The sequence below is a fragment of the Notolepis coatsorum genome, assembly GCF_963971535.1.
Source record: "Notolepis coatsorum genome assembly, chromosome: 19".
Classification (NCBI taxonomy): domain Eukaryota; kingdom Metazoa; phylum Chordata; class Actinopteri; order Aulopiformes; family Paralepididae; genus Notolepis; species Notolepis coatsorum.
Genome location: NC_140183.1, coordinates 70636920 through 70709008, shown reverse-complemented (window position 1 = coordinate 70709008; position 72089 = coordinate 70636920). Strand labels below are relative to the sequence as shown.

Here is a 72089-nt window from a genome sequence, read left to right as displayed (position 1 = left end):
GGTGAGGAGGAGCCCTGACCACCCCCCCGAAACAGATCCATCACATGGACCTGAACAGCACACGGAAGTCCTACCAACAGAGACGTGCACGGTGACGTACTCTATGGCGGGGGAATTTCTGCGGTGCACACGCCCAATATTCCAGGCCGTGGGACCAGGAAACTCCCCCCCCCCCCCCCCCCCCCGGTAACGTGCCGAACCGCAACGTGACAGGAACCTTGAAGGACAGGGGGTGTACCCCTGACCGACAGAAACAAGGGGGAGAGGAAAGGTTACCAGTTCACCCCTCTACGACCCCACACCCATGATACGATGTAATGACAAAAAGAGAATATGACACAGTCATAGTCAGCTCTATGAAGCGTTTGACAGCTTCACACAGCGCATGAGCTAACCTGCTATCTGATTTTTACTAAGGAAAAAACACCGAATAGAGAGGGCTCTCTAAGAGCCCCGGTCCAACATACACATGTGCTTCTGTGGCCAGTCCAACCCAGTTGTAGGTCACATGACACACACAACCCATCATCACCTACAAAAAATGGCAAAAACACTCTACAGAGGAACGCCGTTTTTCATAATGAGAGAATACATAATTCTCGATTAGTATCGGCCACAGGCCTTGCTAAGCACACACGACAGCGACCAAACAATCTTTTCTTTTAGGAAAATAAAGTTTCTCCAGCAGTTTTAGCACAACCTCAGCAATCAAGCTAAGGGTTACATCGCATCCCTACCACACAAAAGACACAATGTAGTGCAACAACATGTCTGATAGGAGGATGAAAAAGTCCCAGGGAACCGGGGGGAAAACACAATCCTCCTGCTTTACCCTTAATACGGCCAGTTAAAACAGGAAAACCTGTTAATATGTGAACACACTGTTCATTGTCATCACAGGCTGAGAAAAGAAAATTCTTTACTCATTTGTCACTAAGCATAGCTTCATAGGTTAGTTAGTTACCCCTTAGTTGTGAGTACACGGTACATAACAACACACATGATGTTTCTCACACAACAACCAGATCATTTTCACATCTGTAACAACAACCCGATTTTCCCGGAGAAGCTATTTACCAGTGACAAGACAGTTCACACAAAACTCGCGTCGTATCCCAAATGTATTGCAGCAACACACGTTTTCTTACTGCACCTGGTATTCCCAGGTGGTCTCCCATCCAAGTACTAACCAGGGCCGAACCTGCTTAGCTTCCGAGATCGGACGAGATCGGGCGTGTTCAGGCTGGTATGGCGGTAATGGAAAACAGCGTTATTTACAAAACATATAGAAGGTAAAGCCAGAAAGACGCGTATAAGGTCTGGCCAAACCTTGTCCTACCCGGAGCGTAGATCAGCGAAGTGCAGTCTCAAGACACCGTAGAAACACAGCCATCCTGCGTTGTTCGATCTGGGCAGCGTCGCCGCTCTACCCGTCGCAACGGTCCCTTTGTTGACGCAATCCTTGCCGTCCTGGCTCAGGGCAGGATCGACGAACATCCCCTGTCAAAGATGACGTCGTAGTCAAGAGTGTAAAACATGTTATAATCAAAGCACGTTCAACAGAGTAGCATTAAGCTAACGGCCGCTCCAACCGTCGGTCGCTACTGCCCCTGCTCGCGAGACGCCGAGCGAACGGCGCACGCGACCAGAGGGGAGCTCACGGCGGCGCGCGAGTAGCCGGAGCTACCTCGCGCTGGCCTTGTCCGATAGCAGCAAGCTAACGTTTCCTAGCGATCACAACAGGCTAGCGCCGCAGCTAACAGCTGACTGGCTAACAGTAGGCCCAACCTCTGTAGGCCACGCAGTGATCCCAGCAGGCTAACGCCGCAGCTAACAGCTGACTGGCTAACCGTAAGCTAAGCAGCTATCACCTGAACTTGTACACAATGATATAACACTCACCCAGACAGGCCGCCGTTCTGAAACCCTCCTCACTTTTTAAGAGAAAAGAGAAACAAGATGTCAACACAGCTTTACAACGGTGATTTTACCAACACCCGACAGAATCAGCACAATACCAAACTGGCCTGTGTAGCTGACTTGAACATAGATCTTCCGCTATCGAACATCTTATGCACATATCTCCTCGTGAAGGAATACTCTCATTTGGATATGAAAGATGGGGCTTAACACGGGACAGAGAGATACCCACTCGTCCAGAAAACACAGGGATCACCAGTGTTAATGGTCGCGGCCCACTAGTTAAAACTACAATGGTCTTCAGACCAAGGTCTTCTGTCGCCTAGGCGGCTGAACAAAGGACCCTAGCCTGGGGCCAGTTTTCATAAACATTGTCAATTAGCCCCCATAGCACTAACAGACAAGTGAAGCCTGCCAGCAACAGTACTCACCCAACCTGAAACCCACCGCTCCTCACAACAGCGGCGCGTCACACAGTTCAGCTGTGGCCTGAAAGGTTTCACCCCAACCAACACAGCAAGGAACTGCAGTTGAGAAGCATGCAGCGGCGTGCTCCCAATACGAAAACCGGTGGAGGGTTTTAGAATGATCACCATCTTCCAGACACTCCAGTGACGAAGACAACATTGCCGTATTTTCTCGAAAATAGTGAGAGAAAATAAAGATATGATGTCAACGTATCTCCTTGTTCTTCCTCTCCTCGTAAACATTGCTTTTCCAGCCAATATTCTTCTCCACGTCAAGTGGGCATATGAGCAACACGTTGCTTGTGATGAAATTTGAGAAGGAGATGAGTGTGTGGCACCATCCCTGCTTATATAGGTAAGCGGATGGGGGTGTGGCCAGATGAATGCGGGCATTAAAGGTACATTTGTGAAATTATTCAGTGTATATATGCTGAAGCGAGATATATGCATGAAACGCTGAGCGTGAGCTAAGTGTGATACAGAACTCATGTTAGGGCCAAGGCTCACGGTGGTTTTCGACCGATATCTTTATTGAAACAATATATGATAACAGGTTGTGTCAGGTATTGCATTACCATCCCCGGGTTAATGAATGTGTTTAATTCTATTCTTACATAGGTTATGTTGAGTTATTATTTAATAATGACTATTTTTCCCATTATGGTTATCTCATGTTAGGGCCAAGGCTCAGGTGGTTTTCGACCGATATCTTTATGGGATTTTTATTATTATTATTAATTGTGTTTATTGGACTAGTGGGGGTTTAATCAGGGGTTTATCTAGAGGGGGGTCGGAGTGGGGAGCATCTTATCGAATCCATGACTCCAGTGGGAAATGATAGGAAGATGACCATCCTTAGTGGATGGGGCATAGGGAGGGTATTGGAGAGTAGGTATAGGAGGACTTATAATAGGACGGGTGGGTTAGGGTTTAGAGTAGAAGGAGGGGGGGTTGTAACTGGGGTGGTATTTTTATGTGTTTTATGTACTGTTGTCTTATATGTGTGTAATTGTTCCTCCTCTGAACTCCTGGGATTGACCGTCTGGGCCCGCCTGGATCAGCGCCTCTGTACTCAGCCTGGCTGCACTGGTATGTTCTCTACGCATTTAGACAAACTCGACCATGGCTAAATTGAATATTTTAATTTGGAACGCAGGAGGTCTTAACGCCCCACACAAGCGTGCCAGTGTCCTTTGGTTATTGAAGAGAAGAAATATTGACATTGCTCTCCTTAGTGAGACGCATTTATTGGTGGGTGATGTGTCAAGGCTAGCAAATCGACAATATCACGTTATCTCCTCATCCTCAGCCGATGATAAGACGAAAGGAGTCGTCATAGTTACAAGACGTAACCTTGATATCAAAGTCCTGGATGTGTGGTTGGACACGGAGGGAAGGATTACTATAGCAAAAGTTGAGTTCTCTCATAGGAAGATGGCAATAATAGCATTGTATGCCCCTAACACATTTGATTCAGCGTTCTATAATACAATCATGAAGAATATGTTGGAACTTACTGGATACGCTCTCATTGTGGGTGGCGATTTTAATGCGTGCTGGGATGCGGAGATGGATAGGTCCAGATCCTCTGAAACAAGCGACCAAAAACGGTCCTCTAAGGCCCTCAGGATGTGGGCCCAGGACACTGGGCTCGCAGACCTATGGCGCTTATCCAATCCCACCCTCAAGGATTACTCTCACCTGTCTGCCAGACACAAAACCTTCTCTCGAATAGACTATGCATTCGCATCCCCTAATTTGTTTGATAGTTTCAACGTCTCATTGGTTCCCCTGGCTCTCTCGGACCACAAGGGGATTTTCCTTGTGGCAACCTTTGGCAGGCTCTCCACGAGAGCTCCCAGGTGGCGTTTTAACTCAACCTTATTAAAGAACGATGATTTCTGCTCTGAGTTCAGGAGTAAACTAGCTGAATTCTTGCAGATCAATGTTGGCACGGTCGATGACCCCAGGGTCCTATGGAACGCATTGAAAGGATTTATCAGGGGTCATGTCACACTTTTCGCCTCCAACTTACGTAAATCCCGGTCAAAAAAACTAGAAGGACTGGAAACATTATATGCTGATCTATACGCATCTTTGCAAACTAACTATAGTGAACGACTAAACACACAACGTAAGATAGTCAAGAAGGAAATAAACTCCATACTTAAACAACAGTCTGAGTTCTTGATACATAGGACAAGGCAAAATTACTACTTTCACGGCTCCAGGCCTAGCCATCTATTGGCAATGAAAATACGCTCGAATGATCATTTCTCGGATATCCCCTCGATCAAGACGCGACAGGGTACAATCACTACTGATTCGAAAAAGATCAACGACACTTTTAAAGAGTTTTACTCACAGTTATATAGCTCAGAGGTTAATCTCAACGACTCTAAATTTGAATCGTTCATTGGCGGGCTTGAGATACCCCACATTTCTGAGGAAGAGGCTAAGGAACTGGGGAAACCGATCACCCTTAATGAACTAAGGGAGACGATTGCTGAAATGCAGAGGGGTAAGGCACCAGGCTGGGATGGTATTCCACCCGAGGTGTATTTAGCTTTCTGGGACCAACTGGGTCCATTGATGCTCGATATGATCAATTACGCTATCGAACAAGGGGAGTTCTCAAGAGATGTCAACATGGCGCTGATTTCTTTACTTCTTAAGAAGGACAAAGATCCCAATGATTGTGGTAGCTATAGGCCCTTGAGTCTTCTCGGGGCCAATTTAAAAGTGTTTGCCAAGGTGCTGGCCCGTCGCCTGCAGAGATTTATGACGGTATTGGTACACTGCGATCAAATCGGTTTTATCCCGGGGCGCCTGGCTGCAGATAATCTTAGGAGGCTGTTGCATGTAGTCGATAACAGTAAAGACAATACAGCTCCGTCCACTGTTGGATGTCATGAAGGCGTTTGACAGACTAGAATGGTCATACCTGTGGAAGGTACTTGAGGTCATGGGTCTTGGAAAGAATTTTATTCATATGATTAAAGTCCTGTATGCCTCACCGTCGGCAATGATACTGACAGGCAAAAACTGTTCCACACTTTTCCCAGTCTCCACATCTTCTAGACAGGGTTGTCCTCTGAGCCCGGGACTATTCGCACTTAACCTCGAACCATTGGCCCAATTTATTAGGCAATCAGAGGACATCGTCCCCATAATGATCAATAATACACCACACAAAATTGCTCTCTATGCGGATGACCTACTGATTTTTATGGATGACCCTTCCCGGTCGGCCACAAAATTATTGGAAATAATCGACGACTTTGGTAAATTGTCAGGCTTTAAGATTAACTGGAACAAATCAGCCTGCCTACCTCTTAATGAGCTGGCCAAGGCGGTGCGACTACCAGCTGATATCCCCATAGTGGAACATTTTAAATACTTAGGTATAGAGATATTCCCCACGCTGAGTCAAACTACTAAGTACAACTTCATGGGTACTTATGATAAAATACGCCAGGATCTAGACAGATGGTCGTCCCTTCCTAACTCCCTACAAGCCCGAGCTTCCATAATCAAAATGAACGTTCTGCCTAGGATACATTTTGTTAGCTCAATGCTCCCCCTGCCCCCTCCAATAGACCACTGGCGCAAGGTACAATCGATTATCTAAATTTATCTGGAATAACAAACGCCCGAGAATCAAAAGAGCTACTACTCAACGTAGGAAACAAGATGGGGGGCCTCGCAATCCCTGATTTTAAGCTTTATTTCTGGTCCTTCTCACTGAGACCTCTGATGTGCTGGCTAGACCCTGTAGATGCTGTATCTTGGCGCTCCTTAGAAGCGGCGGCGGTCTCACCGCTAAGCTTGCAGGATGTGGTGTACTCCACTGTCTCTATTTCGAAATGCCGGCTGAGGTATGGACCGATCATAACTCACGTGATCCAAACGTGGCGTAATGTACAGAGGTCGTGTGGGGTTAAATGCCCATGGCACCTGGACTCTCCAATTTTTAATAACCAGCAATTACTTGTTGGGCACAAGCCGGTTAATATTCCTCAATGGCAAAGGAGGGGGGTGCATACTCTGGAGGATATTTATGATAAGAACGGCCTCCGTGCGTTTCAGGACTTAAGAGAATTTTATGATCTTCCCGGCGAGTCCTTTTTTCTTTATCTTCAACTAAGGTCAGCACTGAGGGCGCATGGCGTGCCGTGGGCTCAAGCTTTGCACCCACACCCCTTCCTCAGGCTCATAGTGGACAGGACGACCTCCAGAGGGTTTGTCTCAGACTTTTATACGCTCTTAATTCAATCCACGTATAAAAATCTATCATTGGATACAATCTGGCGTGTGGATATCCCGGAGTTGGACCCCGAGTTTGACTGGGATGATGTTTGGGCAAATGTGGCATTATCTTCCCGCAACCCCAATCACCAGCAAATTAATTTTAATTATATTCATAGGACCTATCTTACACCTAGGAAGCTATTTGCTATGGGACTGATAACCGACTCTCGGTGCACTTTGTGCTCTCAAAAGGCCACTGGCACTTATATGCATATGTGTGGGATTGCCCACCAGTGGCCCGCTTCTGGAGGTCAATAACGGACAAACTTTCAGATCTGTGTGGCTTAACTATCCCATTCACAGCTGTTACGCTACTCCTGAACGATATAACGACACTACCTGCGTCCGTTCAACTAAAAAGGGTTGTCCTAGCGGGTGTCACAGCAGCGAAGAAGCTAATAGCAATGAGATGGAAGGAGCCTGAGAAGCTTACAGTGATTAACTGGTCCCTAACACTATTGGATGTGATTTATCTGGAGATATCCACGGCGCGGGTGATTGGGGTGGGACAGGCAGGTATTGACCTGTGGTTTGCAGCAGCCGAAAAGGTCAGGACCGCCGTGTGCGGCTGAGCGGGGTTGAGGTGCGTGTTCGGGTGAGTCCGGCGGTCTCTTGGGAGGGGGAGGAGGAAATGTTTTGTCTGTCTTGTCTTTTGTCTTGTCCTCTTGAGTTTAGCTGGGGATTTTATGGGGGGGCAGCTATTTAACTATTTCTTCACTGTTTGGCCACTTTTACACGGTCTCTGTGAGTTTATGGAACACCTCTACAGGTTTTTGATTTTTCATGAAGGTTCATTGCTCTGTTTTCGGGTCGTGTTCTCAAAAAATGGTCCTTGTGGTGGATTGGAGATGTACGTTTTATTAATATAGGGTCACACGGCCCGGAATCGGGGCTGAACACTGGGAAAGACCATTTATTGGATAGTACCCCTTGGAATTAAAATTTAGAAGGTTGAACTCTGTTTTCTTTTCTCTTTGTCTGTATAAATTGTTAGTCTGTATTATTATTGTTTTTGTTATTTTCTTGTGAAGTTCTATGTATTGTGATTGTGGTTAATGTGTTGTCTTGTTTCATGTGAATAATAATAAAAAAAAAATTATCAAAAAAAAATGAAACCATGTAAGCTCTACGCACAAATCTCATTAAGTTAACAGTCACTCGAGACAAGGACACTAGTATTGGTGCAGCTATATAACATGTATTGATAATTCACAAAATTTGTGGCAACATTTTTTTTATTATTTATTTAAAAAAAATTATTTTGTATAACTCACCCCGCCATACAGTCACAGTGACCTGCAACCACCTTTCCCGTGCCATCTAAGGCCACCCAAGGATGATGTGGATCATCATTCACTCTGTAGGATGGTCTGACATCTGCCCGCAACAAGGTGCACCTTGTCAGTTTCCTGTGGAACACTGTTTCTACCCAACCGGAGACAAAGAAGCGGTATGCCTCTAAAGACTTATAGTTCTCCATGGCTTCTGATGAGAATACACCTGAAATAACATAAGACATAATGTAACTCTGGCCTGATCAATATTCTTCAGTTTTTTATCTTATCTTATCTCCTATCGGTACTGTTGTCATTATTAATTGAAAATGGGGGACCCTGATGTAAACAAGATGAAAGTATTTCTCTGGTCTGCATCCCCTTAACAATTGTGTGTATTGAGCTGTACTGTATTGTACCCATTCTGCAATCTGTTAATAAAGTTTGCTAGCTCTAGTTCATGACAGCTAGCATAGCTTGTCCAACAATGATGCCCCTTTTCCACTGCATGGTACCTACTCATATCTCGCCTTAGAACTACCAGAAAGGCTTTCAAAATAGTGGAATGCCATGTTGGCCTCAATATTATCAAAACAAATGAAATGAAAAGGTTATGAAATTAACAAGAGTGTGCTAAAAGCATGTAATAAAAACAGAGCTCCATGCATACATTTGATCAGTTTCTTTCCCCCATACCAAGATGGCGGCGGTCTTGTGACATCATTGATTGATTGATTGAAAACTTTATTAACAGATTGCAGAATGGGTACAATACAGTACAGCTCAATACACACAATTGTTAAGGGGATGCAGACCAGAGAAAGACTTTCGTCTTGTTTACATCAGGGTCCCCCATTTTCAATTCATCAGGACATATATGACATACATGACATACAGATAGTCAGTACTGCTACATCTATACATTTATGACATACCAGATTTGCAAATACAGTACTGTTTGTGATACAAAAGGAGTCAAGAAAAGGGAGTATATACATTTGACGTAGAAACTGTACATTGGAGGAGGTTGGGTGGGGTTGTGTGGGGGGGGGTTGGGTACATTGGGATATTGACAACCATACTGGGTAATTTACATTGGAGGTGGTTGGGGGGGGGGAGAAACACTGTATAAACAAGCAAAACTGTACATTGGGGGGGGGGGGAGAGACACTGTACAAACAAGCAAAATTGTACATTGGACTATTGACAACCATACTAGGTAAATGACTGTACGTTGGAGGGGGTTGGGTTAGGACATTTACAGGGGCCAGTTTTGAATTGCAGTCTCCCGTAGGTGTCCCTTGAGATTGGTTTTGAAAGTGGGTAGTAATCCACATTCCTTTACAGCTTTGGGTAGGGCGTTCCACATTGATGTGGCATAATTGCGAAACGTGTTTAGTCCCTTATTTGAGCCGAATCTGGGTTTAACATGATTTGTGGAGCTCCCTCTGGTGTTGTGATCGTGGTATTCACTGACCTTTGGGAAGTATTTTGACATGTACATGGGTACCTTGGTCGTGTAGTGTATCTTGTAGACCAGGCCCATTGCAAGTTGCTGTACTCTGTCGTCTACTCTAAGCCATCCTAGGTTGTCAAAGTGGGCAGGGGTGAGGTGGGTTCTAGGAGTAAGGTCAAGCAGTAGTCTGACCAGTTTGTTTTGAGATGTTTGTAATTTTGTTTTTAGCGCCTTTGAGGTGCTTTGGTACCATGAGGTGCAAGCATAGTCGTAGTACCCTTGAATGAGTGCTCCTGCCAGAGTCTTCAGGGTATTCCTGTTTACCAGAGAGGAGATCCGGTACAAGAATCGAGTTCTTTGGTTGACTTTTTTTTATTACATTGGATGCCATTTTGTCACAGGAGAGATTAGCCTCTAGGATGGAACCCAGGTAGGTAATTTCATCTTTCCTTGTGACAATATTGTCACCCACTGTAACTGAGAAGCCGTCGGTCTTGCTGAGTTTGTTATTTGAACCGAAGAGAATGGACTCCGTTTTGCCCATGTGTAATGATAGTTTGTTATCAGCGAGCCATATGCAGATTCTGCCTAGTTCCGAGCTGAGGGTTTTTTCAACCTGTAACTTTTTCTTGTCAGAGACCAGCAGGGCTGAGTCGTCCGCAAACAGGAACAAGTTGCAGTCACAAGCTGACGACATGTCATTTGCATAAATTAGGAACAGTAGCGATCCTAGTATGCTTCTTTGTGGAACACCACAGCTCACTGTGAGGGGAGGGGGATAGGGTACCGTTTACCTCCACCATCTGTTCCCTCCCCTCAAGGTAGGATTGCATCCAGCTCACTGATAGACTATCAAAACCAATTGCTTTTAGCTTGTCAGTCAGAATGGAGTGATTGACAGTGTCGAAGGCCTTTTGTAGGTCCAGCATGACCATGCCGCAGTATTTGCCCGCGTCCACCTCTTGTTTGATGTGGTCATTCAAATAGAGAAGGCATGTGTCAGTGGAGTGGGATGTTCTGAAGCCAGATTGGAATTCGTAGATTAGATTTTTTTCCGCTAGGTACTTTTCGACCTGTTCGTAGACTATTTTTTCCACGACTTTCGAGATGGAGGTGAGAATAGAAACAGGGCGGTAGTTGCCTGGGTCTAATTTGCTGCCCTTTTTGTGCAGAGGGGTAACCCTCACAATTTTGAAGTCCTTGGGGACGTGTCCCTGTTTTATGGAGAGGTTTATTATGTGTGTGATGACTGGGGTGATGGCGGCTGCTGAGTCTCTGAGGAATTTGGAGGGGATGTTGTCATGACCAGTGGCCTTGTTAGGTTGGAGGGCGCTCAGTTTTTTGAGTACCTCATCTGTTGTTACCATTTCCAGCTTGAAGTCGTCCTTGCGGACCCCTAGGTTTTTGTAGTAAGCTACTATGTGTTCTACCCCATAAAGCCCTGAGTGGGAGGGTAGTTTGTTTACCAGTGTTGTGGCTATGTTTGTGAAGAAAATGTTTAAGTAATTGGCTACATCCAGCTTGTCTGTGATGAGCGTGTTGTCCGTTTTTATGTTTATGTTTGAGAATCTGGTTTTAAGTTTTTTTACTGCATCCTAGTTGATTATTGAGTAATTTCCAAAGTTCACGTGGTTTGTTTTTGTTTTCCTCAGTTTTGTCATTGATGAAATTCTTTTTTGCAGTTTTGATCATGGAGTTTACGTCGTTTCTTAGTCTGTTTCTTTCTAGTTTGAGTTCAGTCACGTGGACGTGGGCTTGGAGTTCACTGCTCGTGCTTTTGGTAAGCTTTGACTGACTTTTACGAAACTCAGAGCATTTTTTGTCTCTGGTTTTCATAGTGGCCAGTATTTCGGAGTGCATCCACGGCTCAGCGCGATTTTTTACCCTGGTGGTTCTTAGGGGGGCCATGTCGTTTAGTATTGTTGAAAATTTGGTTTTGAAACCAAGCCATGTTTCTTCAACCAGTGTACCATTGAGTTCATCTGACCAGTCCAGACTCTCCAGTTCAAGGTTAAAGGCCTCGCTAGAGTAGGTTTTGAGGTCTCTAGATGTGACTGTTTTGTGGCAGCCAGAGTGTCGTCTTTCTCTGGTCTGCATCCCCTTAACAATTGTGTGTATTGAGCTGTACTGTATTTATTGTACCCATTCTGCAATCTGTTAATACAATTTTCAATCAAACGATCAATCAATGGCGTCTGAATCTCACCTCAGACAGAGAGTGCTGTGCAAAATTAGTCAAAGCAATCGTAAAAAAAAAATTAAAAAATGTCAAATTATTTAAAACACTTAGATTAATATATACTCCAAGAATAATGGCATCCATGCACTCATGGTGATTTTCGACGTGACCCTGGGAACGCCACTTAGCAGACATAAAACAAAACTTAAGACCACCATCACGTTCCTCATCAAAGCGTCAGGAAGTGATCGGCATAAAGATCAAGGAGTGGTATGCGTCATTCTACACTGCCCCCTGGTGTTTACCTAAAATACTGCACCTTTCCACATCAACCCATAAGCCATTATAATTTACATTTTAGTCATTTAGCTGACGCTTTTATCCAGTGCGACTTACAAGTTATGTACTTACAATCTTATTATTTTCTTCCAGTAGGGTTGAATCGTTGCGGTGGGCTCTGAAAGGTAAGACCACTGTTAGCCAAATCAGGTGTAACTAAACCTGTCCTTTCAAGTAACTGAAATAGACAAATGTTGTTTTTATTTTTTCAATGAAACACAGCTGTATACTATAGCATAGCTCTACATAAATGCAAAAAAAAATTTAATATACAATCAAGACTCTTCATACTTGTTCATACTTCACTGTTCATAATTTTTGCACATTACTGCTCAATTGCACAGCCCTGTTAAATATCCCTTCCCACTGTATTGTTATTTGTATTCTAATTAGTGTATAGATACTGGACCACATCGCGCACAATTGTACAGTCTTGGCCTATATTAAATTTTATAATTATATTATATTTGATTGTACTTCTATTTTAATTTAGTTTATATTCCATGTTATTTTATTCTACCTTTTTATTTTTATTCTACCGTAAAGACCTGTCCGTTAATGTTGCACCAAACGAGCAAATCAAATTCCTTGTATATGTAAACTACTAATAAAGACCTTTCTGATCCTGACTCCAGCCTTGAGGAAGCCCTTTGAGAAGAACCCTTATGTGTATACTGTATACTTACTTCATCGGAGCATATATTTAGCATATATATATATATATATTTCTTTTTTAGATTATATATATTAGATTAGATATATGTTGTAACTATATTTATTTTAAGGCAAATATGAGAGGGCATACATACCCTCACCTTGCACCTGGACCTATTTACACTGCCTACTTGCTACTTGACCATATGCGCATGTATAGCCGGTGTGATCTTACTGCGTTGTGTTTAGTCGATTCGACCCCTGTTAAGGGATCGCCCTGAGTGGGAGTTGAACCCCGATCTCCCGCGTCGCGGGCGGCATCACAGACCACTATACCAAGAAGTGAATTCACTTCTTGCTTCCGGGTCTGGATGCCTCTGGGGAGTGAGTTTACTTGCAGTACCGCTTACCATCCACAGCCACTGAACTACTTGTACCATCGTGACTGTGGATATACTGCGGTACCTCCGTTACACTCACCCCCCTAAACTCACTCCACCCAGGGCATCCGGGTCTAGCGGCACCACATGTGACCGGTGTACTCTTGACGGCGCTGTGTATTAATGATGACAGACATGGATGACTGTTGATGATCTTTATTTCCTCCTGTTAGGTTACAATTCAACACATTGCACCAGCATTAGGAACAGCCACCTGCACTGCACGTGAGCTACAATTGGGAAAAGACGTGATTCCATTAACTACCATGTCACCAGCGCACGTGGGTGCAAACCTCCTTACATGCTAGGCTACTAATGTGCATTTATACAGTTCCCTAACCCAGTCAAAACTCCCACGAATCTACACAGGTACATATTATCAACAGGAGTTACATTACAAACTCGTTTTACAGTTTAGGAATGTAACATACAACTTCTAACAACTTTGAGACCGAAGTCTATCATTGAACATAAGAGCTAGGACCTTACCCTCTCTGAGTTCCGGAGAGACTGACGTATCAACCAAGAAGCAGGCAGGATGTCTGCTCCGGAAAGGAAGTGTGTCGATTTCAAAATAAAAGCCTTAACTCCCAAAAGTGCAATAAAACAAAACGAAAGGAATGAAATCAACTCAAATCAATAAAATAAAACGTTTAGGAGTATTAGTGGAATGTATTAAAGTGTATTTTGTGATGGGGTGTAATTATCTATACAAGGCAACAAGGCACTTGTTACATTCACCCCCCAGAATTACACCTACATCGAAGGGAAAAAAAACTGTGCCTACCTCGCGTCACACTAGTCACAAGCTTACTATGAGAACCACACACTGCGGAACAATCCAACGATACCTGTCACCTAATAAAAGGCCAGGAGGGCACCAGGAGTGGCCAACTCCAACCATACCTCCAGGGATAACGACGGTGCCTTATACACCATCCAGCTACACTTGACCATACCATGATGAGGGCACATACACATAAATAAAGATGTCACTCCTTATCACCACAAAGGACACTGTATCGGGCTGTAAGTGCTATACACAACACTGTAGCTAACCTCTACACATGCTTGATAGAGGCTTGTGGCTCGAAGCCCATCATACTCTCAAGCTGGACCATTGTCTCTACCAGAACATCCACAGACTTGTTGTTATTATCTTCAGCTGACCAGAAGTCGATGCACACCAGCTCCAGTGGTGCAGAGGTTGTTATGCTCTCCAGAGGGGCTCTGGCCGCCGGCTCTGGAGTCTTGCTGAGTATGCATCTGGGACAGTTCCTCACATGGCCCCGCACATCCTTCTCCATGTCATACCAGTAGAAACGCTGACGTACGAGAGACAGCGTTCTAGGTTGACCTTGGTGACCAGCCAAGTCATGCACTCCAGACAGCGCCTCCGACTTCAAGGACTCAGGCAGAACATACTGGAACCTCTTGTGCCTGGTCATGTGGTCCTTCGTAACCCTGTACAAGATGCCGTTCTGCATAGCGAGCCTCTCCCACTGCTTCAGCATCCTCAAGGCGGGCTGATCTTCATAGCAGCGCTCGCGTCTGGAGGGTCTGCGGCCCCTTTCGACGTAAAAGATGACTCTGGAGATGGTGATGTCTTTTCGCTGGCGGGCCTGCATATCGGCCAACAACAAGGAGGAGACTGTGTCGTGGTCGGCAGTGACAACAGTGGACAGGTGACCCGCCATAGATACTGCCCTGTGTCTTGGCGCAGAGTCCCAGTCTTCCTGGGAGGAAAGCACCGTGGAGGTCTCATCCGCCGACATGGACACATCAGCAACCGCACATCCAGAAGGGGTCACTAGAGCTTGGGGCTGGCATGTTAGACGGAAGATATCCTGCACCCCCCTGTTCTCCACATCACACACTTGCTCCAGAAGAGTGGAGTAAGGCTCGGTCAAGAGACGCCGGCTGAGCGGCCTCACGAAGGGATCTCTGCTCAGCGCATCGGCCACTGTATTCAGCCTCCCAGGCACATGCTTGATGTCGAAGCAGTAAGGGGCCAGCTTGGACACCCAGCGCTGCTCGTATGCGTCAAGTTTAGGCTTGGTCATGATGTATGTGAGTGGATTATTATCAGTCCACACAGTGAACTTGTGACCCTTGAGCCAGTGACTGAATTTGTCACACACTGACCATTTGAGGGCCAGGAACTCCAGTCTGTGGGCAGGATAGTTCGCTTGACTGCGGCTGAGCGACTTGCTTGCAAAGGCGATTGGTCTGGCCTTCTCCTCCCCGACAGGGACTTGAGAGAGCACTGCCCCAATACCGTCCAGCGACGCGTCAGTGGAGAGGATGAACGGCCTCTCAAAGTCCGGGTGAGCCAGCACTACACAGTCGACGAGCGCCCTCTTGAGCTCCTCAAACGCAGTCTCACAGGCGGGAGTCCAGTCCTCAGGAGTCAGCTTCCGGAACGTACCGGCTCTCGTACGACCAGCACTGGTCTTCCCTTTTCTCTTCTGGCCAGCTGTCAAGGCGAAGAGGGGCTTGGCTATACTGGAGCAGCCATGTATGAAATTTTGGTAATACAACACCATGCCGAGGAAGGATCTCACTCTCTTCTGAGCGGGAGTGCGGCCATCCGACTCCATCAGATCCTCTCTCTGGAAGCCAGAGATGACGGAGACCTTCTCTTGGTCGACAGAGACTCCACTGGCATCGACCACATGACCCAGGAACCTGACCGACCTCTGTAAGAAGTTGCATTTCTTCTGTGAGAGCTTGAGGTTGTTCACTCTGAGTCTGCAGAAGACCACCTCCAATCGCTTCAGCGCCTCCTCCTCAGACGGCGCAAACACCAGCAGGTCGTCCAAGTAGCACAAGAGGCTGGAGTAGTTAAGGTCTCCAAAGATGCCGAGCATCATACGCATGAAAGATGCCGGACTGTTGCACAGGCCTTGCGGGAGTCTGTTGTACTCGTACAAGCCCAGTGGTGTTGTGAAGGCAGTGTACCGCCGGTCAGACACATGGAGAGGGACGTTGTAGAACCCTGAGGTCAGATCCATGGTGCTAAAGAAAGCGTTCCCACCAAGGGCAGCAAGGCAGTCGGATTGATGGGGCAACGGATGAGCATCTTTGACGGTCTTTGCGTTGAGCCAGCGGAAATCCGTACAGATCCTGAGGTCTCCATTTTTCTTCCACACCATGACCAGAGGTGAGGCATACTCGCTCATCAACTTGGAGATTATCCCCTTCACCTCCATCTCAGTCAACACCTCTCTCAGTTTGTGATGGTCAGCTGGGGGGACACGCCTAAAGGGCAGGCGGAATGGACGGTCGTCTGAGAGGTGGATACGGTGCACAAAGTCTTTGACCTCTCCACAGTCCAGCTTGTCCTTGGAGAAGACATCTTGATACGTCACCAGTAGGTCAGCTAGCCTCTTCTTCCCATCAGGAGACACCTCACATGACTTGATGTTCACGTCCTCCAGTCCACAGTCGGCCAACATCTGCTCAGCATCTAACGAGGAGCCAGGAGAGGCGGAGGAGCTGGAGACACCAGACTGCTGCTGACACAGGCCCTGAGTGATGGACAGATCTTCAACAGCAAGACAAGGTGAGACATCAGCCAGTTTGGCATTACGACGGAGCGTGATGGGGCTCTGTGTCGGGTTCAAGACCTTCATGGGGACCCAGCGGTCGCCCCACATGGGAGTCACCACTCTCCCCACTATGATGTTGCAAGGGGCCGACCTTGCTGAGGTGGGCTCCACAATGACTGTACTCCCAGGAGACACATGTGCACTGGCTGGTAGCTTCCCCCACACTAGATACACCTGCTGAGGGAGGAGGGTAACCGCCTGGCATAGCTTCACTGTGCCTATCACCCCGGGCGGGTCTGGGCCCGACCAGCGGGAGGTGCAGCTTAAGAGCTCAAGGAATTTCTCACACTCAGGGTCTCTGTTTCTGCAGGACACAAGCTCCCAGTACTTTTCAGTAGACTTCAGCCTTTGGAGAACGGACTTGATTACATTAGTGCCAATTATAAACTCGTCTCTCTGACCTGGCACAACCAGTGTAGGAACCACAAATTTTGACCCACAAACTTCAATCTCCAAATCATACACACACTTTGGTCGAGTTGTCAAGCCACCACAACCAACCAGCACCACATTCACAGGTGCCGGCTGGACACGAGGGAGAACACCAGCGGTTTGTAACTTTTGTTCACCCTCCTCACTGAGCGTGCATGACATACTACCAGAATCCAACATCCCCCTCAATGTGTACTTGTCACTGACTAATACCGGAGCATAAAACAGTTCACTAGCTCCGTTCACTCTCTGTGACCCAACAAAGATGGCTGTTTCGTCTTCTGGAAGTAACCTGCAGCTGTTTACATAGATGGCTTCTAAGTCTGGTTCTCTCTCGAGGGTTTCATTCACTTTGCCCATACTATCCCTCTCACTGCATGGGCTGGCTAGTTTAAAGGGACAGCATTGACAGGATGGGTCTGAGCGGGCCTGTTGGAGGGAGATGCTGATCCAGCTGATGGCTGGGAGATGCCAGGGCATGAGTCCTCATAGTGACCAGGGCGGAAACAGCGGTGGCACAGCCGATAGAGCATACAGTGTTGATGCCTGCTGTCTTGACACACTTCGCATGGGTCGTGCTGGTTGTGCGGGTAACTCTGCTGATTCGTTCTGGCCTGGTTGTGCGAGTAACTCTGCTGACTCGGTCTGGCCTGGTTGCGCGAGTAACTCTGCTGACTCGGTCTGACCTGGTTGCGTGAGTTGTACGTCTGCCCATTACTTGGCTGGATGTGGGAGCGAGACGGCTGACCAGGCTGAGCTTGCACTGCTGGGGCCAGCGAGGCCGAACACAGTGAGAGCACACGGTCTAACAAGTCAACCACCTGATGAAGGCCAGGGTCTACAGACGAGGGACTCGCCGGGGCAGGAGTCATTAAGATGGGTGTAGGAGGGCTGAGGGCCTGCGCTGCGGCTAAGACCTTGTGGGGCTCACCAAGCCGTTCATGAGAAGAGCCAAAGGAGGGAGGCTGCTGTGACTGCACAACAACCGAAGACTGCTGGGCCCCACCATACAGGACAGGAGGGGATGGGCCACCAGCCATGGGGCTCTGACTGCATGCCGAGATGTTAACCTGCTGTGCCCGTGAACTGGATCTCCTTTGGTCTCTCTGGTAACCATCTAGACGCTCCTGGACCTCAGCTGCAGTCCACTGCTCCACAGGCTTCAGCTGGAAGGACATAGCTAGACTGGAGTATGTCAGCTCGCTGAAGTTACGCTTTAAAATGTCAAACACAGCTGCGGGGGTCATATTGGCAGACAACTCAGGCCGGCTACGCAGTGACACCTTCACTATGTCTCTAGCTTTACCAGTCAACCTGCCCATCACTAGATCACACAATTCTCTGTCGGTTTTACAACTCGTTCTAGACAGATACACTAGCATCATGTCTTCCCACTCATGTATGGAGACTGGCTCAGTGCGATCACCTCTGAAGAACGGAGGCGGTTTAGTCTCCGCCTGCACTATTACTTTCATCCTTGACATGTCTGCACACCCAGAAAAACATTGTGGCTGGGGTGCGGGGACCTTGGGCTCAGGGGCGGGGACCTGGGGCTGATAACTGGTCTGGTGCATGGCATGCAGAGTAGATGCAATTTGTTCTCCTATCTGTATGGCAAGGTCTGTGACGAGGCTGCCTAAATCCTCTGACCTAGCGAGTTGCGGGGCTGCGTCATTGCCATGCGTGATTGAAGTAGATGTAGCCACTGGCCCCACTGCTTCTAACACTGACTGGCGAACTGTAGACTGACTCAGTTCCACAGGACCCACTGGTCTTCCCCTCCCACACATAAGAGCTGACTGACCCAGTTCCACAGGACCCACTGGTCTACCCCTACCATACACAAAAGCTGACTGACCCCTGCCGTATACAGGCATCATACCCACCATCTCCAGATCTGGTGCTACTGCCTCGGACATGTTCAAGAATTAAAAATAAAAATGCTTTAGAGGGCTATAAACAAAAGAAAATTATGTGTGAATGTGTTAAATGGCAGCTTGTTACTGCTCAGACCTTGATCACTAGACTACACACGAATACATGTAGGCTACTGTATGGCTATCCATTCACAATTTACCAGAACAGATGGGGGGGGGGGGGAAATATATATATATATATCTCATTACCAGCCAACCATATAAACAAATTAGTTCCTAATTATATTTACAGTGGTCATGTGTTAGATAGCAACACCTGTTACTGCTCAAACTTTGAACATTAGACCATAGGCTATCTATTCACAATACATCATAACAGATGAAAGAAAAAGAAAAAAATTATAATGGTCTTGTACAACTAGTGTCGTATCCAATTACTGTATCATTACAATAATATTTACAATTACAATCTATAGCATATCATTATCAAACAAAAACAACCAATATCACATGTGCGCTTATCCTATGCGCACACGTTAACGTTCGACGTTGTACTCAGCACAGCCAGTTGAATGAAGAAGCGGCGTGCAGACGGCGTCCCCGGTGGACAAACGAGCGTTGTCCGTTGTCCGAGGTCGAACGGCACCAAGTGTAGCCGGTGTGATCTTACTGCGTTGTGTTTAGTCGATTCAACCCCTGTTAAGGGATCGCCCTGAGTGGGAGTTGAAGCCCGATCTCCCGCGTCGCGGGCGGCATCACAGACCACTATACCAAGAAGTGAATTCACTTCTTGCTTCCGGGTCTGGATGCCTCTGGGGAGTGAGTTTACTTGCAGTACCGCTTACCATCCACAGCCACTGAACTACTTGTACCATCGTGACTGTGGATATACTGCGTTACCTCCGTTACACATGCTCAGAGTTCATTATAATGTTATATTGTTTACACTGCCTATTTTTATTCTATTTTTACTTCTCCACTGTACTATAATTCTATGACCTGTATCATGTCTTCTACTACCTGTACCCCCCCTCCCCCCTCCCCCATGCTGCTATGATGCCTTAATTTCCCCAAGGGGATCAATCTTATCTTATCTTATCTTCTGCTGAGCTCACATTTGCGGTGAGGCTGGAGGCCTACTCACCTGCTCAGACTAATATAGGGTAAAACTGTCTATGGAGAGATGTTGTTGTGTGTTTTGGTATCCAAATGATGATAAGTTAGTGTTGGGGACATTAACGTGTGTTGTCGGGCCTTACAAATAAATTTGATTTGATTTGTTGTCACAATACCAAAACTTTAGATACTAAAACGATACCATATCATGATTCCCAATAGCAAAACTATATGACGCAATAAAATATATTTAGTTATGATTTTCATACTGTACTCCTGAGATACTCCTGGAAAAACTCATTAATAATATTCACACATATATTGATTAACACTCGATGTGAAGAGGTCATCTTTCAATGAGCAATAATATGGGAAAAGCAATTGTACAGATCTGTCTATTTAATTAGACTATTGACTAGGAATATGTTTACTTAGAGACAGCCTGAATTTACAGTAATTGTGTTATTGTATGATCGTAATGTTTCTTAATTAACCTCCTGAACTGATGCATTTGGCCTACATGTGCACTTGCTGCAAATCGATAGCAAATTGGGTCCAAAAAAACTCACCAAGAGATTTCAGAGATTGAATAGCCTACAGGTGTGACTTTTCTATATGGTCTCTGACACATTGATTGATTGAAAACTTTATTAACAGATTGCAGAATGGGTACATACAAATATACAGTACTGTTTAAGAGGAAGAGATCATAAAAAAAATATATATATACATTCGAGGGGAAGGGGAAGAAACTGTACATTGGAGGGGGTTGGGGGGGGGGGGGGTTGGACATTTACCGGGGCCAGTTTCTAATTGCAGCCAGCCGTAGGTGCTCTTTGAGAGCGGTTTTGAAGGAGGGTAGGGATTCACATTATTTTACGGCTGTGGGTAGGGCGGTAGGGTGTGGCATAATTGCAAAACGTGTTTAGTCATGTTAGGATGTGACCAGGCCCGGACTGGCCATCGGGAGCACCGGGAGTTTTCCCGGTGGCCTAGCCTGCACAGATAAAAAAAAAATTATATAAAAAGAAAAGAAATTATATATTTTTTTATTATTATAATAATTTTTTTTTTTTTTTGCCATGCCATTGTTTCTAGTTGTGGCGGCGGCGCTGCGCGATAGTTAGATAACCTTAGTGGGTGGGGAACAACCAGGATTTCACTGTCTGCGACAGAGTTGGAGAACTATCTGACTCTCTCTCCCTCACATGGATCTCACACACACACAATGGAGCCGTGCTGCCGCTTTTTATTGGTGGAGGCGGGACCAGGCGATACAACTGATTGACAGCGGAGGCGGCGAATGGAATGGCAGATGGCACTCAGATGCAGAATAACAGCCAGGCAATGAGCCAGGTAGTGAGGGACTCAGGAGAGATACAGTAGAGCGAAAGTCAATTAACGTTGATGTCAAGATGGACAGTGGAAGAAAGATAAAGGGTGGAGGAGAGAGGGATAAAACAAAGAAAAAGAAAGGAGATGCTGCTAAATCCGGCAACATTTATCAAATGTTTTCTTGCACCAAGGTCAAGGAACCAGCAGGTTAGTCAGTGATAAAAATAAACATGTGGATGTTAGCTAGCTAACATTACCATGCAATGCATCATCTCCCCTGTCAAAAGCCCAATGTTAAATCTGCCAAGAAACAAATAAATAATTGAACCCTTGTATCTGAAAACTAAAGTGTTATACTCTTACCATATTAGGGGACTAAATTGAAAAACGCCATAAAAAGATTATATGTTGAAATAATTTCACACTTTCTTTCCCATAAATATTTTATTCAACTTCAGATTAAAAATGAAATACTCCCACTTTTCTGAAAGGAGTTGTTAAATCTGACATTACAAAAAACAATATGTGTTGGTTATGATTGGGGCTGAAGTTGAATAAACAATTTATGAATGAGAAAGTCAAAATAATTCCAAGATAATTCAAAGATTACACACCTTTGCCACATATATTGGCTACAAACATAATCACTGCAAAGTTATCAAAAAAATAAGAATCTGATCAGACACAAGGGTTAAGTTGTTGTTCCCTTTCTAATTTCCTCAAAAACATCTAGTCTAGTTAATGTGATCAATATTATTTGACAATTGATGCTTTTTGTTGGAAATTTCAGTCAGTGAGCTCATACTTTGAGCTCATTTTATAGTTAAAATGATTGAGACAACGCAATCTTCTGTCTTCGTTGTGCATGCATGCGTGTGCTCACCACACGCGATACATGTGTCACTATTCTGGCAGTGGCTACTGTTATTATAGTATTGTAATGAAAGGTCTGTTATTTAATGTTTGTGTAAAGGGCTATTTTAACTGTTGATGGGTAGTGCATCAGTAAAGTGAATCTGGTATTGTGCTCTTGCTCTGTTTGAATAGGTGGAGAGAGTGGTTAACTGTATTATAATAGTAAATAGAAAAATATGTTGTGCTCTTGCTTCTTTCTTTTTGAAGGTGGAGAGAGTAGCATTGCAAGTGCAACAACAGTTTTATTTGAGGTTCATAACAGTACACTAAGCAATTGTTGGCTCATTAGTTTGTGATTCACATGCACTAAAATTCACCAGAATGCAGAAAATTAAGTCTTTGTAACAAAAAATTTCCTGGTGGGGGACCCCCAGACCCCCCGCTTAAAAAGTTGCCTGATTGGGGATATATTTCGCGCTATATCTCCCGGTATGAATTATTTCCCCAGTCCGGCCCTGGATGTGACATTTACAACCCGTTTGTTGTGCTTATGAGATGGTCAGGTAGGAATAGAGATGCAGTTGTAACAGAGATACTGAATAGGAATGTGCATCACAATGATTCTGTAGTGTAGACACGCACCATTCCAAACATTATTAGAAATATTTCCACTACTGCAAATCAAGAAAAGAACGAATGGCTTTTCCTTGATGGAATGATAGATGGATGATAGACAAAAAACATCTTTTGACGGTGGACATGATGGTCATGTCAGTGTATCAATCAGACACATTTACAAAGAAGTTTAAAACTGGACAATTTAATCTCCAAATCAGCTTTCAAGGAATATCATGGACATTAACTGACACTGCTACTAAACTGGCACCTGTATTTACCTGCCTGCTGTGGCTGTTTTGATTTGTTTATCTTACCATGTTTTAACTTGTTTTAATCTTGTTCTGTTTTAACTTTGTATTTATTTTACCCCCTGCCCCCTATCACTCAAAAGGATGTGCCTTTTGCCAGGTCGCCATTGTAAATAAGAAATAAAGGTTAAATAAATAAACACAGAAAGCTACGTTATTGGAACCAGGGACAATTCACATTTCTGTGGCTTTGGTAGAGACATGTCCCTAGCGTCCTTAAATAAAATAAAACTATGTCTATAGCATGCCTACTATATACTATACTAAACATATGTGGTCACCATCTTCATGTTGGCTAATCAGAATTTAACATGTTCCTAAGTAAAAGTAGAAACATCTTCATTGAATGTGAAAATATCTAAAAATAAATAAAAAGCATTGAACATTCTACTAAAGTCTTTGCTTATAACGGTACGTGGTATCAAAAGTAAACGTACACATTTGATATTGTTACAATGTGGGGTGTTGGTAGAACCCAAATGCTGGACCTGTGAGAACTGGAGTCTGGAGCACAGCCCAATTGCTGAATACACGAGAAGAGAAAGGAGCGGTTTCAAGGGTGTTTAATGGAAATTGAGCAACACAGGAATTGGGGGGAAATAGAACGGGGTTAATGTTCTGTCCTGTGGCTGCCACGGCGGCAGTGAGCGAGCAAGCGGTCCTGGTGCTTGTCGGGGGAGCTGCTGGGTGGCAGCGGGTGAATAGGGGTTCCTCTTCGGGAACAGGTGACATCCAGACAGGGACGCTGGAGCTGCTGGATGGCAGCGGGAGAACAGGTGTTCCTCTTCGGGAACAGGTGACGTCCAGACAGGGACGCTGGAGCTGCTGGGTGGCAGCGGGAGAACAGGTGTTCCTCTTCGGGAACAGGTGACGTCCAGACAGGGACGGCGGTCCTTTGGGGCACAGGAGAGAAACGGGTTAGAGTAAGCCAATACACGGAGGGTATCTAGCAGTAGAGCTTGTGGCAGAGACGTCGTACCTGGGCAGTGGTAATTAATACCACGACAGCTTCTGGTCAGCGTCGAGGTGTAGATATAGTCCCCTCATCAGGGGAGGATAGGGTGCAGCTGGGGAGAGTGGTGTGCTTGCCCGTGTGTGAATTAGGGGGATGGAATACAGCTGGGTGAATGAGGGTGAAGGAAGGGGTGACTGAAGAAAGAGAGGATGATGAGGAGTGCGCAGTGGATAGAGAGGGGGATGAAGAGGAGCGTGTGGAGGACGTGAGGGGAAAAGGAGGGGGAGTGAAGTAGGCCCGTGCTGTGATTATGACAGGTAGTGGTGGTCCAAACACACAGTAGCAGACTAGTAATAAGTAAGTGTGCCGTATATTTGTATGTCTTGTATGTCATACAATTGTCATACAAATGACATGTCAAGTATGTCATAAATGTCTTGATGAATTTAAAATGGAGGACCCTTGTGTAAACAAGACTAAAGTATTTTCTGGTCTTCATCCTCTTAGCAGTTGTTTGTATTGAGCTGTACTGTATTGTACCCATTCTGCAATCTGTTAATAAAGTTTTCAATCAATCAATCAATCAATCAATCAATCAAACAAACAAACTAAGAACTACAGCCACCAGGCCTCTTAGGAGAGAATGTATGAATAGCTGGTGCAGCCCAGGGCTGACTTTTACAGGAATCCCTACGTTGGAAAAAATCTGTCTGTTGATTTCAAGATTTTATTGATGAAAAGGAAAACATGTGGCCTCTCTGCTTCATTTGATAGAACAGCAGAGACAGACAGGAAACGTGGGGGGAGAGAGAGGGAAGCAACGACGTGCAACTGAATCCAGGACACTGTGATCACATTGGGTTATTTTTTGTGACTAGGAGTTTTTTTTTAGCCCTCAATTTATGTCTCACAGACAGGAAGCAACGCCTAATGGCTATTTGTAACTCTGTGCCCCTGACATCACCCAGGCTTGCAAAGAGATTAAGCCAATTGGTGCCTAAACTCTGGGTTTACGTAGGCTCTACGTCCTCTCTATGAGACGAGCTCGAGGGCATGAAAACCTTCAAGAGTATTTAAGAACAAATTTGTGCATGAGAACATTTCATGAATGAGGCCCATTGTGTGCACCCCACTGTGGTTGAACGAACAGGACGCCCCTCGTTGATGACTCTTATGCACTAGTCGGTCTGGCCCCAGGTGACAGGACAGATGTGTTGACCCCTTACAAAGACACAGCATGGAATTAGATCCACACAGAGCTTTTCCTGTTTGCTCCATGGTCTTTTTCTCAACCTCTGACCCCTAAACTGATGCACACTAGGCGGACCCCCATTTGATGATATTTTGTTCCAGGGGCCTCTGTCTGAGATGATTTTGGTTGTTGGATATGATTAAAGGAACACTTCCTCCACTCCACTACAGTATAGAGACAGCTATATAATTCTGGTCTTAAAGGAACACACCAACATTATGTGAAATGCGCTTACTATGTTCTCCAGAGTCGGACAAGAAGATGGATACCAATTTCCTCTAGAAAGCTATCGTGCTGCAAGCTAGCCTAGCTTAGCACAAAATAATGGAAGCGGATATGGACCACTAGCCTAGCTGGTGGCCAAAAACACACACTTCGTTTTAAGCTACAGGTTAGTGGTCCGTATCCACTTCAATTCATTTGTGCTAAGCTAGGATAGCTTGCAGCCGGATACCTTTCTACTGAATGAACCCTTGACCTGGGTCAGTGGGTGGGACACGTTTTCAATGTTCACTAAGATAAATTATACAATGAATAACTTTTTCAATCTGAGACTCATTGGCCATGAGTAATTTTTAGCTCATTTTATGTGAAGAACATATAAAATAACACATTGTCATTGAGTGTACCCCCCTACTACACATTTATACCCGAAAGTGTGAAGCTTGTAAACACGGTAAAACAAAAAGATTCACTTAGGACAGCGGGAGATAGTAGGAGCACAAACCCCCAAACAGTCTTTTATGACTCGGATCTATGAAAACAACAAGGGACACAGCGCTGTGGCGTGTTAAAAAGACAAGAGAATCAGCCGACGCAGGAAGCTTGACCCCCGGAAACTGTTTATTGGAAGGTCGATGGGTCACGACTTAACAACAGAATAGGACGTCATCTTTAGGGTGATTTTCATTCGTTTTCCTTTCCCAATTTTGACAAAAACACTTTTTTTTTGGAGCTGCAGATGTTCATGTGCAGATGGAAGAAATTGCCTCAATTAAATTCAAAGGGGGCTTGGCTTGGCATGACATATATTACTGTTGCACTTTACTATTACATTAGCACTCTGGTTGGATGCCAAACTTCTTTTTGTTGTACTGTACTTGTGCTGTTTAATGACAATACATTTAAATGACATGAGTGAAAGCGGGGGGCCAAAGCTTTTACAATCCTGCACAGCCCTGTCCCATTATATATTCAATTTTATTTTATTCTACTTTAATTGTATGTTAATGTTCATGCACCAAACTACCAAGACAAGCCTTGTATTTGCAAGCTTATTTGGCAATAAAGACTTTTCTGATTCTGATTCTAAACCTAACCTTGTTTTTGTTAGTTTTCTTTATTTGCTTGATTGTTATGAATGTTAAAAGAAACACCACACAACATAACATAGACAAAATAAACAGAATTAGACCAAATAAATAAACAGAAAAAAAATTATCTTTTCTTTCCTCTGCCACCCCCTGCCGACTAGTCATGAAACATACCAGGCATAGCGAGTGAGCTCTGTTTACAACTGCCCAATGAACACGTGGCGCGGTGCATTCGACACTCTCGTTCGCCGAGACGCTATTGATGTAGGCGGGGCCATTCTTCAGAGTGGCCAATACCGTCAGCCATGTAAATTCCGTTTGAAATTTTCCCGGGAAATCTGAGTTTCGCGGGAGGGCTCTTGAGCGCGTAAACCGTATCCCTTCATTCATCAGCCCGTTTCCTGAAGCCATTTCTAGACGGGGGACTCGAGAGCCGCGCTACTTTTTAATCCGTGGCATCTGCCTAGATGCACGTTCTTGTCGAGAAATACTTAGTAAATATCGATACATCAGACCCTCATCTACACTTCGGGTTGATTATTTTTTAATTTTATCGACGGATTAGCAGAAGAACGGGCTTGAAAGTAGAGGGACAAAAGCGGCCACTCGACGAGCCTGATGATAATGATGAGAAGAGGGATAGCCTCGGCTACGGATAAAGTGATTTTAGCGGGGGTCGGAGGCTCTCCTCTGGATAGTAATATTATTTTAACAACCCTTTCGGATCGGTTAAACTCAAACCTGTCCAATGCCACTTACATCCAAATAATAACCACCCCGCCGCCTTGCAACACCACACAGACACCGAATAGTGTGTGTTTATCAGAAGCTCAGACTCGGATAAACAACATTTACTCAACTCCACAACAAGCTGCGACCAACGGAGCAGGACAACGACCCGCTTTAGGAAGACCGCCGGTAATGCATTTAATTAAGAGACAAACTACAAGCTTTACTATGTCTGATGGGCTAGCAAGAGCTGGTTACCATGTCTGATGGGCTAGCAAGAGCTGGTTACTGTGTCTGATGGGCTAGCAAGAGCTGGTTACTATGTCTGATGGGCTAGCAAGAGCTGGTCACTGTGTCTGATGGGCTAGCAAGAGCTGGTTACTATGTCTGATGGGCTAGCAAGAGCTGGTTACTATGCCTGCTAGGCTAGCAAGAGCTGGTTACTATGCCTGCTAGGCTAGCAAGAGCTGGTTACCATGTCTGATGGGCTAGCAAGGGCTGGTTACTATGTCTGATGGGCTAGCAAGAGCTGGTTACTATGTCTGATGGGCTAGCAAGAGCTGGTTACTATGTCTGATGGGCTAGCAAGGGCTGGTTACTATGTCTGATGGGCTAGCAAGAGCTGGTTACTATGTCTGATGGGCTAGCAAGGGCTGGTTACTATGTCTGATGGGCTAGCAAGAGCTGGTTACTATGTCTGATGGGCTAGCAAGGGCTGGTTACTATGTCTGATGGGCTAGCAAGTGCTGGTTACTATGTCTGATGGGCTAGCAAGGGCTGGTTACTATGCCTGATGGGCTAGCAAGGGCTGGTTACTATGTCTGATGGGCTAGCAAGGGCTGGTTACTATGTCTGATGGGCTAGCAAGGGCTGGTTACTATGTCTGATGGGCTAGCAAGGGCTGGTTACTATGTCTGATGGGCTAGCAAGGGCTGGTTACTATGTCTGATGGGCTAGCAAGGGCTGGTTACTATGTCTGATGGGCTAGCAAGGGCTGGTTACTATGTCTGATGGGCTAGCAAGGGCTGGTTACTATGTCTGATGGGCTAGCAAGAGCTGGTTACTATGTCTGATGGGCTAGCAAGGGCTGGTTACTATGTCTGATGGGCTAGCAAGGGCTGGTTACTATGTCTGATGGTCTCGCGGAGCTAGCGAACTGCATGTTAGGAGAAGCTCAGCCAGCTAGTTGCTAAATTGCTAATTTACCCAAGTAGTAGGTTAGCCAGCAGCTTGCTAACTTCTGCTTCAAGTAACGCTTCCCTAATAACCGGTCAGAAGTTCGTCTCGCACTACTATGATTAACCTCGAGTTGGCCTCTAAACGCACGATATGCTAACTTATTAAACTGCTGCGTTTATGCTACAGCTTCAGTCTTGCAGTCAAAGTAATATTGCTGAGAGATTATTGGCGATGATGGCCTAGTCGCTGTTGTTGGTGTCTTGGTTCAGGGGGGAAGGGAACACACTGGTGGGTTGTTTAGCTAGCTAACGTTACTAACCCCACTCGGCGTTAAAAGCCAGTCAAACACAACAAGCGTACTTTGCATGCCCAGGGTGTGTTGTTGTCGATAACGTTTGTTGGTTAATCACATGTATCGGTTTCCAAGTACTTGGTTGATTTCTTCCAATCGCCTCTGAAGATGCAAAGCCAACTTGATGGGAGCTTGAGAACACGAGTTAGCCATTCAAGGCTACTAGCAACATTGATTGTCCAAAATGCACATTGTTGGCCTTGACCTTACATTATTGCACATTATTATTTCCTCGCTTTGAATAAAGTGTGACGTTAGATGTAAAGTGAAACTAGAGTTCATTGGGTTTAGTGCTGATACCACGTTTCCCTGACTCGTGTCTCCAGGAACCACACGCTACTCTCTCACTCTCAAAACTTTTAAGTTGCCTGTTTTAATCAATATTATTAACCTTTTGCTGTTTCATAAGCAAATGTCTCCATCTCAAATCGCAGCCATAAACATGCAGTAAGTGTGCGTTTCATGTTGATTTAAAATGGCTGACATTTGGACTGTCAACAGAGGGCATTATTTCTTGGTAGACTATATTCACATAAAGCATTAAATATTACGTTTTCTGCTGGAAATATAGCAGTGGCTGACTCTATGGTTATAATCTACAGTGTTCTACTAGACTAGAAGTGTCTATTACTAGCCTACACATAAAGGCAGACATTAAAGTAAAACCAGTGTTCAGACCAGACATCAGGAACTAATGCATGCATTATGCAGTCAATATCTGGAAATTACAAGATATGTTTCTTTAACTAGGTGTTGGGTCTCCACTTGATAAGACAACCAGTGTTTTAATGTACCTAGACCTCCTGGTTGAGAACAATTTACATAGTCTGGTTCAGGGGGGGGGGGCATTGCCAAGTGTAATTCATATCTTAGTTCAGGCATATCTAGTTAGATGTATAATGTAATTAGTTTATCCCAGGCTTTAGTGCGCTTAGGGTCCTCACATTAAGCCTTGGTCACAGTCGGGCAGAATTAATACTAATATCTCTAGTATTGCAATATTATATATTACAATTTTAAGTAATTTTAAAGACTTAAGTTTCCACCACACCACTCGTTATCATTGAGACCATAATACTGTACAGGGATTATTGATCAATTATAATGGAAATTATAAATATGTACAACTTATTTATTGCAGTGGAAAGTGAAACCACAGCCAATGGGTCTGTGCCATATCATCAGCTGCTGAGTTGCCAGATACCAAATTGATAAAAGTTCACATTCCTTTGTGTGAACATGCATATTAAAATATTCATGATATTGAAGTCTCACCCTTTTTTGAGCTGCCACAAGTAAACACAATATCCCGGATAAATTAATCTCATTCATGAGACGCACAAATGAAATGTAGGGATACACTGCTGATATGAACTTGGAATATATGCATATTATGTGTGCTTCTTATAAACTTTACTGTTGGGGCTTGTGATGAATGAGATTATGTGTATAGGGATATTATGATTTAGTATGCAGATTCATATAGTTTATCCGCCAACGTGGCTTTACCCAGGATATGAACTAGATCGTATGATGAATCTTAACATCCATGCCAGCGTTGAGAGGGCTGTTTATAACGTTGTCTAAAGTAAACTAAATTCACATTAATAAACTTATAAAAACACATTACATCAAGCAGGGGGTCAATAGCTGGACAACATTACATTAACCGGCCTAATAATGTTAATACCCGCAGTCAGTTGCTTGGTTCAGAACTTGTTCACCAACATTTTACACTGAAAGGGTAAATGATGCCTGTTCAAGGTGGCACATAATTAGACTATGCTATCTAAATGATCGCTTAAATTGACAAACCAAAGTTCAACCAACATCCAAATTGGTTGATGATAATGATCTTGCTCAAGAATTTTTTAAGCAGTTAATGTCCTTAAATTTCCATATTCAAGTTTCAGAAATGAGCTGGCATTAGGCTGATGTGTTACCATGGGCCTTTCTTGACCTGGTCTCTTGAAGAGAAAAATTGGTGGTTTAATCTCTGTTTGAAATGCAAGATTAAATAAAATGTTAACAGTAGTTCGGGATTGTGTGGTGGGTTTAGACCCCTGCTTGTGGAACCACATGTCCCCCTGCTAAGTGAAGATCTGATCCCACCAGAACCTTCTCCCCGTGTCTCCTCTATTCTGGCTCGGCCTTCCTGCGGCCCCCGATAAAGGGGAATTGTGATTGACGTCTGTCTTGTCTAGTTATGTAGACCTATAAGTAAGTGAATGTTATGTTTCTGTTATGTAGGCGAAGAGGCGGTTGGCGTTGGATGACTCGGACCACCAGTACCAGGCGGAGCCCACCAGGACCCCCAAGGCCAGAGCGATCTCTGCGGCAAATGCAGCACGGTTAAAGACCTCAAAGAGTAAGCACCAAAGCTACCTAGAGTTAGGAATGATTAGACACGTTTCTCGTCCACGTCAGACTGTGCGCATCGAGGAGGCAAAAGAACGTAATCCCGGTCAGAACAACGGGGCAGACTACAATATATTAGCATTTGTTAGCCATGCTAGCGATCTAAACAATCAATCCATGCTAAAGCTAGATAATCAAAAGGTGAAAGACTCACTCACAGCTATGCTGATATAGTTTCTCCATAGAGCTACATTGTACTTTTAGTCAGGGGAGGGCCATGGTTTCCCATACATTATACTTTTAGTCAGGGGAGGGCCATGGTTTCACCATAGAGCTACATTATACTTTTAGTCAGGGGAGGGCCATGGTTTCCCATACATTATACTTTTAGTCAGGGGAGGGCCATGGTTTCACCATAGAGCTACATTATACTTTTAGTCAGGGGAGGGCCATGGTTTCACCATAGAGCTACATTATACTTTTAGTCGGGGAGGGCCATGGTTTCACCATAGAGCTACATTATACTTTTAGTCAGGGGAGGGCCATGGTTTCACCATAGAGCTACATTATACTTTTAGTCTGGGAGGGCCATGGTTTCACCATAGAGCTACATTATACTTTTAGTCTGGGAGGGCCATGGTTTCACCATAGAGCTACATTATACTTTTAGTCAGGGGAGGGCCATGTTTTCACCATAGAGCTACATTATACTTTTAGTCAGGGGAGGGCCATGGTTTCACCATAGAGCTACATTATACTTTTAGTCAGGGGAGGGCCATGGTTTCACCGGGATCATCCCTATGTTCCCCGGGTCCTATGTTTCCCGCTTGATTGATTAATTGATTGACATTTTTATTTATTTGTATTTTATTAATTATTAATGTCCGCCTTGTTCCAAACTGGTTAAGCGTAGGCCCTCTTTCGAAGTTGGTTAGAGTTTGGAATCAGGGCTGTTGGTCTAAAATGTTCAATCAATCAAGCTGGGAACATAGGACCCGGGGAACATAGGACCCGGGGAACATAGACATGCTCCCGTTTCACCATAGAGCTACATTATACTTCTAGTCAGGGGAGGGCCATGGTTTGTCCATAGAGCCCCATTGTACTTTTTTAGCGCAGCAGCTCGCGCAGGTAGGGAGCAACTCGGTTGCGAGATTCAACAGGTATTGCTGATTGGCGCTAACACGGTATGTTTATAAGCAAGACGCTTTTGGCATCAATATGCAATTTTGAGGCATCCAGAGGTAATACACCAGAGGGCTTAAAGTAATGTTTGATTCCTTTTTGGCCGTTGGACAAAAACAAACAACCACTCCCTGCATCAATCTATCAAAAAGTACACGCAATGTACAAAACCTTTGTTTTGCGCGTGCATGTACTTAAAAAGTGACTCAGATCTTGCTCTTAACCCACTCTTGCTAATTTCTCCGAAGTTGCCTACTGCAGCTTTAATGGGAGATAGGGTTTTCCTTCAGGCGGAACTGCAGTGTTCTAAAACACGGTGGATCCACAGCCTTGTCGTTTTCCCCTGCTTTCCTGATGCGTCCTAATTCCTCTTCCCTCTTCAGTCCCCAAGTCTCCGACGGAGAAGACGCGGTACGATACGTCTCTGGGTCTGTTGACTAAGAAGTTTGTGGAGCTGCTCGCCCAGTCCTCTGACGGAGTCCTGGACCTCAACCTAGCCGCAGAGACATTACAGGTCAGTTCACAACCACGCACCCCCCCCCCCACCCCTGCCTAAAATCTGTGCTGCAAATTCAGAAGGACTTGTGGTACCAGTGTCAGACCATTTGTGGAGAACAGCAAGGATGCACTAATACTTTAGGGCGGGCTATCGAGCTAAATCAAGTATATTTGTTTATCAAGCTAAACAGGGTATAGTGGGATGTTATCAAGCTAAAACAGGTATATTAGGCTGTTATCAAGCTAAAACAGCTATATTAGGTTGTTAGCAACCTAACACAGCTATATTAGGTTGTTATCAAGCTAAAACAGGTTATATTAGGTTGTTATCAAGCTAAAACATGGTATATTAGGTTGTTATCATGCTAAAACAAGTATATTATAGGTTATCAAGCTAAAACAGGGTATATATTAGGTTGTTATCAAGCTAAAGCAGGGTATTGGGACAATTTCCCCAATTCTAACATTTGATACTAATGGCCATCTTGGCCACAAACGCATATCAAAGTGACTTGATTTTCTGGCACATGTCGGAGATCTCAATTGGAGAAAAGTTGTCCATTGACTCCAAACTAAAGACACTTGGACTCTGGACAATGCGCAGAGGATCAGGTGCAGGAGTTACCTTTTCACACACATAGCACACAACATGCCATTCTCTGTGGCAGACGTGTTCGATGGAAATAGTGCGCTTGGTTTAGGTGAGGGGTGGCACCTAGGTAGAGTGAGGGCATGACGCAGAAAGGTTTAAGTAGGCTCCCTCCTCCGCCTGCGTACGCAAGGTCATCTAAAATATTTATTTAACTGGCATGTAACTCGATATCTTGCAAATGAGGGCGATCTCAACTTTTTTCAAGTTAAAATAGGGTCAAATAAGCAACTAACTGTGTTCTCTACAGCGCTGTGAAACTGTGTATAAATAGTTTACAATCAATCCAAAACATTTGTATTACTCATAAACTGTTTATTGACATTTTTAGATGATGAGCAAACAGCGTTTCATATCTGTCAGTCTTAGAGTGGAGCAAACCGGCCAGTATATAATTTTGACTTTATATTTAAAAGATCTCCCGTTTCAAAGCATTATTGGGCAAAAGCTTACCTATTTTACAAATGATGGCTACTTAGCAATAGTTTCATACAGCCTATATTACTGTGAGAAGCACACATTTAATATAAATGTGTCTTTGCTACAGTCTTGCTCTCTGCGTGCGCCTCCATACTGTATTCAGGATCATTAACAACGCCATTAACGATATAAGATATATATATATTGATATATGTAATATAAGTAAGACACTGGTTGGAAAGTTGGTGCTGTATATTAACAAGGTGGTGTTACGTTGTTTGGGGAGAACTCTTGATCTGATCAGTACTTTCTCACAGGTCCAGAAAAGACGTCTCTATGATATCACCAACGTTCTGGAGGGCATTCACCTCATCAAGAAGAAATCGAAAAACAATATCCAGTGGATGTAAGTTCTCTCGTTCTCGCTCCCTCTGTATTGCACTGGTCTGTACAAATGTCTCCATAGAAATCTATTGCAAAGAATGATAGTCGTACACATTTATGGAAACAAGATGGACTTTAAAGTATGTCCGTCTGTTAAGGGTCTCTAGAGCGCCTTAGTTTACCTTTGAACAAAAAAAACAACCATTTGAAATCAGTGTTCCTGATCACCCAATTTCTGACAGGTACAACCATTATTACAGATTGAAATGAGCTTAAAACTGCAATTGTGAGTAGTTCATTGGCTGAAAGCGATGTATGGCTTCTGATTTACTAGAAAGGGAAAAATCAATGGGCCCATTTATAATATGAACAATATACTATGAATAAAATGTTACTATCCTACTACAAGACTCTATTTTAATTTAACATGAAGTAACTCACCATTTGGACATTGTCACCATTTTCTTTCAATTAACAATGGTAAGAATTCCGTTGCAATCCCACATTTAAGTACCCTCTCTCTCTCTCTCTCTCTCTCTCTCTCCCTCCCTCTTTCTCTCTCCAAGGGGTTGTAGTCTGTTGGAAGTAGAAGGGGCGTTGAATCGGCGTCAGCGGCTGACTGCAGAGGTGACGGCGCTGGGAGAGGAGGAGCAGAGGCTGGAGCAGCTCATCCAGAGATGCAGCCAGGATGTACGGCACATGACGGAGACGCCCAACAACCAGAAATATCCTTTCATTGAACATCCCTCTTTAAACGCCACACAAAGCCAAATAAATAAGTGTTGGGGGAGTGATCTAAGATTGGGTCTTTTTTTAAGCCCACTTATTAGTGCAGTGGTCTAAAGTTTTAATTTTCAGTATTGGAACAATGCGCTGAGGTGTTTGTGTTCCTTGACCACCTCCCTCCACATATGCCTATGTAACAAACCAGGACATCAGACATCAAGGGAGCCTGACGGACCAGACTGTCATAGTGGTCAAAGCCCCACCAGACACCAGGCTAGAAGTACCAGACCCCGAAGAGGTAAACGCACACATTTTATTTCAAACCTTTATCTCAACGCGTGAGACACTGAGGTTACCCTCATTTACAGTGACTATGAGCTTACAAAACAAGACACAGTTCATCAGCAATTTCATACATATTATAGGCACAATAAATAAGAATAAAACGATAAAAAATCAGCAGTTGCAAGTCGACACAGTGGTCGGAGATCATATTTTTTAATGCAGCAAAAGAAGGAAGAAGCTTCAGAGTCAGTCGGAGGGCATTCCAGATGTTGGAAGCATTAAAGGAAAAAGCAGTTTATCCTAGTTCAGAGCAAACCCGAGGAAGAAAGCAGTCATTTGAATGAGATAAAACAAAGTTTTTCTAAATCCAAAATGTTCCACTTTGCCTCAAATCACTACAATACAAATGTTAACAGTTACATAGGCTTTCATCTCGATGAACAATTTCTTTTTTAAAACCTTTATTTAACCAGGTAAAATGCTTGAGAACAAGGATCTCTTACGAGCAAGACCTGACCAAAATGGCAGCAATAAAATTAATAAACCAAGATACAACATACAGGACAAAACACAAAGACAAAAGGATAAAAGAAACCAAGCAAGCACCACAATATCCTTAACATTATGTAGCATCAGCATTATGTATCGATGCATTTGCAAACTCCCAATTCAGACGTTGCAAAGTCTGTGACTTTAAAATCAGGCAAGGTAACAAGGGATTGGAGAAAAAAAAAAAAAAAAAAAAAAAGTCCGTTCCAAGTAGAGGCAGTGGAGTACATGAAAGCCCTTTTCCCAAACTCGGGCATGAAGATAATCCTGAGATTACAAGCTGTAAACTAGATTTTAGCAGAGATAGAGATATGTACAGAGGTATAAAGGTAACAGACCAATAAGTGCTTTATAAATAAAGGGATACCAATGGAGAAGCAGACGAGGACAGCCAGCCTACCTTAGCATATAAAGTACAATGATGCGTGAGTGATCGACAGCCAGTAATAAATCTTATGACACCAAGATAAGTAGAGTCAAGCATATGCAATGCTATTTTAACTTCACATTGAACCATTGAACAACATAGTAAGACATTTCTTTTTAAATGGGGTTTTTACATTAGAAATTAGCCATTTCTTGTGGCTGCAACTGTAATTGGATTTCTTTTAACCTATATTCGATTTTGGTGATATTTTCTATATGAATGTCCCACAATCACATCCTCATGTGTTAGACGCAATATATCATTGCTTCAGTGTTACAATTAGACGACATGCTTTGATCTACGCTGCTCCGTCCATGAGGGGGCGGGCGGGAGGGAGTGGGAGATCCTAATGTGCTGCACGTAGCCCCAGGTGGCCATCCTGCCCATTGTCCGGATAAGATTTGAAACTATATTCTCACATTGAAATGTATAATTTGAAGGGCCAAATTGGACACCTGCTTGTTGCCATTTATCATTGAAATTGATCAAGACATGTCTTCTCCTTTTTTAGTACGTGTGCTTTTACCATCTTGCTTTTATTTGTGATTGTTTTTACGTCTTACTACATGCGAGTGTCTGCTCTCCGCTGCCTTCTTGGCCAGGGCCCACTCGAAAACGAGATGGAAATCTGATCTCTGATTACTAACCCGGTAACCCTGGTTAAATAAAGGATGAATACATAAAAATACACACGCAAACGCAAACTATAACGTAGGTCAGTCTGTTGCAAATCATCTTCCTCTGTCCAATTGTGGTCTGGAGGGAAGCTATTGAGTGTTCATCCCCCCCTCACACTGCATCTGTTGCAAATGTCCGTTCCAAGTTGGCCCCTGCTCAGCCCAGTCTTAAAGGGGTAGCTGTGGGTTGTTGGAAGCCCAGCCCTGTTAGCTAGTAGAGTCCTTTCTCAGCACAGCCCACACTGTTCCTCATGCTAGCTCTGACTCGTCGGCCACAAACCAATGCATAGTCAATAGGGTTAAGCTCCTGTCTGTACACGCTGACTGAGGACAACCGCAATCTACTTTGACTGGTTGACTGGTTGACTGGTTGGTTCTTAGGGTTCCTTGCGTTTCCTCTGAACTAGGAAACGACTGCTTTTTCCTTTTTTGATGCTTCCAACACCTGGAATGCCCTCCGACTGACTCTGAAGCTGAATGTTCTTCCCTCTCTTGCTGCATTTAAAGTATGATCTCCGACTCGTATTGACATGTAACTGTCTTATCTGATTTTTTTTTGTTTATTCTTATTTATTGAGTCTATATGTGTGAAATTGCTGATAAACTTGTGCTGTGGTTTGAAATTAAATGTATGCACTGTAGAGTAGATTTCAATTGTCTTCAATCAGCTTGTACAGACGGGAGCTTGATTCCATTGACTTTGTATTGGTTTGAGGCTAACAAGCCAGAGATGGAACGAGGAACAGCATTGATCATATTAAGAAAGGGCTCTACCGACATCATTATTGGGAAGAAGCCAATAGGACCAGGGCTCCAAAAATCACAACTATCCCTTTAAAATCTGTAGTATAATTTTAACCCAGCATTATGCCTTCTGAAGATTATTTTATAGGTACCGCAAATCTCTCTCTCGCTCTCTCTCTCTTTCTCCTTCCGTCTTTCAGTTCCTGTTATGGGTTTTGAATTGATTTGACAAATGAAAATACAATATACCCAAAAATATTGTACTCAAAATCTGGATACGGCAGACTTGTTTCCATTGTAGTCCCAAGATCAAGGCAGGCAGAAAATGCTTTTATTTTTATGAATTGCCCCCGTCACTTTCTCACTTATCTCCCTCCGTCTGTCTACAGAGTCTGTCCATCCATCTGACCAGTACTAAGGGTCCCATAGAGGTCCTATTATGTCCCGATGAAGAGAACGACCCCAAGACGCCAGTGAAAAACGGCACTGTGGATGTCAACGGCAACTCTGCCTTCCTCAAAGTACTGCAAGGTAGGCTCCAGACTCTTGTGTCTGTGTGTGTTTTAAATACTGTAACACGGGGTGCCCGAGTGGTGCCCTACAGTGCAACACGGCCGTCCCGGGTTCGACTCCCGGACCCGGTGACCTTTGCCGAATGTCTTCCCCCGTCTATCTCCCATTCTTCCTCTCTCTCTCTACCGGACTGCCCAGTAGCAAAAATCAATAAAAACCTACAAAAGACTTAACTTGTCAGAACAGGACAAGTAACATTTAAATAATGTAACGCATTGAAGATGTGTGTTTACGCCAGAAATAGCTCTTGGCATGAAATGTCTTTGAACAACATTTCGACCATATGACACCAAAACTCCATTGGAACCAATAGTCAAGGCCGTATCTATTTTGGCACGTTGGAACCTCAGCTTCCCCTTTTACGGCTGCCTTCTTATTTGTTTCACATACATGTAATGCCATTATATGGAACTGGGTTGAATGTGCATCTGGCATAATATTAAATCCTTGTGAAACTAAAATGTTTTATTTGTTTATTCAATCAGGCTTTTACAAATACTAATTAGTTTTCTTGGCACCTCCTAGCGATCTTGATCCTGAGGTGACTTGAGGCACTTTCTTCTATTAGACCACATTACTTTTTGAACGCATACGGTATAGGAGACGTGTGTGTGTTCCGGTTTATGTATATCTATATTTTCATATTTCGATGTGTAGCTTAAGTTAAAGATGAGAAAGTGGTTTGTTGATTCGCTGACTGCTAGCTAACGCGCAGACTGATGTTACTATGGAGCTTTGCAATTTTATCTGTTCCTCCCAGAAGAGTTCACAATGTGCCTGTATCTATTCTACACTGTTGATCCTGCTCTGTTCTACTGTTCACAATGTGCCTGTATCTATTCTACACTGTTCGTCCTGCTCTGTTCTACTGTTCACAATGTGCCTGTATCTATTCTACACTGTTGATCCTGCTCTGTTCTTCTGTTCACACTGTGCCTGTATCTATTCTACACTGTTGATCCTGCTCTGTTCTACTGTTCACAATGTGCCTGTATCTATTCTACACTGTTCGTCCTGCTCTGTTCTACTGTTCACAATGTGCCTGTATCTATTCTACACTGTTGATCCTGCTCTGTTCTTCTGTTCACACTGTGCCTGTATCTATTCTACACTGTTCGTCCTGCTCTGTTCTACTGTTCACAATGTGCCTGTATCTATTCTACACTGTTGATCCTGCTCTGTTCTACTGTTCACACTGTGCCTGTATCTATTCTACACTGTTGATCCTGCTCTGTTCTGCTGTTCACACTGTGCCTGTATCTATTCTACACTGTTGATCCTGCTCTGTTCTGCTGTTCACAATGTGCTCTGTATCTATTCTACACTGTTGATCCTGCTCTGTTCTACTGTTCACAATGTGCCTGTATCTATTCTACACTGTTGATCCTGCTCTGTTCTACTGTTCACACTGTGCCTGTATCTATTCTACACTGTTGATCCTGCTCTGTTCTACTGTTCACAATGTGCCTGTATCTATTCTACACTGTTGGTCCTGCTCTGTTCTACTGTTCACACTGTGCCTGTATCTATTCTACACTGTTGATCCTGCTCTGTTCTACTGTTCACAATGTGCCTGTATCTATTCTACACTGTTGATCCTGCTCTGTTCTACTGTTCACAATGTGCCTGTATCTATTCTACACTGTTGATCCTGCTCTGTTCTACTGTTCACAATGTGCCTGTATCTATTCTACACTGTTGATCCTGCTCTGTTCTACTGTTCACACTGTGCCTGTATCTATTCTACACTGTTGATCCTGCTCTGTTCTACTGTTCACAATGTGCCTGTATCTATTCTACACTGTTGATCCTGCTCTGTTCTACTGTTCACAATGTGCCTGTATCTATTCTACACTGTTGATCCTGCTCTGTTCTACTGTTCACAATGTGCCTGTATCTATTCTACACTGTTGGTCCTGCTCTGTTCTACTGTTCACACTGTGCCTGTATCTATTCTACACTGTTGATCCTGCTCTGTTCTACTGTTCACAATGTGCCTGTATCTATTCTACACTGTTGATCCTGCTCTGTTCTACTGTTCACAATGTGCCTGTATCTATTCTACACTGTTGGTCTTGCTCTGTTCTGCTGTTCACACTGTGCCTGTATCTATTCTACACTGTTGATCCTGCTCTGTTCTACTGTTCACACTGTGCCTGTATCTATTCTACACTGTTGGTCCTGCTCTGTTCTACTGTTCACACTGTGCCTGTATCTATTCTACACTGTTGATCCTGCTCTGTTCTACTGTTCACACTGTGCCTGTATCTATTCTACACTGTTGGTCCTGCTCTGTTCTACTGTTCACAATGTGCCTGTATCTATTCTACACTGTTGATCCTGCTCTGTTCTACTGTTCACACTGTGCCTGTATCTATTCTACACTGTTGATCCTGCTCTGTTCTACTGTTCACACTGTGCCTGTATCTATTCTACACTGTTGATCCTGCTCTGTTCTACTGTTCACACTGTGCCTGTATCTATTCTACACTGTTGATCCTGCTCTGTTCTACTGTTCACACTGTGCCTGTATCTATTCTACACTGTTGATCCTGCTCTGTTCTACTGTTCACAATGTGCCTGTATCTATTCTACACTGTTGATCCTGCTCTGTTCTACTGTTCACACTGTGCCTGTATCTATTCTACACTGTTGATCCTGCTCTGTTCTACGGTTCACAATGTGCCTGTATCTATTCTACACTGTTGATCCTGCTCTGTTCTACTGTTCACAATGTGCCTGTATCTATTCTACACTGTTGATCCTGCTCTGTTCTACTGTTCACAATGTGCCTGTATCTATTCTACACTGTTGATCCTGCTCTGTTCTACTGTTCACAATGTGCCTGTATCTATTCTACACTGTTGATCCTGCTCTGTTCTGCTGTTCACAATGTGCCTGTATCTATTCTACACTGTTGATCCTGCTCTGTTCTACTGTTCACAATGTGCCTGTATCTATTCTACACTGTTGATCCTGCTCTGTTCTGCTGTTCACACTGTGCCTGTATCTATTCTACACTGTTGATCCTGCTCTGTTCTACTGTTCACACTGTGCCTGTATCTATTCTACACTGTTGATCCTGCTCTGTTCTACTGTTCACACTGTGCCTGTATCTATTCTACACTGTTGGTCCTGCTCTGTTCTACTGTTCACACTGTGCCTGTATCTATTCTACACTGTTGATCCTGCTCTGTTCTACTGTTCACACTGTGCCTGTATCTATTCTACACTGTTGATCCTGCTCTGTTCTACTGTTCACACTGTGCCTGTATCTATTCTACACTGTTGGTCCTGCTCTGTTCTACTGTTCACAATGTGCCTGTATCTATTCTACACTGTTGATCCTGCTCTGTTCTACTGTTCACACTGTGCCTGTATCTATTCTACATTGTTGATCCTGCTCTGTTCTACTGTTCACAATGTGCCTGTATCTATTCTACACTGTTGATCCTGCTCTGTTCTACTGTTCACACTGTGCCTGTATCTATTCTACACTGTTGATCCTGCTCTGTTCTACGGTTCACAATGTGCCTGTATCTATTCTACACTGTTGATCCTGCTCTGTTCTACTGTTCACAATGTGCCTGTATCTATTCTACACTGTTGATCCTGCTCTGTTCTACTGTTCACAATGTGCCTGTATCTATTCTACACTGTTGATCCTGCTCTGTTCTACTGTTCACAATGTGCCTGTATCTATTCTACACTGTTGATCCTGCTCTGTTCTGCTGTTCACAATGTGCCTGTATCTATTCTACACTGTTGATCCTGCTCTGTTCTACTGTTCACAATGTGCCTGTATCTATTCTACACTGTTGATCCTGCTCTGTTCTGCTGTTCACACTGTGCCTGTATCTATTCTACACTGTTGATCCTGCTCTGTTCTACTGTTCACACTGTGCCTGTATCTATTCTACACTGTTGATCCTGCTCTGTTCTACTGTTCACACTGTGCCTGTATCTATTCTACACTGTTGGTCCTGCTCTGTTCTACTGTTCACACTGTGCCTGTATCTATTCTACACTGTTGATCCTGCTCTGTTCTACTGTTCACACTGTGCCTGTATCTATTCTACACTGTTGATCCTGCTCTGTTCTACTGTTCACACTGTGCCTGTATCTATTCTACACTGTTGGTCCTGCTCTGTTCTACTGTTCACACTGTGCCTGTATCTATTCTACACTGTTGATCCTGCTCTGTTCTACTGTTCACACTGTGCCTGTATCTATTCTACACGGTTGATCCTGCTCTGTTCTACTGTTCACACTGTGCCTGTATCTATTCTACACGGTTGATCCTGCTCTGTTCTACTGTTCACACTGACTATCTATTCTACACTGTTGGTCCTGCTCTGTTCTACTGTTCACAATGTGCCTGTATCTATTCTACACTGTTGATCCTGCTCTGTTCTACTGTTCACACTGTGCCTGTATCTATTCTACACTGTTGATCCTGCTCTGTTCTACTGTTCACACTGTGCCTGTATCTATTCTACACTGTTGATCCTGCTCTGTTCTACTGTTCACAATGTGCCTGTATCTATTCTACACTGTTGATCCTGCTCTGTTCTACTGTTCACAATGTGCCTGTATCTATTCTACACTGTTGATCCTGCTCTGTTCTACTGTTCACACTGTGCCTGTATCTATTCTACACTGTTGGTCCTGCTCTGTTCTACTGTTCACAATGTGCCTGTATCTATTCTACACTGTTGGTCCTGCTCTGTTCTACTGTTCACAATGTGCCTGTATCTATTCTACACTGTTGATCCTGCTCTGTTCTACTGTTCACAATGTGCCTGTATCTATTCTACACTGTTGGTCCTGCTCTGTTCTACTGTTCACACTGTGCCTGTATCTATTCTACACTGTTGATCCTGCTCTGTTCTGCTGTTCACACTGTGCCTGTATCTATTCTACACTGTTGATCCTGCTCTGTTCTACTGTTCACAATGTGCCTGTATCTATTCTACACTGTTGATCCTGCTCTGTTCTGCTGTTCACACTGTGCCTGTATCTATTCTACACTGTTGATCCTGCTCTGTTCTACTGTTCACAATGTGCCTGTATCTATTCTACACTGTTGATCCTGCTCTGTTCTACTGTTCACACTGCCTGTATCTATTCTACACTGTTGGTCCTGCTCTGTTCTGCTGTTCACACTGTGCCTGTATCTATTCTACACTGTTGATCCTGCTCTGTTCTGCTGTTCACACTGTGCCTGTATCTATTCTACACTGTTGATCCTGCTCTGTTCTACTGTTCACACTGTGCCTGTATCTATTCTACACTGTTGATCCTGCTCTGTTCTACTGTTCACACTGTGCCTGTATCTATTCTACACTGTTGGTCCTGCTCTGTTCTACTGTTCACAACGTGCCTGTATCTATTCTACACTGTTGATCCTGCTCTGTTCTACTGTTCACACTGTGCCTGTATCTATTCTACACTGTTGATCCTGCTCTGTTCTACTGTTCACACTGTGCCTGTATCTATTCTACACTGTTGATCCTGCTCTGTTCTACTGTTCACAATGTGTCTGTATCTATTCTACACTGTTGGTCCTGCTCTGTTCTGCTGTTCACAATGTGCCTGTATCTATTCTACACTGTTGATCCTGCTCTGTTCTACTGTTCACAATGTGCCTGTATCTATTCTACACTGTTGATCCTGCTCTGTTCTACTGTTCACACTGTGCCTGTATCTATTCTACACTGTTGATCCTGCTCTGTTCTACTGTTCACACTGTGCCTGTATCTATTCTACACTGTTGATCCTGCTCTGTTCTACTGTTCACAATGTGCCTGTATCTATTCTACACTGTTGATCCTGCTCTGTTCTACTGTTCACAATGTGCCTGTATCTATTCTACACTGTTGATCCTGCTCTGTTCTACTGTTCACACTGTGCCTGTATCTATTCTACACTGTTGATCCTGCTCTGTTCTACTGTTCACACTGTTTTTTCAATTATTATCTTTTATTTGCTTTTAACATTTCATTTACATACAGTTGTAAAATGCAAGTTATAAATATATAAATTACATTTCCTAACTAAACAATTACTAACCCTTCCCCGACCCTTCCTAGTACAAAAAAAAAGAAAAAGAAAAAACTATCGAATGCATGATTTACTTTAAGACCATGATTGTCTGTGCTACTACCTGAATAAAATAATAGACAAAAAAAAAAAAAAAAAAAACAGGCAGACAAATATAGAATATAAAAAGACAATATCCACAATCTCTATGCTTCAATTGGCTCTCTCCAGTTCTATACCCATATTTGGTATGTACTGTTCACAACGTGCCTGTATCTATTCTACACTGTTGATCCTGCTCTGTTCTGCTGTTCACAATGTGCCTGTATCTATTCTACACTGTTGATCCTGCTCTGTTCTACTGTTCACACTGTGCCTGTATCTATTCTACACGGTTGATCCTGCTCTGTTCTACTGTTCACACTGTGCCTGTATCTATTCTACACGGTTGATCCTGCTCTGTTCTACTGTTCACACTGACTATCTATTCTACACTGTTGGTCCTGCTCTGTTCTACTGTTCACAATGTGCCTGTATCTATTCTACACTGTTGATCCTGCTCTGTTCTACTGTTCACACTGTGCCTGTATCTATTCTACACTGTTGATCCTGCTCTGTTCTACTGTTCACACTGTGCCTGTATCTATTCTACACTGTTGATCCTGCTCTGTTCTACTGTTCACAATGTGCCTGTATCTATTCTACACTGTTGATCCTGCTCTGTTCTACTGTTCACAATGTGCCTGTATCTATTCTACACTGTTGATCCTGCTCTGTTCTACTGTTCACACTGTGCCTGTATCTATTCTACACTGTTGGTCCTGCTCTGTTCTACTGTTCACAATGTGCCTGTATCTATTCTACACTGTTGGTCCTGCTCTGTTCTACTGTTCACAATGTGCCTGTATCTATTCTACACTGTTGATCCTGCTCTGTTCTACTGTTCACAATGTGCCTGTATCTATTCTACACTGTTGGTCCTGCTCTGTTCTACTGTTCACACTGTGCCTGTATCTATTCTACACTGTTGATCCTGCTCTGTTCTGCTGTTCACACTGTGCCTGTATCTATTCTACACTGTTGATCCTGCTCTGTTCTACTGTTCACAATGTGCCTGTATCTATTCTACACTGTTGATCCTGCTCTGTTCTGCTGTTCACACTGTGCCTGTATCTATTCTACACTGTTGATCCTGCTCTGTTCTACTGTTCACAATGTGCCTGTATCTATTCTACACTGTTGATCCTGCTCTGTTCTACTGTTCACACTGTGCCTGTATCTATTCTACACTGTTGGTCCTGCTCTGTTCTGCTGTTCACACTGTGCCTGTATCTATTCTACACTGTTGATCCTGCTCTGTTCTGCTGTTCACACTGTGCCTGTATCTATTCTACACTGTTGATCCTGCTCTGTTCTACTGTTCACACTGTGCCTGTATCTATTCTACACTGTTGATCCTGCTCTGTTCTACTGTTCACACTGTGCCTGTATCTATTCTACACTGTTGGTCCTGCTCTGTTCTACTGTTCACAACGTGCCTGTATCTATTCTACACTGTTGATCCTGCTCTGTTCTACTGTTCACACTGTGCCTGTATCTATTCTACACTGTTGATCCTGCTCTGTTCTACTGTTCACACTGTGCCTGTATCTATTCTACACTGTTGATCCTGCTCTGTTCTACTGTTCACAATGTGTCTGTATCTATTCTACACTGTTGGTCCTGCTCTGTTCTGCTGTTCACAATGTGCCTGTATCTATTCTACACTGTTGATCCTGCTCTGTTCTACTGTTCACAATGTGCCTGTATCTATTCTACACTGTTGATCCTGCTCTGTTCTACTGTTCACACTGTGCCTGTATCTATTCTACACTGTTGATCCTGCTCTGTTCTACTGTTCACACTGTGCCTGTATCTATTCTACACTGTTGATCCTGCTCTGTTCTACTGTTCACAATGTGCCTGTATCTATTCTACACTGTTGATCCTGCTCTGTTCTACTGTTCACAATGTGCCTGTATCTATTCTACACTGTTGATCCTGCTCTGTTCTACTGTTCACACTGTGCCTGTATCTATTCTACACTGTTGATCCTGCTCTGTTCTACTGTTCACACTGTTTTTTCAATTATTATCTTTTATTTGCTTTTAACATTTCATTTACATACAGTTGTAAAATGCAAGTTATAAATATATAAATTACATTTCCTAACTAAACAATTACTAACCCTTCCCCGACCCTTCCTAGTACAAAAAAAAAGAAAAAGAAAAAACTATCGAATGCATGATTTACTTTAAGACCATGATTGTCTGTGCTACTACCTGAATAAAATAATAGACAAAAAAAAAAAAAAAAAAAACAGGCAGACAAATATAGAATATAAAAAGACAATATCCACAATCTCTATGCTTCAATTGGCTCTCTCCAGTTCTATACCCATATTTGGTATGTACTGTTCACAACGTGCCTGTATCTATTCTACACTGTTGATCCTGCTCTGTTCTACTGTTCACACTGTGCCTGTATCTATTCTACACTGTTGATCCTGCTCTGTTCTACTGTTCACAATGTGCCTGTATCTATTCTACACTGTTGATCCTGCTCTGTTGGGTTTGTCCAAGTTGACAATGCCGGGTCTCTTGTAGGGGTGTGGGGCGAAGAAAATCGTTCACAGATTCCCAAAAATCTAAGAATGTATTTGCCTTGCTTTGTTATGGCAGAAGACTGCCAGTAACATGTTTCTGTTCAAACTATTGCATTTGTTTCATATTGAGTGAAACATCGGAGTTTACATTTGATTCAGATTTCTTTGAGAACAGGAACACTCAAAACTGCAATCTAAAATCAAATCTATGCATGTATTGAATCGATTATGAATACATTTCTTCATGAATCGTGACCACCACCCCCCGATAATCTAAATCGAATCGTGAGATTTCCGACTCGCTGCTCCTCTAGTCTCTTGGTACATTTCCTCTTCCATTTACTATTGTTTACAGCCATAGCATTGTAGCTTAGTCTTGGTGGTTCTTGGAGTTGTCCCAAATCTACCTCCCTCTAAACCAGGGGTGGGCTATTCATTTTTACAAGGGGCCCCATGAGAAACCTGAACTGTGTTGGAGGGCCGAACCAATGATTACTTGAACTTAATTCTGCTCCAATATTCATTATCTCCCCTTGTAAAAAGTAGTAAATTATATATTTTGATTAGCTGCTACTGGTAATCCGAAGAATAAACGTATAACAAATATTCCAGGGCCGGGATGTGGCCCCCGGGCCGTGAAATACCCAGATCCTCTCTAAACCAACTCGGAGTCTGTGTCTGGTGGCAGTGCTGGGTGTGGGTTGAGAGGGAGGCAGATCTGGGACGCCAGAACATGCTGTCGAGCCGTCTGGAGAGCCTAACTCCAGATGACATCTGTCGTGGGAGGTGCCCACATGATAACTCTACGCTGCACCTCCTTTACATCTACACTAGGCTCTAAAGCAGGGGTAGGCAACCCTAGGCACACGTGCCTGCATAGGCACGCTGGGGCATTTTCATAGGCACAGGGGGCAGCAATATATATTTTTTAAATATTATAGTGAAATATTTTGCACTGTTGTCGAATTTATCTTGTTGAAATCCTCCCACAGGTTCTTTTGACTACCACATATTTAATTGAGACCCTTTATTTGTTTATTATTTCAATTTAGCTGGAAATACATTGCTACATCATTCAGTAATATTTGCAGAGCCTTATAACAAAAACATTATTACGGTCACCATTGTGATCAGTGGGATTAATCAACAAATTTTATTATTTATTTTTTCTATTTCATTGAACATTGCACATGTTAAAAGCCATTTTTTTTTTACTCAAAATGTGAGTATTACCAAGTCAACTTGTGTTCTTAAAACAATGACAATAAACATAGTTTTATTAGGTTGAAATAATGTGGTTGTGTACTTATTTTTCTGTTAAGTTATTATGGATTGAAAACCTTAATGCACAGTAACTGAACTCAATATTTTTAAGTTCTGGTAACTTATTATTATTATTTTTTTTACAGTGTAGTCTTGCGATCAATCAAAACTTATTTACACGATATACCTCACATTCACCCTCCATTCACATCCTGGTGTTCTCCATTAGGCCTGTAGGTGGAGCTATGACAGCACACGTACAGTACACACACCGATGGTGTGTGATGTGTCCAAAAATGATGTAATAATGTAAAAATTATCATTAAAAAGACCTGATTATGAGAAAAAATTATACGATGCATGGAATATTGTTGAGGCACACTAGTTGCAACTATATTTCAAACAGGCACTCTGTCAAAAAGGTTGCTGACCCCTGCTCTAAAGTATGTACTCGCCCTAGTCCAGGGCAGAGGTTCTCTACATGTTTTGGCCCGTGACGCCTAGGAATGCCTTGTTTGTCGCCCCCCTTACATAGCTAAGCACAGACAAAGGGGTGAACATTTACACAAAACAAGTGTTTTTATTTCCCCTTTTCGGGCTGTCATTTCAAACCTTTATTTCAACTCGTAAGACACTGAGGTTACGCTCATTTTCAGCGACCACAAGCTTACAAAACAAGACGGTTTAACAGCAATTATACATATAGGCAGGCACAAAAGGACAAAACATTTGTAAAACGCAGTGCACAGCCACTAACTCCAGGATCTGGAGAGACTAATTATATATATAACTCCAAAGATTAAGAAGAAATTGGAAACTAACCAGCAGCTATGCTGGCGATCATGTGGTCACATGGATGTAGACCATACATACACATTCTGGTCTTGATAAAAGGATATTGCGATAAGAGATGGCAGTTTAAGAAAAATAATAGTATGAGACACCCAAATAACACATGTAAGATATAAATAATTAACTATTATGCATTCGTTAATGATGAATAGGCTTCACTTCAGATTAGGGCACACAATAGCATCTGCAAATGATTTATAGATGTTTTATGAATGTCTTAACAAATCATTTGTTGAACATGAACAAATAAATGAAGGTACAGTATAGTCGTTTTTTCATATCCATTTTTCAAAGCATCTACAAATGTGTACTACACATTAAACAACATTATTTAATGATTAACAAATCGAGTACAAACAATCTTGATAATGAGTTATAAATAATGTAGAACTCATTTGTAAATGTTATACAAATAGTTATAAATGATTTAATAATAATTTACGAATGTATATAAATTAGGGATGTCCGATATTATCGGCTGATATCGGCATTAAAATGTGATATCGGAAAATATTGGTATCTGTTTAAAAAAAATTATTAATTTTTTTTTACATTTCCATAACCTTTATTTACCCAGGCAAGCAAGTAAGAACAAATTCAGATTTTATTTGTTGTCAAAAGTATGCATAATGTTGTGTTAATTCCACAACAAGAGATACCGGTATGTAATGTTAATTACCTGAAATTATTCAATTTTTTGGGGGGGAAACCCTGCATATATCGGTATCGGAAATTAAGAGTTGGCCAATATCGGTATATTGGTATCGGTAAAAAAGCCAATATCGAGCATCCCTAATATAAATGATTTGTTCACGATTAGTTAATTATCTACAAATACCTTATAAAAGTCTTATAACTGAGTGTTATTATGAAGTGTAAACAACATTTGTAAAACGCAGTGCACGGCCACTAACTCCAGGATCTGGAGAGACTAATTATATATATATTAGTGCTCTCAATCGATTAAAATATTTAACTCTATTAATCCCATGATTGTCCATAGTTAACGCATTTTTTTTTCTCTACCTTAAACAGATCTTTTTCAAGTTCCAAGTATCAACATGCGAGTCAACAAATGCTTGCTTTAGGGCCCGTGTCGACCGGGGACGTTTTATGAGTTGTCAGCTCCTTTCTGTCATTCATTTCTATGCTACAGACGCGACAGGCGCGCTCCTTTTCCCAGCGCCGCGCCTCGCGTTTTAGCGCTCTCTGCGGCCAGCGTTTTTGGGCGGAGCGCTCCCAGCGCCTAAAGTTGAAACTAGTTCAACTTTTGGAGAGGAGCGGCGCTCATCAAGGTAACTTTTTTCGACCGACCAATCAACATCGAGCAAGTGGCCGAGCCGCGGCAGTCGCGAGACTCAGGAAAACGCTCTGAGCATGCATCTTTTAGCTTTTCAAAGCGGTCCGCCTTGAAAAAAACGTCCCTGGTGGACACAAAGCCTTATGCAGCCATTTAACACAAAAGGATGACCCTCATGCATAGCAAATTTGCATCAAATTCAAAACAGAGTGATGCACAAAATAACTTAAAAGAAAATAATAATTTAAAACAATGAATAAAGTGTGCATGAAATAATAGGGGAAAGAATGTTAGGAACTTGTTACATTCACGCACACACATGGCTGAGTAATCACACACCCCCCCTCTCTCTCACACACACTCTCCCAGCTCTCTTTCTCTCTTGCCCCTTCCTCATCTCTCACCCCCTCTCTCTATATATATCTCACACACACTTCAGAAACAAACATAGTATCAATGAGAGCATCAATAATACACCCGAGTGAAGTCTAGTAAAAATAAAAAATAAATTTCCTTTTCCCTTCAAAATTAATCGTGAGTTAAAAAAAATAGTGGCGTTAATAGAATCGGGCGATAACGCGTTAATACCGTGTTAACTTTGACAGCAATAATATATATATATAACTCCAAAGATTAAGAAGAAATTGGAAACTAACCAGCAACTATGCTGGCGATCATGTGGTCAGTCACATGGATGTAGACCATACACACACATTCTGGTCTTGTGAAAAGATAAAAGGATATTGGGATAAGAGATGGCAGTTTAAGAAAAATAATAGGATATGAGACACCCAAATAACACTCATGTAAGATACTTTACTTGGGAAATTTGACATGAGACATAATGCGAAAAGAGGATGAATATATAATTACAGTACTGTAAAAAAATAAACTAAAAAGCTATTACGAGACTGGTATAAAGTGCAATCTCTTGACAGGAGCAATGGGTGTGCACTGTGGAAGAGGTATTCATAATGGCAAAAAGATTACAAGAGACGCAATGTAATGAAAAATGGGAAAATGGACTGATTACAGAACACAAGAAGAGGACATCGCCACTGGACAATAAGGATAATTGTTTGATGATAAACAAACAGTTCAACAGTTCAAATAACTTAAAAAAAAACAAAGAATCAGCGAAGACGGAGCCATATGAAATCCGCGTTCGTGGAATTACGAAATTGACCAATAAAAAAATCAACTGTAAAACGTGGAATATTGCAGAATCTCGACTGAAATTCCGCGTTCGGGAGATTTAAGCCCTAAATTCGGAGCAGAGCAGTATCCTAATGACTTTTATGCCTCAGGCGATAAGATGTTTAGCAAATTCTATCAACATACCGTGGACTGGACCCGCAAAAACACGTGCGAACATCACTCTCCAAAAGCCATGGGGAGAAAACTCCAAAACACACCAGGGCCCTGTTCCTCTTACCTGGCTAACTGAGTTAGCCGGATAATTTTCAGCATAGCTTGACTTAAGCCAGACCTTTCCGTTCCCCGACGTGCGATTGTCTAAATCGCCATGGTAACAGATCAGAAAGTTTGAACCTGCTCCAGAGCAGGGTTTAGTTCAGTTAGCTCGATAACCTGCATGGCCACACCCTCGCAAAGAAATCCCAGCTCGCTTCCTGAAATAATTCTCAGTCTAGATCCCATTATTTATACCATTCTGAATTATGTTTTTGTGCTTTGTTCTTCTAGAGGGGGCTTTTGAAATGTAAAATAATATACCTAAAATGCTGATAATAAATCGTATTCAGCCTATAGATTTACTTTGTCCTTAATAATGCACGTCATATTTATACGGATACGGCGCTCGGGAGTCGCGATACACACTGTGGTTATTTTAATAACTGCGCATTGCAAATATTAATCCTGCGGGATATTTTTAATGAATGAAACCTATCGGGCGTTTGGCTCTGATTATTTTCATATTATTTGCTTAACGGAGCGCCAGATTGTGTTTCATTCAAGCATAAAAATAGGGAAACAATGTCTAGGCACGCACTCCAGGTTTTTCCAAATGTATTGGCAGCCTGTAATCATGACGTTTCGGTGTGAACACACCTTCTTCAGAATGGCTTGCATGAAGGGTAAGTGACCCTAGTATATACAAGACAAACAGGAAGTGACAACACATTCCCACAAGAGATCTACAACAAAGTACAAAATACCACTTACAAGCACAACCTTTTCAGAATATCTAAATCAAAAAGAAACATGTAAATCACAAAGGGATATATCTACGGTATATATATTTATATATATTTTATACAGAGTAGGCCTACATCTTAAACTCATGACCCATATACGCCATCTTTCAATTATAAATATAAAGAATGATAAATGAAAATAAATAATAAACAATCGAATTAAATGAAATAATCAAATGAAACGGGTCAAAACATTTTCCTCATTGAGGCCTCTAGGCTCTAAACAATCCAGATAATGAATATAAAAGCATTCCCTTTTGTAGCAAGAGCCTTGAATATAAAAGCATTCCCTTTGTAGCAAAAGCCTGTCTCTGTCGCCGCCTCTTGGTGGTCTCAAGACCTGCTCTATACCCATGTATTTTAACCAGAAATATCATGTCCTAACTTATTAAAGTGCCTTGCAACTGAAGACTTCTCGTCATTTCTTCTTATAGAACATTTGTGCTCAGAAATTTGATTTTTAAAACGTTGTCTTGTTTTTCCAACATAGTAAAGGTTGCAAGGACATTTAAGCAAGTAAACCACAAAATCAGAATTACAGGTAATCCGGCCTCTAACAGCGATACTCCTACCTGTATTTGGTTGTAAATAAAATGTCTCTTTAATCATGCCATGACATTGGGTACAAGACAAACATGGAAAATTGCCATTTGGAATATTAGCCATAAAATGGGTAAATTTTTTGGGAAAATTTGTTTTAACTGGTCCCTTAAGTTAGGTTGTCGTTTGTAGAAGTATTTGGGTGGTTCCTGGAACACACCTCCGATCTTAGGATCTGACTTTAAAAGGTACCAGTATTTGTTCACAATATCACGCATATCTCTAGAAATAGGGCTGAAGGTGGACACCAATGCTACTGAGTTGCTTTTTACTTTGTCTTTGTGTAAAAAGGGATTGTCTGTTTATCTGTTTAGTTTTATTAAGAGAATTCTCAATAAGGGCCTCACTATATCCTCTCCTTGGCTTGTGTATCAAAAATGTCATCTGTATTACAGATACGTTTATATCTCAAAATCTGACTAAATGGAAGGCTCCTCTTGAGCTCTGGTGGGTGATAACTGCTATAATGGAGAAACGAATTTCGATCTGTCTCTTTTTTGAAAACTTCGGTATGGACAATATTTTCTCTCTTTTTCACCAATACATCGAGGAATGCTATGTAATGTGAATCATAATTCATAGTAAACTTAATAGTCTCTCTCTGAGAGTTGAGAAACAAGTGGAACTCTTCCAGAGCCTCTTTAGTGCCTGACCATACAAAAAATAAATCATCAATATACCTCCAATAGGCTTTAATGTGTCCAGGTACGGGAAATAGGGCCCAGCTCTCCAACTATGATCCCTGGTGATCGCAATAGATACAGTTAGAGGGCGAGGCTAATCACTGACACTATTGTGATTAAATAGCTATGTAACGTTACAGTACATAGGACTATAGATGAAAATGATAGCTTCTTGCTAAATCTGGTGCACCCATCTATTTGTTTAATGCAAATGATTGTCAGTACACAGTCCTTTATAAACTAAAGGTGCATAAATTATGCATTACTATATTTCATCACAATAGAATAGATATAGATAGGCTACTGACATTGTGATGTCAGTAGTAGCTAGCTGTATAGATCTATTGTTTACACTTGAAATGTGTGTTTTTATTTTGTCACAATATTATTTGTAAAATTGATCTGTATTTCTGAGTTGCAGCACTTAAAAACATTAAATGGACTGTTATATCTTAAATTGTGGACATATATTCATTCGTTCTTATTAGACACTTTCTGATTATTATTATTATTATTATTAAATTAGCGTAAAAAGCAAAATACAGAATTCTGATATATTAAAACAGAATTTGGGAAAAAATTTAATGGAATTTGGAAAGAAATTAAACTGATTTCATATGGCTCGAGTCTAGAAGACTGTTACAAGTCGACACACAGATCATACTTTTAAATGCATCAAAAGTAGGAAGAACCTCCAGCTTCAGTCTGTTGGAGGGCATTCCGGGTGTTGGAAGGTATTTAAAGGTCTGTTAGACAATTTCTGAGAATTGAGCTTTACATGTCCACCAGAAATGGAGCTCTGCATCACTCTTTCAGACGCCATGCGCTGTGCAATCAAGTTTCACTGGCACACAGCAGGTGGCTTTGCACACTTGTGTACTTTTCACAGTTTACAGTACACCTTGTGTATACGGTTTACTCTTTACTCATAGTATATATTGTATATATTATAACCGCATACAGACCCTCATCTGCACATTTGTTTACGCAATTTATTTTCCTCATATTTTTATATTTTATATTCGGATCAAATTTTATTGCCTATATTTATGTCTTTCTACTATCACCCTGCCAATACATGTACCTCCATGTACCATGCTGCTATCATGCTCAAATTTCCCCAAGGGGATCAATAAAGGAATATCTTATTTTATCTCTTCGATGAGGAGCAAATCGGGAGTGTTTGTTTTCCAATGTGACTCCAGGAAACACCAATTGACTAGCCAAAATAAATCTGGTTTAAAATTCAGGCCAGCATTTGATTTATTTGTAGCTGTTGGGGATGCAAAGAGAATTTAAACAAATATGATCATAATTGTTCTTAAAAAAATGCCTAGCCCACCTAACTTGATTTATGATTGATTGGAGGATAACTGTAGACTTCAAATATTCATTATTTCACAAGGAAAAAGCTATTATACCAGATTATAAACATGATGATGTATTTGTATACCGCATCTCACTGGTCTAGGTGTATAATTAATTACATCATATCTATTGTCGGCAAATACTCTGATCTGTCCTGTTCTATTTAGTTTTATAATAATATACTTCCTATTCTCTTGTATTCAGTTTTGTTCTATTCGGCTCCATTTCCATATGATTCTATTACCGGTACTCTATTCTAGTCACGTCAAGTCAAGAGTTTTATTTGTCACGGTATACAAGTATACAATGAAATGCGGGGGGTCTTGCCCGCAACGATGTGCATAATACAATAGTAATATATAATTGAATCCAATAGAACGACATTGTGCAATAAAACAAGTAAACAGAGTAGGGCATATCGGTATATTCTACCGTCCTATTCTGCACTAATTCTATTTTATATTATTTTTAACTTTTCTGGTCTGTTTTAGCTCTGCTCTTGGAACAAGAGGCAGATATGACTAATATTCCAGGCTAGAATATTGAATTGATGTATTTCATGACAAATAAAATTATCGGATGGCACCAGTAGAGGGGGCTGCTATAGATATTTTAACGGTAGATATCTAACTCTTGTTTCTTTCCCTTTCCTCTCTTGTAGACTCCTCCTCTACCTCTTCCGCAACGGCGACTTCCTCCAGCCGCCTCCTCGCTCCCCCCTCCACCACCACCCCGGCCGTCTCCGTCACCACCCTCTCCCCTCTCACCTCCCCCTTCACCAGCCTCCTCCAACAGACTGAGGACCAGATCCCCTCGTCCCTGGGGGCCCTCGGGGGCCAGCTGGGGCCCTTCCTGAACCTGGTGCCCCCTCTCCTGGACCAGGATGACTACCTGCTGGGTCTGGGAGACGACCAGGGCATCAGTGACCTGTTCGAGGCCTATGACTTTGATAAGATGCCCTCTATATCAGGCCTGGATGATCTTCTCTGTAGCTAGTGGTAGCTAATGGAGCTGGTTGTTTTTTGTCTTTTTAAAAAAAAATTATAAAAATATTTAAGAGGGATTCGAGGAGAGACTGGGCACTTTGGAAGTGGTGATGGTGGGGTCTGGTTGGTTAGTTTCGGACGGAGCATGCGGTGCCACACAGAACACCTGGTCCGTTTCGGAAGCAGCGACAGTGTATGGATTCGGAGAGGTCCCCTGCCTTGGCTGCAGCGATCTCCTGTGTAGTCACTGCCATTGATTGCTACCGGAGAAGGTCTGGAGCTTTTATCGCTTTGTTCACTAAAAGAAAGCGAAGGATATAAAGACTGTTTAAGAATCGCCTACTTGTTTGATGCCCGTGACTCGAGGTGTGACGCCCCCTCCGCCTAGCTAGCGGTTGATGAGGAGATTCTGGGAGATTTTAGAGCGTTTTCTCTCAAAGCCCCCCCCCCCCCTCGCACTGAAAGATCGTCTGCGGCCTCGTACTCGCGCGGTGACGGACAGCCTGAACTGGAAGAGTGCCATCTTTCCACGCAAAGAGAGCGTGGTCGACTGGAAGTGAGCTCTGTTCGGCTTCTGTCTCGTACCCTGGGCGGCTTGATCGGAGGAAGCGGGAGATCCGAGGTTTTCCCTCTTCCTCGATTCAGCGTTCCTAAAGCCAAGTCTGGAATCTATACGGACTTGTTTGTAAAAATGATTTGGACAAGCTTCCTCTTCCTCTTGCCTTCCTATGGGATAACACACACAAATGAAAATCATGAACGTTTGGAGGAACGTCTGCATCAATTCATCACGGCACTGCAAATAGTTTATCGATGCCTATAGTCGCAGTTCTGAAACGCCGAGCCCAGGTCTGGTAGATGCCATTAGTCGCCTACTGTGTCTTTACGCCTGCTTACAGTAACACCTTGATATTTAGAAGTTGTCTACTTTTCTTAACCAGACACTTGATCATGATATGGGGATAATAATAATATGTTGTATGCAGTGTTCCAAGCTTTTGGCTAACCTTGTAAGCTCGCAGCTAGCTGGTACCGCCTGTGTTTCTTTTAATCGAGGAGCGCTACTAATGGAAACGAGACGTTCTAGGATCGGCCAGCGAGCAAACTCGGACGGTCCCCCGTAACGTTACAAATGTCTGGTGATGGAAAACGAAGCTAGACCGTTTTTTAAATGTTAAGGTCTGCCTGCTCAGCCGCTGTCAGGTCGCATACCGAAAGCCCTTATACCTTGGGGACTGTATTCATTGAGTTCCTTAAGACCTGAGAGCACTGGGTTAGCTTCCGACTGCACGACGACATAGTTGTGGTTGAAGAGGGGAGTTTTGATTGGAGCGCAGGGTGACCTCACCGTCCAATCATATCAAATGGCAATGATGCCGGTGTACTTTATTATTCCCTAGCGATAAACGGGTGCGTATGCGCCTGTATTGACCGCTTCAGTTGAATTTGTGTTGCTAGGTAACAGCTCCAGCATTTTTAACACGATACTTTATTGATTACATGCAAAAATGGAAGAACTGGCAAAACGCATGTCTTTAATACATATCAAACTGAGACAACACTAGTACACTACCACCCCCTCTACCACTAACAGGCTCCTGTAACATCACCCCTTCTACCCTGATTGTTTACATACTGTATTGATTCTATCCAAGAGCATCCTGACCATTTGTCATAATGTGTGGACCTTCGAACATCCACATCTGCACCTAAACATGTCATCGGGCCTACATAAACACCTAGACTATATCATTATTTAAACCAGAACACTCGTGTATCTCATTATTCACAAGTACCTTTCATAGTTTGATCTTCCACCACAGTTTACTCTAGCTCGATGGCGTACGCTAAAGAAATGGAATAATGTCACTATTGTGCAAACTTGAATATGGCTAACTCTCCAGGTCAGAGCTCTATTCTTATGGATACTCTATGAATACAGTCCCCTCTTGCTGTTTTCAGTTTTTTCTTTATCAACATAAGCTGCCTTATCAAAGATGTCCCTGACAACCTTCCACACGGTCCACGTGTCAGTGGGACCTGGGTCACTGGGTCTTGGCCAATTATTCTTGGCCTTTGTCGTACGGGCTTCCTTTGCAGGTCTGAAAAAAAAAACATGGACATGAATCGGATCGTTTACACATTCTGAACCGTTTGGAAGTTTTGACAAATCAGGGGAAAGGCGTGGGATGATATTAACGTCGAGTTAAAATGTACACATTTGCTGTAGTTGTGAACCCACTGTCATTCACTTACTGATGTGCGTCGCTGTGAAGATTAATCTGCAGTTATAGGGCATTTTAGCATCTTACATAGATAATACAAAGTTAAAGATTTGGTGGGAAAAACTATTGTTTACGGAAAATCTGTAGAAACTGCTTCAAGTATTAAATTAATGGGGTTCACCGCACGGGGACAGTACAGTGGGTGCCAGAAATCCCACCTATCGGGTACTTAACTGGTCGCTATCTGGATTACCCTGATAAACCATGAATCCCACCTATCTGCTACTTGAAGCAGGTCAAAGTGAACGTGAAGAATTGTTCTGCGACTACCTTTTGACCCAGATGAGCCTCTCGCCCGTTTTGGACACCTTGGCTCAACCCGACGTGTTCCCGGGATGGGTGAGAGGAGGCGATGAACCCAGGGAAATCTCTGTATTTTAACTAGTTGTACTGATTTGTGAATGGGACTCAGTGATGCGAGAGACGTCAGGGCATCTTTGGACGTTTTTAAGTAGGATTTGAAACCTTCAGACCAAGGACCCCGGGAGTGGGGATTCTTTCCCCCCTAACTACTTGCAGATGTACAGTCAATGTTAGACTGGGAATAAACTGAAAGTACACAAACTGTCTTATGTATAACTCAAAACTGACAGTCTTAAAAACAAAAAAATAACAAAAAAAAACTGCAAATCTGGTTCTTTGTCTGAAGGTTGATGGTGAATAAATGACGGCTCATCCACTCAGCCGTTCAACACTTGGTTTCTGTTCAGCAAGGGATGACTCTTATTCTCAGCTAATGTTCAACAGAGGTTCATTTGAAGATGTGTTTAATGGAAGCACACAAAAGAACAATATGTCGTCCCTGACTGGACACCAACGTGGCGTCAAATTATGTCTTTTTGTCTTTTTTGTTTTGAATGCAGTTGTAGAAAGAAAATAGACGTTTATTCTGCCAGTTAATGGATGCCGCCTGTATCTATTGTACAGAATGTGCCCATGCCGGTGGGAAGCTTGGCTTCTATCCGCAAAAGAAATGTCGTGAGGTGTACAGAAAACGTATCGATATTTTTCCCTCGTAGGCATATTTTGTGTTTCGAATTTCATATTTATATCGACGTTTATATGTATTTATAGAAACTCCAGCTCAAAATGTCCTTCTTGTTACTCCTCTTTGGTTTTACTAATTACAATTTTATAAGAGAATTTATAGAACTATAATTTTTCTTTCGCTCTCTTTCTCTCTCCATTTCACCTGACCAGAATCTGGCCACGGCATTTTATCCAATGTTACTCGATTGAAGTACGATTTGGGAAAGAATGTACCTTTCCATATGTTTGTTTATGGAATGTTGAGATGATTTTCAACGTGCGGATGAAGCCAGTCTCAGCGGGCGATTCTCTTTAACCCATTGAATCCGGGAAACACATTTGTTTGTATGCAGGCTATATAATGCATTATTAGCAGGCGTTTCAGGTCTAAATGGGTTAATGAGTGCCACTTTAAATGACAGCTCCACACTAATATTATATTGATTAATTAAAGAGATTATGACTCTGTAGACGGGAATTACTTAATGATTTGAGAGAGAGAGGTCTGGTGGGCACTGGCCTTTCTCCCATTTCCAGCGTTTGGGTTCCACGTGTGACCAAATCGCTTACACAATTTGGTTATCATTGACCGAAAACAAAGGTCACCTTTTTGGGAATTGGATTCGGAGTGCTCCTGTAGCCCCTTGGGAATTACATTTCTTGGCGATCCCTCTGAGACACCATTAGGGAAAAATCCAATCACCAAAATGTCATTAATTCATAAAAGCTTTAGCTGATTTTTTTTTATCCACAATCAAAACATCTCCCTTTGGGAAAATTAAACGTGATTGCCACATCTTTTGCTCCCTATAGGCCTACATGTAGGCATTTCATCACATGTGTCAAAACGTAGCAATTTGCAATGTCCTTGGAGCAAGCAGGTGTTGGTCTCTTGACCACGTTGTACTTTGATGGCGGATGGGCACATGTGTTAAGGGGGATCGAACTTGTGATCTTTCAGTTACAAGATGGTCCCTTAACTACCAGGCAACCCTGCTGCCCCATTTTATTACCGTCTACTTAGACCGCAATTATAGGAAACTGGAGCTGTAATCTAAAGTGCTATTGTGTTTTTTTTTATGAGTGCATGGATAGTTATTGGTGTGCTATTGAATGCTTGGGGAGGGTTTCCATGTGTTGATGTGTTATTGATACATTTCTTTTTTTTTTCTTGATGTTGATTGAATGAAAAAGATTTGATGCATTTAGCACCTCTTGTCGATGGTGTGGGGTGTTTTTTTGTGTTCATTTTGTACTTTGGATGTTTGTAATTGAAAACTTGAACAAAAGCAATATAAATAAAATAAAAACAAACTATTGTTTTTCTTTTTTCACACGTGTGTTGTTGGTCAGGGTTGGGATTACGATGTGATTTGTCTGCTGACGTACAATGTTTTGATGATGCTGTGCCGTCTGGCAGGGAAATAATCATGGCTTGGCTTCAAGATGGGAAATAACCAAAGGAACTATTTCACTGAATATTCCCGGCAGACATCTTCTCCAGACATCCTCTGCCGCCTCAGACCCACTCTTATCCCAGCTCCTGGGGGATCATCAAAGCGAAGCAGGCTATTCTCGGTCCTCGCTCCACAATGATGGAATGAACTTCCCACCACAGACGGGACTGAAACACGCCCAATTTTCCGTTGTTGACTAAAAACAGTTTTTCAATCAATAATATTATTATTGATTGAAGAACTGTTTTTAGTCAATGGAAAATTGGGTGCGTTTCATTATCTGAAATGAAAAAAAAAACTCTTTTGCTATTGTGCACTTAAGCATTACATCACGCGCAGGAGTGGTTTGTGAACAATAAACCATGCCTTTGATTGATTGATTGATTGATTGAAAACTTTATTAACAGATTGCAGGATGGGTACAGTACAGCTCAATACATACAATTGTTAAGGGGATGCAGACCAGAGAAAGACTTTCGTCTTGTTTACATCAGGGTCCCCCATTTTCAATTCATCGTAACATATATGACATACATGACATACAGATAGACAGTACTGCTACATCTATACATTTATGACATACCAGATTTGCAATTACAGTACTGTTTGTGATACAAAAAGAGTCCAGAAAAAAAGAGTATATACATTTGACGTAGAAACTGTACATTGGATTGGGTATGTGGGGGTGGGGGGGGACTGTACATTGGAGGTGGTTGGGTGGGGGGGGGGGGGGGGAAGGGTGGTCGTTAGGCCCGAGGGTCGTTAGACCCCCCTACTAGGCATGGTTTATTGTTCACAAATCACGACTGCAAGTGGTGTAATGCTTTTATACAACTGCCACATTCATCCAACCTTATTGCTATACAATAAACACACATAATCGAAGATTTATTGAAAAAACCATCCGCCAGAAAAAGTAGTTCACACAACAAAAAAGAGAAATTGCCTCCATGTGGAAGCAGCTCGGAAGTGCATCCAACCAACTAACACATCCAACTGTGTGTTATTGGAATCCAACTGCCTTTCAACTAAGACATCCAACCAACTAACACATCCAACTGTCTTTCAACTAAGACATCCAACCAACTAACACATCCAACTGTCTTTCAACTAAGACATCCAACCAACTAACACATCCAACTGCCTTTCAACTAAGACATCCAACCAACTAACTCATCCAACTTTTCTTTAGTTTTTAACACTATGATCGGCGATGACGAGTTAAGATGTCATTCCTAGCCATGCTCATTCTGCCGAAGACGCCGTAACTCGTCTTTGATGTCAATATTTAAAAAATCTGTGATCGAAATCATATTTCCCCTCCGGAGCCCTGAGACACACTGCAAAGCTCCACTCAACTCTCTAGCGGTTCAAGAGCGCCATCTGGTGGCCGATCGGCAGATCGCCAACCGGAAATGACCCTTTGAACCGGAAGTGCTCATCCATATGTGGTCCGGGCACTCGCTATCATTAGAGAGACTCTGTCTTGACACAGTGAACATCGATCGGTGCAAATAACTCGAAAAAACAACATGATTTGGACGTATACTATTATACAACCTGGAAATGGATCGGGCATTTCTCCATCCCATAATAGAAAAAATTCTGTTCCACGCTCATCTGCCAGCAGCGCGAGGAAGCCACAGTAAGATTCAGCGTTATATTCTAACGTGTTCCATATAAACTGCTATGATGAACATATGACCCACTCTGGATGAATCATCTAACGCTGCCCACGGAATTATAAACGATCCCCCGCCCATCCGGTCATCATCAGATGATACGTAGTAACTCCTAGAAGCACATCCAGTTGAAATGTTTTATCTCGCACAGATTCCTACCAAACTGTATTTGATCATCAATATAATGCATTTAGGGCTATAAATCACATTCTGAAGAAAGCTGCAGAAAACGATAAAAACATACTTATACTTTAGACCATATTTTAGTATGAATATGTGAATGAAAAAGTTTAACGTTGCTACACCCTGAACAATACATATAGGACATTGAATGGAGTTAGTGGTTGTTATTGGAATGATTGATTGATTGATTGATTGAAAATTTTATTACCAGATGCAGAATGGGTACAATACAGTATGGCTCAATACACAATTGTTAAGGGGATGCAGACCTACTTTCTATAGAACTTCATTCTTAGATGCTTCTATAGAAAGTAGGTAAAACAAATTAAAAAGTTTTCTTTGCCCTATAGGAAAAAAAAGTTTTCTTCGCCCTATTTTTTTATTTATTTTTTTAAACCTACTGTAGAGGGCCTAAACTTAACCAGTTGGAAACCAAGCGTACAGTAATAAAATTAGCAATCAATCAACTCAATAGGCCATGCTCACTTAGAACAGCGCAGCACCCAGCTCTCTCTCAGTCTGACTCTCCCCCGCGTTGCAGACAGGAGTGTGTGTGTGCGTGTGTGTGTTTGTGTGGGGGTGGGTGGGTACGCCAGCGTCGGACAGTGTGAGAGTGAACACTGCAGTCAGGGGGAAGGAAGTAGAAATTTTAAATAAAATTGCAAATAATCAATCAATCAATCCGCGATTTTTCTTTTGTTCTAAAATGACTCATGACCCATCAATTACATCATCCAACATTGTTTAAAGGACTAAGACATTCACTGTGACAGAATCGCTTTATATGTAGTCGTTATGACGCTATCAACATATCCATTTGTTAAAGATTATTGTCCGCCATCTTGTTTTTGCCGACGGAGTGATCCTGGCGGAGTGATGTGATTCGGTTGTGGGCGGGTCCTGGGACCAGAAGCGTAGAATGGTCCCTATACATACGTGTAAATGGACTGTTTCAGCCAATCAGAATTGAGAAATTTGCATGCCGTTGTATAATTTGCTACTAAGGAATCTACCTCTCCTATACTACTATGCTAATATATCTACTACTATGCACTTAAGACTAGCAGTCAAGTTCGACACTTTGATGAACAATCTCCTTGGCTGCCAGAGTTTTACACTCCCTGCTGACTTGTACAGAACTTGTAAGTCAATTTGGATAAAAGCATCAGCTAAATGTAAAATGTAATCTACTGGCCAGTCCCCCATTTCAAGTGAGATATTAAACTTGCTTCAGACAGGGCTATTCTGCTACACGTACCCTTTGACCTCTGGAGAGAAACCAGTCTGGGACACGGCACCAACTCAAGCCATGTGGCTCAGCTCATTGATGATGAAGGCCTACATCTAATATGAATACATTTTATATTGGACATTTACCGGGGCCAGTTTCTAATTGCAGCCACCCGTAGGTGCTTTTTGAGAGCGGTTTTAAAGGAGGGTAGGGATTCACATTATTTTCCGGCTGTGGGTAGGGCGTTCCACATTGATGTGGCATAATTGCAAAACGTGTCCCTCTGGTGTTGTGATTATGGTATTCACTGACCTTTGGGAAGTATTTTGACATGTACATGGGTACCTTGGTGTGTGTCTTGTAGACCAGGCTCATTGCAAGTTGCTGTACTCTGTCGTCTACTCTAAGCCATCCTAGGTTGTCAAAGTGGGCAGGGGTGAGGTGGGTTCTGGGAGTAAGGTCAAGCAGTAGTCTGACCAGTTTGTTTTGAGATATTTGTGTTGACAGAATCCGGCTATATGGCGACAATAATGTGGTCAAGAGGCATGGTTTCTATCTTTAGCCTTTAACTGGCGTGGTTTATTTATTCACATGGCAGAGCAGCAGTTCTATAGTTCTCCTCTCACTGAGAGGCTGGGGGGAAAGAGTGGGAGGAGACATCTATATTTATACTCGCCACCTGGTGGTGTTCCTGAGTGGCTCCGCCTAGAGCGCCCTCTAGTGGAAACAGTTATATATGCAGTTATATAGTTACTAACAATCCTACACAGAGCCTCTGACTTCAACACTCCCACTTAGGGTTTGTATTAGCCCGAGCCGTTGAAGATAGAGTTGCGACACGCTTTGATCTCGCCGCCAGGCGATCACGTGGTTCACGTAGCTCCCTTAGTTCCAATTTGTTTTTGCACTGAACGCTGTCGACTTGATTTCAGCGGGACAGAACGGCAGAACTACTACTGTTACAGCAATTGTTGGTACTTATTAACACAATGTGCATTGATCACTGTTGCGTTATATCATTTACATGTCTGCTACCTTAATATTTACATTATATTACTTTATATCACTAGGCGATGACGGCAATTTCGAACGTTACTATAGCTACTGATGACTATTCTTTTACATTAGCCATATCACGGCAGTTGTTAAACACTCAAGCATAATTGTATTAATCAGCCCACATTACAGTTATATGTTGACAACACTTTATATTCAATATATATAATAGCATTTCAGGGGAGTGGCAGAGAGACAGCATTAGTCAGTTTTTCTGTGGACTGTCCCATAACCTAGGATAAGTTACAAAAAATATTAATGCATAGGCTAACGTTACATACTGTAACATTTACAGTATGTATGCATTCATATTTTTCTTGTGCTTCTATGGTCATAAATAGACACATCTTAATGCTATCTATAAGACATTCATACATGCACAAAGTGAATATGGAAATGCAGTGAATATCATACCTCAAGTCAAGTCAAGTCAAGAGTTTTATTTGTCACGGCATACAAGTATACAATGAAATGCGGGTGGTCTTGCCCGCAACGATGTGCAATACAGTGGTACAACATATAATAGAATCCAATAAAAACAACATTGTGCAATAAACAGGTAACATGGTGTGACATCTCGGTATCTGTACATAGTTATTTACAGAGCATATAGGACATGCTAGGTAGCTTTGGTAGTGCAATACACCTCAAGCTGTTTACTCTGCATTTCTTAGCATTTACATTTCATACTGTAACCATTGATGTATTATAAAAGCTCTTATAATACATCCATGACTAACTTAAACGCTGTTCACACTGTATCTTAGCATATTCATACTACTCTTTTCATACTGTTCATTCTGTTAATAATGTTCATACTGTATATCTTAGCACATTCATATACCTACCTTTACCGTTTATTCTATTTATATATCATACATAATATGCAAGTAAAATTACACTGCACTGCACCGCTTCTTTTGCACTTCTGGTTCAATGCTAAACTGGATTAAATGTCTTTTGTTGTTTCAGTACTTGTAGTCTGTGCAAATGACAATACAGTTGAATCTAATCTAATCTAAATATCAATCATGCCAGAAACTACTCAATTAAGCCAAGAAAGAAGTTTGGTCAACAGTAGAAAAAATACAAGGCAAGCAATTGCATTCCACAAATTTTTTATTATTATAGGCCTATAATATGTCCAGGTAGAGGTCCAGTCTTCCACTCCTGTTGTTGGTAGTGCTAGATTCGGGCCTTGCTGTCACGACTGCTGCTCACAAACCTCAGACTGGACACACGCACGCACGTCATTATAGTGGTAATTTATCCTAGAAAACAAAACAGGGAGATAGAGAGTTATGGAGTTGCTCATGCACTCTACAACAACACACATCTTGTATCTCTTCTCATCTCTAACATTTCCATTCCACAGCATGCAAGCATCCTGCTTCAAGAGGTGTATGATTGTGTATGTGACAATAAAACTCGATTTGATTTCAATATTTTAGAGGGTTTAGAGTTCACCCACCAATTTCTGCTGTGGGAAACTTGGTATTTTAGTATACATATTTTGCTTGCATCTAACTTTTATAGATCGACATCTTACCATGGTTGGCTGTGCAGCATTTGGATGCACCAATCGGTCCGAGAAAGGGATTCGGATGTATGGCTTATTGGCTTCCACAAAAGACACAGACAGGAGAAGAAAAAGGTTGACTAGTTCATATAGTTTAACTAGTATACAGCTCAGACAACAACTTAAAGGTCAGGCCAGCCTGACTTAGATATGACATGTCCAAGTAAATCACATCTTGTTCTTTTTCTCTTTGTCTTCATATCAATCTTGTGACGGATTCGACAAAACCCATAATCTCATCTTTGTTTACCTTTCTTGTCATTATCTGTTATTAATTTGTCATCTTAATTTGTCAAATTTTAAACTGTGCATAATCTTTCTATGGCCATAGAAAACAGATAATAAACTATATTCTATTTTTGATACAATTTGACTCATCTGAATTTCTACAGTTTCACTGTTTGGCTCATTTAAAATATTCCACAACAGGTTCAATGTGTTTTACTGTAATATGTACATGACTACAATGAATTTGTGATTGACAATTATGGGGTAAAGTCTGGAATGATTCTGCAGGCACATTTTGAGGGAGAGCAATTCACAGCAAACCAAAAAGGCCAACAAAAATTGAAGGCTGATGCTGTTCCAACCATATTTGTGCATCGCCCTAAGCCCAAGAGGAGAAAGGGTCCCACTGTGAGAACCAGCCCAAAACCTCCAGTACATGTTCATGCAGTGGCCAATGACCACACATATTGTGCCCAAATTAACTTTGGTATCTTGTGCATTATTGGGTTTAATAGGACATTTATTGTACATCGGAGGGGGTTGCGTTAGGACATTTACAGGGGCCAGTTTCGAATTGCAGTCTCTCGTAGGTGCTCTTTGAGAGTGGGTAGTGATTCACATTCCTTTACAGCTGTGGGTAGGGCGTTCCACATTGATGTGGCATAATTGCAAAACGTGTTTATTCCCTTGTTTGAGCCGAATCTGGGTTTAACATGATTTGTGGAGCTCCCTCTGGTGTTGTGGTCGTGGTATTAATTCACTGACCTTTGGGAAGTATTTTGACATGTACATGGGTACCTTAGTCGTGTAGTGTATCTTGTAGACCAGGCCCATTGCAAGTTGCTGTACTCTGTCGTCTACTCTAAGCCATCCTAGGTTGTCAAAGTGGGCATTTTACCAGACAACAGCATGGCTCCTGGAATGAATGAATGAAAACTTTATTCAACAGATTGCAGAATGGGTACAATACAGTACGGCTCAATACACACAATTGTTAAGGGGATGCAGACCAGAGAAAGACGTTTGTCTTGTTTACATCAGGGTCCCCCTTTTTCAATTCATATTGACATTTATGACATACACAACATACATGACATTTATGGCATAGGGACATACAGGTATTTAGTACTGATACATTTGTGACATAAACGGTATTCAAATATACAGTACTGTTACCCATAGATCCTGACAGAGTATATACATATGATGGGGAGGGGGGGACTGTACATTAGGAGGGGGTGGGTGGGTGGGAGAGAAATATACATACGGTGTGGGGAGGAGACATTTCTACTACTAATATACAACCTACATATCTACTAATAATATACAACCTACATATCTACTAATAATATACAAACTACATTACTACTAATAATAATCAACCTCACAACTCCAAATGACTGGGACACGTCTCTCATTAGAGTCAAGACCACGAGAGGAGAGCCAGACAGGTCTGTATCCACTGTGTTATTGTCTATATATTATATAATATATTATATTATGTAACCTTACTGTACCTTATATGAAGACCAGTCTATCTAGTGTCATGTGTTATTGTCTATATATTATAACCTTACTGTACCTTATATGAAGACCAGTCTATCTAGTGTCATGTGTTATTGTCTATTTATTACAAGGCGTTTTCACATTCGCCGAAATGCTTGCTTGTGATTGGTCAATAGCGCTCGTCAGAGGTCCGATATTACTCGATAACGGACCTCTGTGGAACAATAATGACCGCTGTGCGCAGCTGTTCGCAATCAAGCCCCACTGACACTGTTTCAGTGCAATTAGACACACCTGCCGGGCTGCCGGCGATAATAATAATCACTTTATTTGGGCTGACAGAGCCACAGAACAACTGCGTCTGCATTTGATCTCGTCTTGTCGATTTTGTAAAATGAATTAGGTATATTGTTAGTAAGTTAGCCATGTAATAAGCGGGATAATGTATAGCTATACTCGGTCATCATCGCAAAATAATTGACCTTCACTGACGTTTAAAACACCTCGCCGAGGCGGCTCGGTATTTTAAACTCCATGTCGGTCAATTATTTTGCGACAAAGACCTCGTAGCTATACATTATCCCTTACATATTATAACCTTACTGTACCTTATATGAAGACCAGTCTATCTAGTGTCATGTGTTACTGTCTATATATTATAACCTTACTGTACCTTATATGAAGACCAGTCTATCTCGTGTTGCTCACTTTAACAATAAATCTAATAAACAAAGATAAACTAACAACACCAATAACTGCAAATAATTTGGTAAATATAACGTTAGGCCAACGTCAGTCAGTATGGTAACGTTATCTAACTGCATTTAGAATCTAACAAGCTATTAACTTACGATAAACATTAACTAAAGCTTGCTACATAAAATACCAATATTGACTAAATCCATGAGTGGTCTGCTAATGCGTTAAAATGTACAAAGTAAGTAAAGTAAAGTAAACTTACCAGCAAGAGTGCCTCGTAAACAATGAAAAGTAATCGCGTTCAAAGCTGGAAACTTGTCCTGCTCGCAGAGCTTGGAACTACGGCCGCCACATGAGGCGCTCCACTTCCGCATTCCACGATAACAATGAAACCCTATGGGAGTGTCCGAACTCTATCTTCAACAGCTCTGGTATTAGCATACTGGATAACTTCTTTGAAAAACATTTTAGAAAGGAAATAATATAATCCAAAACGTCAACAGGGTATGACAGTCAATATTTACACATTAAACATGAGTCACATGACCCTTGCAAATCCCTTCAATTTTAATTTGGAACAGGTTTCCTCATAGTGTCTGCTACCCTGTCGTCTGTTGTACAGTAAACCAGTGTCATTCTTTCTTCTCTGATGACAGATCTGATGAGATGATATTTTCTATATTGACATGTTTACATCTATGTTGACACACTGGGTTCCTAGCAATCACAATGGTTCCCTGGTTGCCCTCATAAACAACAGCCTTCATATATACACAGTGTCCATCATTTTTAAATGATGTTGACAAAACGCCCCTCATCTTCAAAAACCACCATATTTGGTATAGAGGATACATTCCAATTACCTATTACATATTAAGCAATATACTCATAATCTTATCTCCATCACTTCTAGCAGTTGTTCTGGATAAATACACTCCTGTATGGTCATAGCTAGAACCATATATTCGGCTTCACAAGTTGATAGTGCCACTGTGGGCTGCTTCTTTGTTTTCCACGAAACCAGTTCAAACTCACACAATATCCTGTGGTACTCCTTCTACATGTGGTGTCAGCTGCCCAGTCTGCATCACTGTGGGCTTTAAGTCCTAGACCCTCGCTGATCTTTCTGAAACACAGTTGTTTATCTGCTGTACCTTTAAGATAACAAAAGACATGTTTGGCTGTAATCCAAATGCTCCTCTGTGGGGTCAGCAAAATGCTGTGACAGTCTACTCACTACAAACCATCAGTCAGGGCGGGTACACATTGTTAAATAAATGAGGCTACCCACAGCTTCTCTGTTCATTTTTACATCTGTCCGTTTCTGAGCATCCTCCTGATAGTTTTTGATCACATGGTGTTTCCCTTGATCTACATTCTTACATGTCTAAACGTTTCAGGGTCTTTCCCACATAGTTACATCATTGAGAACAGTTTCAGGGTCTTTCCCACATAGTTACATCATTGAGAACATGGTAAGTCATCCACCTCTGTACTTAAACATGGTATTAAACATAGGATCCATTTCAGTATTTAGACATGGACTCTTAATCAGGTATTTAAACCTGGATTCTACTCCTCCCGTATTTAAACCTAGAGTATCATCCTCCTGCATCTAAGCAGTGTAGCCACCCTCCTTCAGTATTTAAACATGGAGTACCCTCCTTCAGCATTTAAGCAATTAGTCACCCTCCTTCAGTATTTAAACCTGGAGTACCCTCCTTCAGCAATTAAGCAGTTAGTCACCCTCCTTCAGTATTTAAACATTGGAGTACCCTCCTTCAGCATTTAAGCAATTTTCTACGAACCATACTTTGTATTTGTCGTGGCCTTCAATACCCTCCTGGCTTGAATACACCCATTTCCCTCCCACTGTCTGTCTGCCCTCTGGTAACTTGGTTGAATACACCCATTTCCCTCCCACTGTCTGTCTGCCCTCTTCGGGGGACAATGTGACCTCTTTAAAGGTCGGGGTTACCCCACTGACTACCCTGTAGCAGTAATCAACGGGGGTAGGTGTACTGTCCTCCTCGTCACTCCCTTTCCGGGCATAGTCTGTCAGATACTTTGGGGGTTTGTGTTCCCTTGAGGGATACCTCCCACTGCTTGGGGCACTTGACGTCACCCTCGGGTGCTCCTCGTCATCGCCCTCTGGGGGTGGCTGACTGTCTGCCTGCATGACCGTATTAAGTACACTGGGCTGATGTGTCTCTGTTTCTACACACCTTATTCTGGAGTCCAGCTCTGGCTCCTCTGTCTGTGTCTCGCTCTCACATGTTGCCTTTGTGACAAACTTGACTAGCATGTGTTTCTGCACTCTCCCTTTACCGGGATGATAAACTAGGAAAGCGGGGCTTCCCTTGTCGTGTCCTACAAAAAGTCCTTTTACACATCTGGACTCTGGCTTTCCCCTGTCCTGCAGGTACGCATAACACACTGATCCAAATCGGTGCATTCTAGCTAGATTACACTTCTTTCCTGTCAGTGCTGTATACGGGGTGGTGCCCGAGTGCTTATTAAAGCACCTGTTTCTGACTTCCGGTATGCCGTTAGAGGGCACAGACGCATAGAAGACCGCTCTCCCGGGCGGAAGATCATTCTTCCACTTCAAGAATTCAATGAACACAAATATCTAAATCAAAAGGTAGATGAGTGGAAGAAGGAAAGGGAAGGACCGAAAAAGAAGGGAAAAGACTTTTAAAAACTCGAAAAACGAGAACACAGAGGAGTTCGACATCGAAGCTAACGTGGTC

The 72089-nt window shown here is 42.5% G+C and overlaps 1 protein-coding gene across 1 annotated transcript; it reads left to right on the top strand.

Moving 5' to 3' along the window:
• The first annotated feature begins 27143 nt into the window (after positions 1 to 27143).
• Positions 27144 to 56479, top strand: LOC311246029 (transcription factor E2F3-like). The gene is made up of 8 exons (XM_084336095.1): positions 27144 to 27630; positions 31223 to 31340; positions 32899 to 33029; positions 34400 to 34488; positions 35033 to 35245; positions 35406 to 35490; positions 38264 to 38405; positions 56077 to 56479. The coding sequence occupies exons 1-8, from the start codon at positions 27331 to 27333 to the stop codon at positions 56409 to 56411; spliced, it is 1413 nt and encodes a 470-aa protein (XP_084192221.1). The 5' UTR covers positions 27144 to 27330; the 3' UTR covers positions 56412 to 56479.
• The last annotated feature ends 15610 nt before the right edge of the window (positions 56480 to 72089 follow it).

Bases quoted from the DNA above. Each gene is read 5' to 3' on its own strand.
- LOC311246029 (XM_084336095.1), top strand. From the start codon at position 27,331: ATGATAATGATGAGAAGAGGGATAGCCTCGGCTACGGATAAAGTGATT. The intron at 34,489-35,032 runs GTAAGTTCTCTC...TCTCTCTCCAAG, and splicing joins AAAAACAATATCCAGTGGAT to GGGTTGTAGTCTGTTGGAAG. The intron at 35,246-35,405 runs GTGTTGGGGGAG...CCAGGACATCAG, and splicing joins ACACAAAGCCAAATAAATAA to ACATCAAGGGAGCCTGACGG.